The sequence below is a fragment of the Pristis pectinata genome, chromosome 24, assembly GCF_009764475.1.
Source record: "Pristis pectinata isolate sPriPec2 chromosome 24, sPriPec2.1.pri, whole genome shotgun sequence".
NCBI classification, from domain to species: Eukaryota; Metazoa; Chordata; class Chondrichthyes; order Rhinopristiformes; family Pristidae; genus Pristis; species Pristis pectinata.
In genome coordinates this window covers 22,031,040-22,088,935 of record NC_067428.1, presented here as the reverse complement: position 1 = coordinate 22,088,935, position 57,896 = coordinate 22,031,040, and the positions used below count along the sequence as shown (strand labels likewise).

The 57,896-nt window shown below is 38.6% G+C and overlaps 2 protein-coding genes across 3 annotated transcripts; one reads left to right on the top strand and one right to left on the bottom strand.

Annotated features, from left to right (window-relative positions):
• Window positions 1–4,589: 4,589 nt before the first annotated feature.
• Window positions 4,590–26,413, bottom strand: LOC127582452 (proprotein convertase subtilisin/kexin type 4-like). The gene is given in 17 exon segments (XM_052037717.1): window positions 4,590–5,144; window positions 6,561–6,680; window positions 8,140–8,263; window positions 8,898–9,026; window positions 9,028–9,082; window positions 10,794–10,818; window positions 10,821–10,910; window positions 11,809–11,912; window positions 13,347–13,447; window positions 14,351–14,563; window positions 14,778–14,950; window positions 15,696–15,781; window positions 17,364–17,440; window positions 18,015–18,143; window positions 21,283–21,375; window positions 23,239–23,343; window positions 26,229–26,413. Coding segments are annotated over 17 exon segments (2,331 nt in total). The 5' UTR covers window positions 26,397–26,413; the 3' UTR covers window positions 4,590–4,605.
• Window positions 26,414–28,553: 2,140 nt separating this feature from the next.
• Window positions 28,554–53,034, top strand: reep6 (receptor accessory protein 6). 2 transcript variants are annotated; one of them, XR_007958118.1, is made up of 6 exons: window positions 28,689–29,126; window positions 38,427–38,520; window positions 42,107–42,245; window positions 42,483–42,651; window positions 49,505–49,615; window positions 50,884–52,581. XR_007958118.1 is itself a non-coding variant. In XM_052037747.1 (5 exons), the coding sequence occupies exons 1-5, from the start codon at window positions 29,012–29,014 to the stop codon at window positions 50,919–50,921; spliced, it is 555 nt and encodes a 184-aa protein (XP_051893707.1). In that variant the 5' UTR covers window positions 28,554–29,011; the 3' UTR covers window positions 50,922–53,034. The 2 variants fall into 2 exon arrangements, 1 of the variants encoding a protein (XP_051893707.1); XM_052037747.1 differs by lacking the exon at window positions 49,505–49,615 and having other exon boundaries at window positions 28,554–29,126; window positions 50,884–53,034.
• Window positions 53,035–57,896: the final 4,862 nt, after the last annotated feature.

Sequence of the window (57,896 nt, the reverse complement as noted above, 5' to 3'; positions counted from 1 at the left end):
AACGATGAAATAACCACTTCAAACAAAGGAAAATCTGGAGAAAAAGGAACACATTCTGAAAGAAAAAAAATTATTTACCATGTACCTCCAAAACATAAGCCCGTCTTCTCTGTCTTATTTTGCTCTATTCTTTCTGCATTTGCTTCTGACTTTAAATTAACTTTATTGCTTAATCCAACTCAGATAAAAGTAGCTATGGTGATGTTAGAAGGCTCATTAATTATTGCCATTAATCAATCTGCAATTTCCCATCTAACCTATAACTCTAGGCAATTTTAACTACATTTGCAAATTAACTTTTCTTTACCCCCAAATTTTGAGAAACTTCACTGTTAGAGTTGAGTCCTTAAGTATATAACATTGGTTTACAAAAGTGCTTACTCTGAACTGCTACAAGGTCCCACAGTAACAATCAGCATATAACAGTTGTGATGCAGAAGGTCCTACAAACAGCAGTGAAATAAACAGCCTGATCACTAATTTTAAAGTTGCTTAATGGATAATTGCTGAGTAGGATCTTCAAGGAAACTCTTGTGTTACTTCACAATAGTGTCACATAATTTTATACGTGCATCTGAAACAAATCCTGTTCCAAAACAGAAATGAAGGTATATTGTAACAATTACAATATGTAGGATATACATAATGGTATTTTATAATAATTTAAGGTGCATTGACTACCAATGACTGAACTGGCTTCAAAAAGTAGCAGGACTTATGTAAAGCAAGCATATTTATAAAACTATAGGGCTAATTGCCGAGAATAAATGAGTAAGAACATCACAGGTCAACTAGTTGGATAATGAAGTTTTGGATTTGTAGTAAAATAAACTAGTGGGTTGCTAGCAGAGATACAGTAAGAGTGGGGGTAGTGGTCTCTGTTTAATATGAACCATCTGTTGTCCTTGAAAAGTCAGTGAAGTATGCAAATGTGTTCTGGCTCTTCAGGTTATAAATAACTTTGCAGCTTTTGTGGCTGACACTAACAGCCTTTCTGGACTATGACATTGTATTTTTTTTCCAAATTACCTTGAATAGAACAGCTGATCTGTTGTTCACAAGTGAAAGTTTGCTACAAAATGTACACATTTAATTACCAATGTACTGCCCAAGTTAATCCTTTTGTCATATTAATGATTTGTGCTACTAACAGAACAGAATGTATATCAAACTTGTCAGTCTGTTGCAATTAACTCTTACAGGGATGTGCAACAGAATTTCTAACCTAGAATCTTTTATTCCACTCACTGATGCTGCACCCTGCCTTTGAAAATCTTCTCAATTGTTACCAAAGCAGAAATGTAGCAGAGGATCAGTAGATAAAAACCATATATTTTTCATGGGTTTTAATCAGAGTGAATAATTGCAGGGAAGTAACTGCTCAAGATTATGGTCCTTCCTAAAACTAAGTATTTCACATGAAGAATAAATTTTCAAATTATTCATGGCAATTTTATTACTGCTGTAAATGCATTATTTTAATATGGCATCTGCTGAAATGGAATTGATGCCTCACAGATTCACTGTTGGGCTGGGGTGGGAAAGATTTCAGTGGTGGAGCAAAAAAAAGAACTGCTGGAGGAAAGCGATTCAGGCAGCCTATCTGGAGGAAAATGGACAGTCCACATTTCAGGTCAAGACCCTTCATCTGATTTTTGCTGCTCATTTTTCACTCCAGATTCCAGCATCTGCGGTTTCTTGTGACTCTATTTCAGTTCTGACTGTGCTAGCTGTTTACTGTCTGGAGGCTTTTCATTTGTTCAGACAGCACTGCCTCTGAAAATATATGGGATCAAGAAAATCAGTTCAATTCCAATACTATTTATCCAATACTGTCTCCTTCCACCAAGCCAATTTTGTATCCAATTGGCTGGCTCACCCTGGACACCATGTGATCTAACCTTCCAGACTAGCTTACCATGCAGGACCTTGGCAATGGCCTTGCTAAAGTCCACATAGACAACATCTATTGTCCTGCCCTTGTCAATCTTCTTGTGGTACCTCTTCAAAAAACCTCTATCATATTTATGAGGCAGGATTTCCCATGCACAAAGCTATGCTGACTATCCCTCATCAGTTCCTGCCTTTCCAAATGCTGGCAGAACCTGCCCCTCAGAATCCTCCCCAGTAACTTTCCCACCACTAATGCTAGGCTCATCAGCCTGTAGCTCCCTGACTTTTTCCTGGCAGCCCCTAAATAAAGGCATAACATTAGCCATCCTCCAGTCTTCTGGTACCTCACCCATGGCTAAAGATGACACAAATATCTCTGCCAGGGGTCCTGCAATTTCTCCCTACAATGTTCTAGGATATTTGAATTGACAATCAAGAGAATAAACAAAAAGCTATCAAATGTGGGCAGTTACAGAGTGGACACAAAGATAATGTACAAGCTGCAAAATACAGAGAACACAGAACACAGAACAGCACAGCACAGGAAAAGGCACTACCACCCATGATGTCATGCCAAGCTAATTAAACTGATGTTACCTAATTTCCTCTGCCTGCACATGGTCCATATCCCTCCATTCATGTGCCTATTTAAGAGCCTGTTAAACACCTTTATCATATCTGCCTCCACCACCACCTCTGGTAGCACATTCCAGGTACCCACCCCTCTCCATGTAAAATAAAACTTACCCCACACATCTCCTTTCAATATTCCCTCTCTCACCTTAAATGCATGCCCTCTGGTATTAAACATTTCAACCCTGGGGAAAAGATACTAGCTGTCTATCTATGCCTCTCATAATTTTATAAACTTTTATCAGATCTCCCCTCAGCCTCCACTGCTCCTTATAGCACATGCCTTCCACTCCAAGCAGCATCGTGGCAAACCTCTGAACCCTCTCCATAGCCTCCACATCCTTCCTACAATGGGGCGACCAGAATTGAATGCAATACTCCAGATGTGATCTAACTAGAGTTTCATAAAGCTGCAACATAATTTCCTGACTCAAACTCAGTGCCTTGACTAAAGGAAAGAATGCTATATGCCTTCTTTTCCACCCTATCAACTTGTGCAGCCACTTTCAGGGAGCTATGGACTTGGACCCCAAGACCCCTCTGTACATCAATGCTGTTAAGGACCCTGTCATTAATGGTGTACTTTCCCTTTCCATTTGATCTCCAAAAAATACAACACCTCACACTTGCCCAGATTAAGCTCCATCTACTATTTCTCCACCCACATCAGCAACTGATCTACATTTTGCTGTATCATTTGGCAACTTCTACATTATCCACACCACCACCAATCTTTGTGTCATCAGGAGATTCACTAACCCACCCATCCATGTTATCATCCAAGTCATTTATTTATAATCACAAACAGCAGAGGTCCCAGTACGGATCCCTGTGAAACACTACTAGTCAGACCTCAAGCCAGAATAGGACCCATCAACCTCTACCTCCTATGGGCAAGCCAGCCAACTGAATGCAAACAGCCAAGGCACTGACATCCCATCCATCTTAATCTTCTGGATGAGCCTACCATGAAGGACCTCATCAAATGTCTTACTAAAATCCATGTAGGTAGCCTACCATGAGGGACCTTGTCAAATGCTTTACTAAAATCCATGTAGACAATATCCACTGCTCTACCCTCATCGATCACCTTGGTCACCTCTCCAATAAACTCTATCAAGTTAGTAAGACATGACCTGCCCTACCCAAAGCCATGCTGACTGTCCCTAATTAGGCCATGCTCTTCCAAATGCTCACAAATCTTATTCCTAAGAATCCTCTCCAATCACTTCCCTATCAATGACATGAGTCTCTGGCCTATAATTTCACTTCTTGAACAAAAAAATAACATTAGCTACTTGCCAGTCCTCTGGGACCTCACCTGTGGCTAGAGAGGACACAAAGATCCTAGTCAAGGCCCCAGCATTCTCATCTCTTGCAGCTCTCAATAACCTGCAGTATATTGAGATGTAGGAAATGCCCAGTAGGCCAAACTGTGCAAACAGAGAGAGATAAACTCAGCCTATATTACAGAGGGATGACCTCTGAAGTGGCCAATTCCAATTCAAACAAAGAAAGCAAGTAACCTATAGTTGTAAAATTTGATAAGAGTCTGGAAGGTTGCAATGTGCCCAGACAGATGTGCAATTTCTCAAACTTACATTGGGCTTTGTTATAAACACTGAAGGAGGCCACAGGTGGGCCAAAGTGGAAGTGGGGTGGAAAATTGAAGTAGGAGGCAGTAAGCAACTCAAGATTGCCCCTGCAGACTAAACACAAATACACCACAAAGCAGTCACCCAATCAGTTTGGTTTCTCCATTGTAGAGAAATTTTCTGAACACAATGCATTAGCATTGTAACCCTGAATAACTCAAGAATCCTTTGCTGCAAGGGAAAGCTGCACATCAGCTAATAGTTCTGCTTTTCTCCCTTGGCACTAGTTTGAACTTAAGCACATTGCTGATGGAAATGTCCAGAAACAGGTCAAACAATTATTTGTACAATTGCATTGGAAATCATACTTTGACCAAACTAATTTTTGAATAGTATATATTATTCTGGGTGAATGGTCAGTCGCCTAGTTTTGCAATTCAATGAAATAAAGACTAGTAAATATTATTTAGATTTTTTAGTGAGTTTATTGTTGACCCAACTGTGCAAGAAAGTAAGTGGATTCTGTCTCACTACTTCCAGTTCCCTCATCCATAGTGTCACGATGTACTTGTAGTTGCATTGTTTCTGTGGCTCCAGTTGGCGAAGTAGTTACAATGAAAGCTTGCCCAATACTCAAACGACATATTAACCATGACAATGACATTACACCACACATCAAGGCAATGGGTGCACCAATGAGGACTGCAACCATCACAGCAATTTTGTAAAGTCCATGCTTTTGTTCTTCCTTTTCATTCATATTAGAACGCCTTGGGTAAATTGGAGGTGAACAAGAATGTTGATGTTCATCATAATTAGAAAATGGAGGACACGTCACACAGTCATTGAGAGAACTGCCATTACAAGAGTAACAAGATGAATGGCAAGGATCACAGGCCAACACTGTAAAACTTTTGTGAACACCATTCACCGTTTTATTTAAAGTCCTTGAAACACTGTAATATCGTGGAGGACAGTATCTGAGGCAAAGGTGTCCAAAAATGACAAAAGCACCATGGCATTCTGTAAAAAATAAAACGTTAAAAAATCTTCTGTATTTTCAGGTGCCTGCAGATTTTCTTTAATGATAACATAAAGAAATTGGTTTACTCAAAGAAATTATGGCATTGCCAAGTATTAATCAAAAGCACCCACCCATTTTGAGAGTTATTAGGTCTTAAGTCTAATGATCATGTTTTAGCTTAATATTCAAATTGTTCGATTCTTAATCTTGTAAAACAGGACAATGTTGTCAAGATAAATCATTTTATTCACCTGCCACCCTTATACTTTGCAGATTCCCTATTCCAATACTCCTAAAAGACAAGTCATGCCAATTCTAATGGTTTGTGAAGCAGAAGGGTCTTTGTTATTTAATTCAAATGCCTTCATGTGAATATCAGACTTATTCAACAATGTAAAGCTTTCACTGTTTAAACCTGACTATAACCTTTATCTGTACATCAAGTAGGTCTTTTCTGAATTTTAAAAAAGCCCATCAGAAAGAATTTTAACTATTCTCTCTCTAACCACAAGCATTAGTCATGGGGAGAATATGTGTCATTTATATTGAAAAATTAAGTTAACTCAGCTCAACTTCATCTTGGATCTAGACAAAGCTGCAGCTTCCTCCCATGTAACACATCAACTTAATGTAATTCAAATGTTTCTGTTAACATTATCCATTGGGTTGGGACAGTTCCATTTAATCCAGACAGCAGAAGACTTTTGCTGGGAACACTCACCCAGGAGGGAAGCAGCCAGATGAAGTGGAAATAGGGTCATGATCAAGCTCTTGACTTCCTGTCTATCTAGGTAATCAAAGGACAGTGGTCTGAGACTGCATTGAAAGGCTGGTAAATAGAAGTGGTACTAATCTAGGTTTAGTTTATGTTCAGAACCAAACAGCTTCAGTGATGAGAAGAGACCATTTAATCACAAAGGGGTAGTGTGCCATTTATCTTTACAAATTTTGCACGTCAAGGAATTATATGTTTGAGATTTATTACATTTTATTGTTTCCTCATTGATTACAAAAGCAATCACCTTACAGAGTTACATTTCACCTCATTTTACTAAGGGTCATTTTGTCATTTGACAGTTTGGATTAAATAATGTGGTGGACTGCAAGAACTCCCACCAATTCATGAGGGGATTCATTGTTAAAACCCTGGAGCATGCTATCAAATGACTAACTTAGGCAGTAAAGCCAACTTCCTGATCACTAAAAGGGACAACTACAGAAAGTGCAAGTGTCCATGAATGATTGGAGTTAGTTTAAATGCAAGTGAATCAGCTGTACAAGAATAGCTTGAAGAGCATCCCTAATGTGTTTGCCACCAAGTTATCACAATCTTTGTCAATAATATGCAGTAGATCTAATATCAACTGTCACATCTCTAGAACATTGCCAGGTTACTTGAAAAACATTTTGCATACCTTGACAGAGCCCATCTTCATCCCATTTCACACAATCACTTATTACTGCGTCTTTCATGCGTCTTGCCATCATGTTTTCATCAGTACCGTACAAATGCATCTTAAAATAAGACAAAACTCCTGCAGAAGATAAATTTTACATAATCTATTCTTTGCCATTACACCTTCCAGTAGTTATGGCTCATAGCACAATGTTAGATTTCAAGTTAATGATTTTTAAAAAGTTGGGCCCATTGAAATAATTGCATTCCAATTATTTTGATCTGGGCACTACAAGTATGGAGAAATATTCTGAAAGTGGCCTTCTCTGCCTCAGGTAATCGCAACAAGGCAGGTACTGCCACAACCACCCTATGCATTTTAATGACACAATGTAGAGGCCTGTCATTTCTGGTATAAAAATCAAGAATAAATCTGATAGCATCAGTTTCAAATAATAGTCAAGTTCCCCTTTTCAGTTATCTTACAATCTATTAATTTGGAAATACTTTAGAATAATATAAAGATACAGTGCAGAAATAGGACCTTTGGCCCACCAGGTCTGTGCTGATAATCTACCACCCACCTACATTAACCTTGCATTAATCCCTTTTTAATTCTCCCTACATTTTCTTCAATTGCCCTTAGATTCTATAAACACCCTTACACACACTGGGAAATTTGCAGTGGCTAATTAACATACTGACCACCACGTCTTTGAGATGTGGGAGGAAACCAGAACACCTGGAGGAAAGCACACATGGTTATAGGGAGAACATGCAAACACCAGACAGCACCCAAAGTCAGGACTGAACTTGGGTCTTTGGTGCTGTGAGGCAGTGGCTCTACTAGCTGCGCCATTGGATCAATAAACTAGTCACAGGATTTAGTAACATCTCTCATCTCCTCACTGGAATCATACAAAGTTCAATAGTTACTTAAGTATTAAAAGAAATGGCCATCTTACCTCATTTTCCACAGGATGGTGTACAATAGAGAAAACATGACTTTGCCTCCAAAGTTTCAGAGAACCAGTAACAAAGTGTTCACAGTTAGTCTGACTCAGGAGTATTATTGTTCAGCTTTCAAATCCAGATATAATAGGATAAAGGACCAACTTCACTGTTCAAGCACATATCCATGCTGATAATGTACTGAGAACGGTGTTGCAATGTTTTTCATCGTAACCATTAGAGTTCTCAAGTCCCAACAGTAAACAGTACTAAAAAAAAAACTGCAGTGAAGTTTGTGTCTGGGGGAACACTACCATTTCTCTGTGTTTGAGAGAAATTTTGATACATTCTAATCTCCAAAAACAAGCAACTGCACTGCAAAGAACTCAAGGTACAACCCATACCCCCCAAAAAAACACTACATAATACAAGTTTGACTTTCTATTTTCAAATGTAGGCTTTCTATGCATTTGAAATTGGGTTCTCCACTTTATTCCCCATTTTGTTTGAAAAGCTGTGATTGGTCGTAATCCAGTACAAAGAATGAAAGTCAATGCACTTGATAAACAAAACATATTTCCAGCAATACTGCAATATGCATTAAGCACAAGATACACCAAAGAATGCATTACAACACTAACTATTACCAGTGTTTCTGGAACTTCCTTTGTTTTCAATCTCAAGAGTCCAAACTCCTTTAGGATCTTCATCCCAGCAGTGTGTAGTCATGAAGGTCCAGTCTCTATACCCATGGGGTGATGTATCATATGTCTTGAGGAATAAAAACAGAGCCAGCATTCATATTAAAACAAGGAAAGTGTGTGCCCACCTCACTTGTGGTGGACTTCAGAGTAGTATAGAACATTGGCAAGAGATTAGCCCCACTTTCTGCAACAGGTAGTAAGATACAGGCAGTTATTCTTATACTGTTGATATTATTAAACATCATATGGCAGTTGATCTTTTGAGAAAATATCTTATCCATTTCTTCCTGTGTTTGCTTCTTAATAAACACATCAATAGACATCAGAAATAACCCTTTCATTATTGGACCAAGGTCAAGAAGGCATTTGAAATCTTATTCCCAACTTCACATTGCATTCAAGGTTAGGAACTTGGTCAATTTCATGTTATGAATCCATCCTTTCTCAATGCTAAATACAGAACAACAGTTGAAGCACTGGGTTTTAAACTAACAGTTTATAACAGTTCTATCATAGATGGAACTCAGAACTCATTAGGCTGTAACTATGTTATGCAAAACAAAAACACCTCATGAAAAAGGTCCAAAAGTTAACAGACAATAGCAAGTTCTCCAGAAAAATTAGTGACTAGAGATTATGTAATTCATTCTGGATCATTCGTTCAAATATGGACCATCAAATCAACAACCACATAGACCTACATACCTTACATCAACCAGTTTGGAACATGTCCCACTAGGACTAATGAGAGAAATCCTCAGATCACCTCTTCGAGTATAGCTCAGTGACATTTGAGCTTCCACATGCTCAAGAGATAGAATATAATTTTTTAGTTCCAGAGCATGCATTGATATGCTTCTTGATAACAAGGTTGCCAGAAATAATTCTGCAAGGGCAAAACAAAAGTGGATTATATAAGAACATTATGTTCTTATAGTTTTCATTTCATGGAATATATTTTTGATGTTTTGTCATATTGCAGAGAAGCAGCATAAGAGCAAGTTAATTTGTTGGACTCTGACATATTAGAAATGGGAAAGCATATTGGAGAAGCATGCTGTGCTCCATAAAAAGGCAGAATACAAAAAGGCAGAATTCAGGCACATGCATACTTCCCGCTACTTTACCCATTCCCCATTAAGAGATGGAACCAAATTCTTAACAACATTTTTCAAATCAAGAAAGTTAGGAGAACCTTGCTATTCCTGCAAATCACAGATTTACTGATAATGTACTTGTAGATTCTGCAGTACTTTTAGCTTGATTACAAAGCAGAACTGGTAAATTCCAAATGGAAATCTCATGGTTATTGGGATAGAGATACAAAATAAAACCAATTTTCCTTTTCACTGAAAAAATAGGAGTGGAGCAAAGTATTAATCAGAGCAATGATCAACAAAAGACCAAGTTACTCATTAACCCTTGCAAGCAGGTCAATCCTTACATGACTAATACTATAACATGCTACATTTGTAAGTTTGTGGAAAACAAACAAAAACTGATTTTAGAGAAATTATCTTAAACAGTGATTCAGTGTAACCAAGAGACACCATCACTAGTTTAAAGCTATTCCAAGATGTGAGCACTTCATGTTTCTTAATTTGAGTTGTGTATACATTATATAAAATAACAGATGGCTGAGAATGTGTTACATACAGCAATAAAAAGATTAGAAAGCGTACAAGACTGAAGTACTATTAAAAGAGACTAAGCTAAAGCTATGAGTGGTGCATATGGCCAAGTAGATACCGCAGCAGCATTGTACCACTCTAAAAGAATAATTATACATACATTCTTTGCTATTGAATCTCATTCTTTAATCAAATGTTACTCAAAAATTAAGAATGCAGCTTCAGTGGTGCAAAAAAAAGAATCAAAAAGAGACAAAAACTTTTTCCAACATGCTAGTAACAATTCAATATGGTGATTAATCAAAACCTCCGTGTGTTACAGTTTTAAACACACTCCCAGCCAGCCTACCTTTTCATATAATATATACAAATTTTGAACCTTCTCCCTGCCCCCCCTCCTCCACCCCCCCCCCCCCCCCCAACTCCACACAAGGCATATTTTATCTGGTCAATTCATCCAATGGTTGTTTGCAAGATGATGACCTGGAATGATAGTTGAGTTTCTACACAATATTAACTGCAGTTCAAGAGCAAGTAATTGTGTGGAATGCTTCAAAAGTTTAAAATACAAAATACATAAATGAAAGTTTTTTTTCCCCTATTTTTGATATTATTCAAGCTTTGTTTATACTGATTTAACAATTTTGGGATTTCCACTGAGTTTTGTGTTACTTGTTCATTTTCAGTATAGATTTTAGACTTCTGGATTTATTGCTCTAAGGACTATTAAGGCCCGTTTCTCAGCTATTTATTCGCTTGTACTGCATGGTATGATCTATTGTGTGGAATTGATGCATGCCTATCAAGGCACAAATGTAGTTAGTCATGTATCATTTTATTCTTTCAAACTGCTATTTGGCAATTTCTGGGTAGTGTACAAATAAAAGTAAAGCTTTGTAAGAATTCAGAGCATCTGTAATTCTATACTATACAAACAACAATTCCAATCTCATTTAGCATGCTTACTGTGGGGATTTAATAATCTCTATGAGCATTCCCTCTGTGGATGAACAGTCAACCATTTTGTTGCTAAATCCACCAGAAGTCCAGCATCTAGTAGTCCATATCCATAATGGTGGCTCACTGAAAATAATTATCATAATTCAAATTATCAGACATTGTTTAATGATTGGAGATCAAGTGATGTGATTATTTTCACACAGATTTTAAAAAGTGATAAAATGTTTTCCTCAATTCAATTAATGATCCAACATATTGTATTATGTTAGAATATTTTTCAATAGATCACACTGACAGTGAAAGGAAAATCAGGAGTCATAACTTCTAGGATAAATATTATTTGTTGCAATCATTTTAGACCAGTGGAGTCAAATCCAAATCTTAAATTATCTTGAAATACAGACTTTTGGTCAACTTTAACATCCAGGAGTTGGCTTGTTCTTAACCCCAATGAGATCTTGGGATCTCAAACTGGTTAATACCAGAAAACAAGTTAATTTTAAAGGTGACATATACCAACAAGCTCATTAATCTAAACTGTACAATCATCATGATTTTCATTACATCTTTTATAGGCTTTTGCTTTGAATGCATCATATCCATAACACAGCAGTCCAACCAAGCACCTCACGACCATGTCAATTTCTATCACTTCCAACTCAAGCTAATACCAAAAATTATAGCCCATTTCTTTAGGATGGCTGCCAAGTTTGGAACTTTAGGTAGACGGACAAGGTGTTCCAAATGACACTGCTCAATCACAACAGTCTAAAGGAACTTCATGGCTTTAGAGATCCAAAACAAAAACTTTGATCTAGCCATTTTAACATTAAAGCCATTTGTTTTAAAATATTGCATCTCAAGGAAGCTTCCCTGCTGGTAAGAAAGAACTCAAGAGCATTTTTTGCAAAAATATCTGGGTAAATAGAACCTGAACATAATAATAGTATGAACAGGCCACGTTCTGCTTTCCAAAAACACACTTGATTTGTTTCATACCACTTAAACTAGTATTTCTTACCTTTGCGCCCCACTCCATTTTTAGCCCAGTCTTCTGCTTTCAAATGAAGGGGCTTAGACGCTCTCACTACTAGATGCTGCATATCACGCCAGGTCAGTGCAGGACTGCAAGTTAAAACACTAAAATGTTAGTAACTACTTTCATTTATTCAGCTCATTTGAAGACTTGGAAAAATGAATTAAGTACTTTACACTCCAATTTTAACAAACGAGCTCAGATTGGAAACATTAACTGTTTCTCTTCCCAATGATGCTGCATGACATGTTGAGTGTTTCCAGCTTTTTCTATCTGCAGTTTTTCCAGATTTTTATTTATTGTCATAAAGAAGATGGAGCACCAGATCTAACATAGTCTGCAAAAGCAAGTCTTGTTTGAGTGGCTGCTGATGTGAAAGAGGATAAAAAGACAATCTTTGTTTGGGTTGAAGGCAAGAGTATACATTATGGAAGGTCAGCACTAGCATTGCAAGGGTGGGAGATGACAAAAAATAAATCTTGAAGGATAGTTCCAGCAGAGGGGCCAAGACAGACACCGGAATTGGAAGCAATGCCATCATTACCATTGAAAAGTCATGGCTAGAAGTTCGACTTAGTTCAAGCAAAGAGGTTCCACTTAAGATCATGACTGGAAATGGAGAGGACAAGAAAAGTGGAAATGGATTTGTGGCACAAACTAAAAATGATGATCAGTCTTACAGTTCAATTGTGTGTTTTAAAACTAGAATCAAACAAGTATTGACATCATACATGAAGAAACTGGCCAGGTAAGTCCTGTTGTTGTAATCAAAGGGATTTCAGAGGCAACAGTTAGGAAAACTATCCATATACAAGAGATTCTCCTCTTATACAAGAGGACCACCAAGCAAGATCGATCATACAAAGCTGTATCACAAGAGAGGCAACTTGGAGAAGGAAATTTGCAATTTCAGATAGCATAGAGATCAGAAAGGTAAACTGGATGATTAACAGTGTAAATGGAATTAAGGAAACAGGGAATGAATATGATAAGCCCAGAGGAAAGGAGAGTGATAATTTTTTTTTAAAATGCCCAAAAACAAGATTCAGAAATGCTAGAGACAAATCAATTGAATTGACAACCTTAATTCTGACAATAGTTATTTCCAGCATGGATGTGAGGGAGCAGGGAGTAACAGACACAAAATAGCTGGTGGTAACAAAACAAAAAAGTGGCTGTGGATTATCTTTATTGTCCAAATTAGTAAAAAGGCATGATACTGCTCTGGATGACCAAAGCACTTGTCTGCCACAGATGCTCAAATAAGGAATATTATTCCAAACCATTTGTAGTTAACCAGATTAGTCTCACATATACTGTAAATACAACTGATACTTAAAATTGTAGATTTTGCTACAAACCTCAAATCAATAAATTACTAATGCTGTGTATATATTAAATAATAAATTCTAATGAAGTAACCACCTTTTGTTCAAGCAAGATTGCTTAAATCCAATCATACAAGATAGTCTCCCTCTTGAATAAATTTGTCAATGTATTTATTCAAATAAAAATAAAATTACTTTGCCTCCAGAGCAAGAGCTATGATCCCAGCAGCAAGTGGTGCAGATGCTGATGTTCCAGTGTGCTTCTCAGTGCATCGTAACCGCAGATCTGTTGTAACCTGTAGCCGTGGAAATTGGGAGGGAAGACAGAAAACAAGAGTTGAAATAGGAAGAAATTACAGGCAACAATTCTAAGTGTACTTGCCTTTTGCTGGCAGTTTCCTATTAAGGTCATATACCAGTTCATTCCACTGGCTGGCACATGTAGTACAACCTCTCATTTGAATGGCTGCAGATTTTAAACTGTTCTCTTAAATTATAGTGATTTTAAATTAATTTCATCTAAAAAGATTCTGAACAAAGGCCTTTGATACCAGTTAGCTATCAGGTGCTCATCAGGGTGGCCTCAGAATCTACTACTGCCCAAGCTCTGGGTGACAGTTTGCACACTGCTCTGTCTCACTGAAAGCCTATAGCAGTGAGGCCTACAGGACAACTGGACCAACAGGAGTGCAAAAATTATACAGGCAGTGAACAAGCACATTTGGGCCAAAATAGGCTAATTGCTTCAAAAATCCTCTTTTAATTTATGCTTTACCCGAGGTATCCACATTTAATCTGCAGGCATCTGATTATGAAATGTTGACAAATAGAAAATGTTGGAAATATTCCAAGAAAAAAAATAGCAAAACTTCCGCATAAACAGCCAGATGTAAAGAATATAAATCTTCACAAATCACCACACCCAAGAGCCAAATGTAAAGTGGATAATTTAAATTTATGGTATGGGTTGAGTGCAGGAGTACAAAAAAGTCAAAATGCTGGAAAAGAGAAAAAAGAAAAATCACAGCAACTTCAGCCTCCTGAACCAGCATCTTCCCCACATCTCAGTAATAATCCTCCATCTCACAAAACATACGATCTGCCTTCCACCTAACCTAACAGTATCAGTTACAATCTAGTAGTCCAAGTCAGTAGAATGCCAAGCAAAAATTTAGGGAAAACTATTTTATCTTTCTTACGATCTGCTTTTCCATTCTGGTCCCGCTGCTGTAAGTGGTAGTTAGCGTTGAAGAGCAGGCCTCGCTGTACCAAGGGACATTCCCTAGTTGAGTTGTGCTGCCCACAGACAGTGTGTAGATACTGTTTGTATAGCCATCACAGTTACAGTTATCATACTGGAAACCTCCATTTCCAGATGCCCAGACAAAGATGGAACCAAGACCACCTCGTCCCTAAGATTAAATAAACAAATAGGTACAAATATCCAGCTTATCAGTTTTATTTGGTGTATTAAATCAATTGTGCAAGCTCAAAATTACTGAGTACAATGTTAAGTGCTGAACAATGTTAAATAGTTAATATATAACGACAAAACTGTTGTAGTACAAGAACATGTTATTTGCCTTGTAAAATGATGTGTTTTTGGAAAAAAATTATTCAACTTACATTTGTAATGCCCTTAAGGAATGCCCGACTTGCTAATATTGCTGGCCCTTCCACAGTCTGCCCATTGTCCTCTGGGCCCCAGCTAGCACTATAGATGTGAATGTGCTGAGGGTTGAGGCTAAGAGAGCGGGCTTCCACTACATCCGTGATCTCTCCATCAAGCATTCTCACTCCTGCAGGGATAAAAAAAAATAACCTGCACAAATAGAAGTTTGGAGAAACAAAAAGGATGTGGCATAGTGATCACAAAATATGAAATCCATGCTGTCTAAAGCCAATTCAAATGTTTCTTAAATAACAAGATCAATCCAAGTGTTGAGGTGGTTATCAGATACAGTGGGATTCCAACATTGAAACCAAATCAAAAAGATCTAAAGGGCAAGAAAAATACTAAGAGAATGCTACTTCTAAACTATAGGAAGAGGAAATAAGGACCACAAACAAAATATTTCAGTTAACAACAATTTATAAAATGCTCAAGCACAAAAGGTCTGTGAATATTATAATTTGTTCAACCTTTTACAAGTCTTTACTCCTTTTTACTTATTTACAGGATGTGTATATTGCTGGTAATGCCAGCATTTATTACCCAAATGTTCCTGAACTGAGAAGCTTGAATTGCATATGTGGTAAAGTGGGCAAGGATGGGAAATTTCCATCAACGGATCAGACAGGTTATTAAATAAAAGTTTTTATGGCTACCATTCACAAAACAAAATTCCAGATTTGTCTAATCACTAGAAATTAAAATTCCCCTACTGCCAAGAGAGGATTCAAATGCATGTCTCAGGATTACCGGTCCAGAACTCTAAACGGTAGTCAGGAACTTTACCGCTATACTGCCACATTGTCAGGTTTTTCCTCAGGAACACCCCTGCCAGTACAAGAGGTCATATTTAAAAAGTAAAAGGAAATTACCACCAACTTTAGCATTGAATGCTACACCAACTCCACAGAGGTTATTTGCTACTGCAGCCACTTCTCCAGCACATCGAGTCCCATGTCTGTTAAAGAGAATAAGACAACTACCTGTGACATTAACATACACCAATAAGCTTATAAATCTAAACTGCACAATAACCCCAAATCTGTGGCCTGCCTGCAGCTCAATCAGCACAGCACTGTAACTTGTATGCTATTAAAAGCATTTCAAAAAATCAGATACAGTAGAAGATGTTGTGTGGGTACAGTTCATATCTAGGGAAAAATGAAAAGTGACCCACCACAGGAAACAAGTTGAGAATGACTGCTGTGGAGCCTACAAGTTACCAGTGACAGCAAAATAGCAGGAAAATGTTTTGATATTCCTTGGTTCACCACTTTAGAAGAAATGTTCACCACATCTCAAAAAAAAGCCTCATTTTGGAGGTTTAGAAATTCCATTCAGCTTGAAGAAAGAATCACATCTGAAAAAACATACTGCATATTCCTCCTATTCAACATAGAAGAGACACTGCATTCATTATGTACATTTTATCAAATCAATATTAATTGATCCAATATGATGTCCAAAATGTTTTTTTTTCCTCCCCAAAAACAAGAGCTGTCATGTCATTAGGTAATACAACTGTATTACCAAGTCCAACTTTTGAACAGTACTTGTTACGTATCATAATGAGTAACTGGGTCTTCCTAATACGGGATAGATGAAACTTTTGAATATTTTATACACCATAAGGAAATTGGACATTTTTGTACAACAGAGACAAATTTGTCTACTGTTGCCATCTGCTGGATGTTGTCTGCAAAGCCATTTATGACAATAATTTGCAAAATTATAAATTGAATATACACAGTGGAGTACACTGAATGTGAAGTCATTGCTTCTTGGTATAGTTACGAAAATGAACAATACTGTCAGGATACCATAAGCTTCTACCATAGGCACCACAAATTAACACCATCACTTATGCTTCCTCTTTGGATGCTGACTTATGCAAGGCTTTCCAGTTAAAAGATTTATCACAACTAACAGCTATGGCTTATAGAAATTATCTAGACGAACATGTTACTGGAGCTATACTGCAATGCTGGAAATGCCATCTTTTGAAAATTGGTCTTTAAATTAAGACCAAATTCTCATTATCTGTTCAGGTAAACACAATACAATCGACTATACTACTTAAAAGCATGTTCTTCCTACATCTTGGCCAACTTGCTATTTAGGGCAAGGGGTTAGAGATTTAGAGGGGATCTGAGGTAGACTTCCCCCCCCCCCCCCACTCAGAGTGAAGAGTACCTAGAAAGCATTGCCCAAGAGAGTGGTGGTAGCATAATAGCTAACAACATCTAAGTGTCTAGAGGAGCACTTGAAATCACCCAGGTAAAAGGCAGCTTCAGGCCAAGTGCTGGAAGATGCAATTAATATGGATGAGTTCCCACTCTTCAGTGTGGATGTGGTGGGCCAAATGGTGTTTCCATGCCGCATGATGACGACTGTAAATTGAGATTTAATTGAATTTCTGTCTATTTGGTGAACAACCAAGCAATCATCATTAAAAATATACCCAACAGAGCAGCTACTGGATTACGTGTGTACTTATTGCCAGTTCAGTTAAATAACCAAATAAATGCAAAGAACCTCACCGATTTTCATCATTATAGTTGTATCTTGGTTGAGGATCTGGGTCATCGTCATTTATATCGAAGCTTGCATTAGGATCCTGAAACCAAACAAAAGAGAATGACAGAAGGCAACGTGAATTTTGCTTTCACTAATACGCAAAATTCTAACTTCATAGTTATTAGAAACCATAGGGTCATGTTGCTGGGGGTAAAAGTTTGTCAAAAACTACCAAAAATGTTTCTTCCACTGAAGATATTTGCTGCAGTTCCACACAGCCACCAGGTGCCCTATGAATTGTCACAACTTCCACAAGAAAAATTAGCTGCCTCCTTACCCATCACAAGTAACTGTAATTAGAACTGTAAACAAAGCATGCACACTACCAGCAGGAATTTCTGGACAGCAGATAACCCAACTGATTGCCCCTTTTTATTCCAGACTCCAAAGCAAATTGAAGTGCTTGCTCCTAGTTATTCGAATAAGCAAGCTTAGCCAGCAGGAGAAGCAAAGTAAGTGCTTAGGCATTCAAAAATGGTAAAGTGTTTCAAGACCAAGATTTTCCAATACAATTGTAACACACCATGAAAAATTTGATTACTGTTGTTCCTCCTTTTAACAGACATCCAATTAACCACAGGTGGATTTTGAAAAGGTTTCTTATTTGATCTTACATAATTTGCAGCCAAATCTGGGTGGTTCTTTTCTATTCCATCATCCAGGATGGTGATGACAACACCCTTGCCTGTATAACCCCGCTTCCAGGCCGATAGAACATTTAGGTCATTAGGTATTTCATTGTTCTAAATAAGACAGAACATAATTGTTTACTGTAATGCAAAGTCTACAAACAAAAAACAATTAAACTCTATAGAATATGTAGAAGATACACAATGTTGAACTATAATAAAATTAGTTAATATTTTCAACTAGGCTCCAGTTCCAATGTTAGCACTTGTAACAACACTTAAGATGCACTACCAAACAAATACACATGTCGATTAAAATGGCACCTTCTTAATGAGCCCTGATCAGTTCATTGTCACACAAGTGTTCAAAATGGACATCGCTGTTCAAGAATAATAATTATTTACCTTCTAAAAGCCTCAAAAGGTCACTTCAAAAAGGGCCAGTGTGCAGAAATTCTCTCTCAAACCTGAAACATGGTGCTTTATTCTTGTATTGCAATTGGTATAGACAGCAGAATCAAACAGGATTATATATTTTGGTAGATTTATCAAATGAGACTGTAGTCAGAGGATTACAGGCCAATTAAGACTCCTTCAAATCAAAAAAATTCTGATACCCAGTGTGATATTATTGAATTATTTTAATTTTAATCTGTGTGCACTTGATTTCGTAAAACAATGTTCTGGTGGAAATCAAATTTCGTGTAACTGTCCATTTCACTGCACACAACAGGTTGTAAAATAAAAAACAAAAAAGCATTATAATGAGAAGTAATATAAAAAAATCTTTCTTTAGCTCCCAAACCAAAAGAACCAACGAGAAGTATATTTCTTTATGCCCTTTCATAAAGAATATAAAAACGACTCTAGAACTACCCACAATTAAAAAGGGAATTATATATTTTAGTTTAGCTCAATTAAAATGTTTTTCAGCAGCAGGGTCCAATATTCAGTAATTAATTCATGCAGCACCAAAATACCAAACTTGTGCTGAGAGACAATCTACTTCTGCAGAGTACAGCTACCACCCAGCACCTTCAAACCCAAGTCAATTAAACAGTTTTAAATTACTAGTAAAGTAATTAAAAATGGCTAAACAGATGCTCAGTTTACAAGAATATACAACTGTTTTTCCCCTCCACAGCCTAGGATAGCAAACAGAGGTCCTACTGTGAACTACAGTTAATTTGGAGTTGCACCACAAGGCAAGTTTCCATCGGTCGTTTTAATGCTTAATGTCATTGGTATAGTGTCAGGTGATACTTTAATGCAGAGATTTCAAGGTAGAAAAAAAATGCAGGCTTGTCTTTTGGGGGAGGGGGGGAAATGATGCATAGGAGATGTTCAGCGATTCTGTTCATTTCTTATCACCCATGTGGAACACAAAGTACACCAAAACCAGGCATACTCGTAATCAAGTGTATCAAGAGGGATTACAGGCACAAGTACGTCAAAAAAAGTCTTCTGTTTCTGTCACATGTATCAGGCTATAGATGTACTGCACATTATTTAGCTTGGGCATCCATTCCATCAGATTTAATGCTTAAATAAATCTAGACAGTAATTGGGCCAGCAGACAGTTTCTTAGTCTTTTAATTAGTTTTCATCTTCCAAGATTGTAAAGAACATTAAATCACCAGAAGTGGATGTGGTGGCAGAGAATAAAAGACACAGGTAGAAATTAGTCCTTTGTACCAAATAGCAATGTGCACATTGAACTCTTATTTTATATTTTTTTTCTATTGACAATGATGGAATAGAATTTCAGAAGTCAAGTTCAATCCATATTAGTGCCTGTGTGTTTAGCACATACAACAAAATGAAATATCTAGGAAGTAGAAAATCATCTTTTTCCTTCAGAACTCAAAAACAAAACAAGATTCATATATCTAATTACTGTCAAATTAATAGGAATGATTCCTGTAAAATCTGTGAAGTCAAATTTAATCGAGCTAAAATCATGACATAAAATGTCTCCACACTCATTTGCTACTCAGAAACCATTCACCCGACAGTTGTTGCAAATTGAAGAAACATCCCCATGCCAAAATTGTCTTCAAAGTATTGTAATAATCAATGCTTGTATTTGATATTTTAAAATTTTATTTCTCAACTTTATTCATTCTTCTTCTACCCTCACACCCTTCCTGTTAGATGTAAAGCTAAAATACAAAGAAACAATATACATTATTCCCTTATTTGAGAAGCTGAACTGGAAAGGACATCACATATGCTTAATAGGTAAGGATATTGCTACGGACTCAGTGAAAGTCCCTTTAAGATAGAGAGTGTGTGTGGGGCGTGCTGGAGGGGGAGGGGGAGGGGGAGGGGGAGGGGGAGGGGGAGGAGGAGGGGGAGGGGGAGGGGGAGGGGGAGGGGGAGAAGGGAGAGAGACACCAGCCTGCTTGTTTTCTCTATCGATGGATGAGAAACAATAACTGTGTTTGCCACTGAAATCCATGTATGGAAGTTGGAAGTAATCAAGTGGAGTTCACTTTGTTGTTGACCTGTAGAAGGAAACAGGTATTTGTGTGTGGACGACCACGATTCGGATGCTTTTCGGGGTGAGGAAGTCACTACCAAGTAAACACTGAAGTGTCGCTGGGGTTCCATAGTGGAATATTTGGATTTTGTATTTACTCTCTCTATGTTTCTCTACGTCTACGTCTTATCTTCTGACAATAGTGGTTGTTGAAGAAGCCCTTGCTCATGTTTCACCTTATGGCTTGCGGAACTGAACTTTAAGAACCATTCCTGAACTGGGAGTTTTGGACTTTGTCACACACACACACACACACACACAAAGAGTTTAGTTTTAGGGGTTAACGTTCAAGGTTTAACATTTTTGAATTCTAACATACTAACATCTTTACTTTTATTTTACGTATTATCATAAGTAGTGATTAATAAAATAGTTTTTAACACTGAATCATGCTCAGTGTGTTTCTTTTGTTGCTGGTTCGTGACAAAATACAGTACAACTTTCAAGGAAAGGCTGCAGGGTACACTTGGACAGAACAAGGGAAAAAGACTTTTGAAGCTGGTGGCCTAAAACTAAAGAAAATCACAAGACTAAATTTGAATTTGGACACAATGACCCCTTGTACACCTGGGAACTTCAAAGACAAAATTAAATTCTTTTGTCAGATTCTCACTAATCTCAATACACCTTTGGCTGGGCCAGCAGTTCAGAGCATTTAAAAGTGTGCTAAATTACAACATCCCCCACCCCCACAAGAGTACCCAAACTTACCAAGTACCACTGCTTGTGATACAAAGGATCTGAAGGAACAAAAATTGAGCGTTTCTGACGTCTTTTCACCACTTGCTGTTGCAGCCATTTTACCTAAGCACACAATAGTAAATGTTCTCCTGTCAGAAGCTCAAGTTCATAATACTCAAATAGTTGAAAAGCAGAACTATTAATGCTTAACTAATAGGTTCCTTTTCAATATAAATGGCACGTATTTATTAAGTTATGGAAACCAGACCAGAATTCATACTTATATTGGCTAGCATAAAGACAAAAATAAATTATGCCAACTCATCCATGCCAATCAAGGTGTCTTCTTGAGCTATATCACTTCTTATTTATAGAAGTGTGCAAACACACCAAACAGACAGACCTAGGAGTATAAGTACATAGTTCCCCGAAAGTGGTGACACAGCTAGACAAGATGGTGAAGGTGGTGTATGGCACGCTTGCCTTCCTCAGACAGGGTTTCTCATACAAGAGTCAGAACATTATAATACAGCTACACAAGATGCTGGTGATACTGTACCTGGAATATTGTGTGCAATTCTGGTCCTATACTACAGGAAGGATATGATTAAGCTGGACAGAGTGCAGAAAAGATTCACAAGGACATTGCCAGGACTGGAGGGCTTGAGCTACAAGGAGAGACTTGATAAACTGGGATTGTTTTCCCTGGAACAAAGGAAGCTGAAGGGTGACCTTAGAGGTTTATAAAGTCATGAGGGGCATAGGTCAGAATGGATTGGCAGTCTTTTTCCCAGGGTGGGAGAGTCTAAAACTAGAGGGCAGAGGTTTAAGGCAAGAAGGGAAAGAATTAAAAGGGACCCGAGAAGCAAGATTTTCCACACAGAGGATGGTGGATATGTGGAATGAACTGCCAGAGGACAGGGTAGAGGTGGGTACAATTACAACATTTAAAAGACATTTGGACAGGTACATGGATAGGAAAGTTTGAGGGATACAAGCCAAATGCAGGGAAGTGGTATAGCTCAGGAAGACACCTTGATTGGCATGGACAAGTTGGGCTGAAGTGCCTGTTACTGTACTGTATAACTATGACTATCGCTTAAAAATGTTCATAATACTTTTCCAAGAAGACAGTCTGTCCAACATGGGGCCTTGGTTGAGCCAAAGTTTTCTCCAGTTAAACATTGCAAAGACCAAAACTAGCATCTTTGCCATGTTCTGCAAACTCTTTATTCTTGCCAATCAACTCTAACCCCAGCCACTAACCCAGGTTAAAACAGAACTGTTCATCCTTTATGTCTTTTGAGCCCACTTCTGTAACAGAGCCCATCTTTATTTACTGTTGCTAAAACTGTCAAAATGTCTTGTTGTTGTCTCTAAACTATGATAATGCTCTCTTAGCTAAACTCCTATCCCTCAAAATTAAGCTAGTCCAAAAGTCCAATTTACCAAAAATGACCTTCCTGACGTATGCTAATTCCAAGCTGTTGTCTGAAACTGAAAATGGTTATCCTCAAAACTCAAAATTTATTTAAAAAGACTTTCCCCTCTGCTTTTCTGAAACGTATTCCAGAACACAACTTTCATAAGGTTCTGTTTCTTCATTTCTGGCCTTGCGTTCACCCCCCCCCCCCCCCCCCCCCCCCCCCCCCCCCCCCACATTAGCAGACTTAGGCCCTGAGCTCTGGTATTCTCTCCAAACTTCTGATGCATATTAAATGTTATAATATTCAGTCATCTCTCAAAAGCATCTAGTTTGGATTAGTGCCAATTTTTAGTATGCTATGAAACATATTGAGACTGGACATGATTACAAGTTGAACATTTACACACATTACCACTTAAACCCCTGAATCCAGCAACAACATTATAAAGTTTGATATACTTGAAGTAACAAAGCTAAAACAAATCATTGCAATCAATTAATTTTCTGTGATCTAAAAATGGTGCATTATACCCATTTACATACATTTCAAGCCAGTTTACCTTGGGCTCCTTTTCTAGCCGCTTATGTCGCATTTGATGTGGATTGATAGATCGCTTCATCACAGCTTTGTGTTTAAAATAGTAATAATCTTCGTCTTCAAAAATCTTTAGAATATAGAGAAAAAGAGAACTCTGAAATGGATACTTCCAACATTTATTTGATCAAATCTGATCTTCCCATTACTGGATGGGTTGAATGTTACAGAATTCCTCTTATTCCTGCCAAATTATCCTGGCCTATTTGGAAACAGAACTGCATAATGTTGACGCAGTGACTTTTGTTACGATACTAAACACATCCAGATGAAAGGTTAAAGGCCATCAACTACAACAAATACATATTTAGACTTCATATAGCAAATTAAATAATTACAAATCCAAGTTTCACTAGTATCTATGCACACAATGCTTCTATGCACAAACATTTACAAATTTAGCTAGAACAACAAATTAGCTACTTAGGACTGGAGTTTCATCTAAAATAATCACTTATTTTGAGACTGGCACCAAGTTCTAGATTCCTCAACCATAGAAATCATCCTATTTACCTTGTTGATCTCTCTAAAAATATTGTAATTTTCAAGTTGCTTCCTATTCTCCTCTCTCTTCCCTTCTTCCTTGTGCTCATCCAGCCTCCCATGTGTCTCAACTAGACCTTCTGGTAGAAAGTACTCCATTCTCATCACTATCTGGTTAGAGAGGTTTCTTCCCTGGTGGAATTATTAGTAATTATGTTGATGACCTGCAAATTTATGCAGTTACTGTACTTACACAGTGTAAAATTTGCATAGAATAAGAATCCACAAACAGCAATTTCAAGCCATTAATACATTCTGATAATAGCAAAGAAATGTGGACCAAACCCCTGCCTTTAATTTTTTAATATGCCTCTAGATCTGTAGGATGGCACATGATCTATTTCCTATACCCTGATTACCTCACGGAGCCTCAATAAGAATGCAGGAGATAGGAATAGTCCGTTCAGTCTGCTCCACCATTCAACGAGACCATCACTGATCTTCTGCCTCAACACATTTTCCCCCATGATCCTCGATTCCTCCAATATCCAGAAATCTATTGGTCTTTATTTTGAACACAATCAATGACCAAAGCTCCACAGACCTACAGAGTGGAGAATTCCAAAGATTCACCACCCCATGAGTGAAGAAATTTCTCATATCAGTCCTAAATTGGCCATCATTTGGAGACTGCAACTCCTAGTTCTAGAATCATCCTCTTTGCAATGCCTTGTTGAGTCCTCCAAGAATACCGTACCTTTCAAGTTACTTCATTTCTCTAATCCCTAGAACACTAGCCTACTCAATCTCTCCTCACATGACAGACCTGTCAATCCCGGGGCAAACCTGGTGAACCTTCGCTGAACTCCTACAAAAAGGAGACCAAAACTGTACACAACACACCAACTGTTGTTTCACCAAGGCCCTGTACAAAATTGTAGCAAAACACCTTTACACTTGTACTCACCAGCTTTCAGTGACTTGTGTATACACAGCATCTTTTCCCCATTCTCTCCATTGAAAGATTTTTTTCCCTATTAAATTGGCTTTTTCCACATAATCCATCTGCCATATTGTTGCCCACTCAGTCTGTCAATCCTCACAATACCTTATTACATTATTATTCGCTACTCACATTTCCACTTAGTTTTATGCCACCATCATTTCATCCAGAAATAGAACATTTCACTTTTAGCCTTCCAACTCAAGAGGCAAGAGATTTACTTCAACCAAACTGACATCAAGAATAACACTCCCAGTGCAAAATTTAAAAGGTGCCCACGTTAGAAACGCAATCAGTGTATTTCTTTGGTGCAAAATGAAACGAGCAAAACTAGTAAAATTTGTATCAAACGCTACCACCACTTTTCCAAAATTAGAATTTATTCATCATATACACTTCAGATCTGACAGTTTAATAGGCAAAAGAAAAGCAGCAGTACCCCGTATACTTTAACAAGGTATGGCTCTTATTTGATCTTTGCCATTTGAAATTGCTCCTAACGGTGATCAAGAGGATATCTTGTCACAAATGCCCCTAAAAATCTTTAGATTTAGTTACTTTTCGGCATTTACTAGCTTTGTTTTACCACCGTTGCAAAAAGAGTACTGCAGCAGTTTTTATTTCAACAGTACAGCAACGACTTTCAGATGTTAGGGCAGTAAAATGTGTCAACTTTCTACAAGCAACAATGTCCATACATACATACTTGGGGGTCTGTCAAATTATTTTTCAGAATGGCCCAAATATTTTTGTTTGAAAACTATACGAATTAAAGAATTTCCAGAGTCTCTCTTCCCCAGAAGAATTCGAGTGATGTTAAAGCAAAGATATTTCCAAAGTCAAAACATAGTTTAACAAAGACAACTACTACTGGACGTTGTCCAACTTCTGAATGATCACAACTGCAAGATAGTTTTAAGTGGAGCGGCTGGGAGCCCGTGGGCTGTCTTTTGAATGAAACATTACAGGGACCGGTATGCTCGTATTTTTTTTTGCAGATGACGGATGCGTGGAGTGGGATGTGCGGCTCCATTTCCGAGCAGGGGAATTATTTTTAGAGCCCTGGTCAACATGTGTCCCTGAATCAATATCAATTTTCGCACCGTTAGCAGGAGCCTGCAGCGGAACGGGTCCCTTCCGACCCTTAATGACTCCTGCTTTGGGCGAATTTCTTTGGTTTAAAGCACTTTGGGATGCAAGTCTTTCTAGAGAAAGAGTTTGGAAATACAAGAGACCGCAGATGCAAAAAAAAGAAAACAAGATGCTGGAGGAACTCAGCGGGTCGGGCAGCATTTGTGGAGGGAAATGGACAGTCGATATTTCGCCCGGAATCCAAGTCCTGCTGCAAACAGTCAAATCTAAAGGCAGAGCATCAAAATAAAAAAGGATACGATTCCTGGGTGCATGGAAGCGCGGGATGAGCCACCCTACCACCGGTACTCTGACTATTCGGCTAAGGGAGCCATTACCCGTCCCAGGTTGATGAAGCCATGCCTGGAGGCGATGCTGTGGGCGTGCTCCGCCCCGCCGGGGATGCGCACCGCCCAGGTGTTGGTGTAGAGCTCCCGGCCGCCGGCGCCACCGCCCAGCAGGCGGCCGATGCACACCAGCAGCAACAGGCGGCCGATGCCGGTCATCACGATGGGGGAAGAGGGGAAGAGGGGAAGAATGTGCGAGTTCCCCGCCCGCTGTGGCCGCCACTCGCCTCACTGCTCCCAACTACGCCATTTTATCCTCTGCCATGCCGGGGGGAGGGGGGGGGAACAGACCACCCGCCGCTCATTAAATATTCTGGAACATTCTTCCCGCTCCGAGTGCGAGGGGGCGGGGCGATGAAGTTTCCAGAGCGCCAACGATCGACTCCGCCCGAGGCTGCGCGCCCTCTTGTTATGGTTTGACTTGGAGGGGGGGGGGAATGAGCCGAGGGTCAGCCCGCCGCTCAGCCCGACCCCACCCGGCCGGCCGCCGCCGCGCTGCAACGGTCGCCGGGGAGGGCGGGAGCAGCTCGAGGGTGGCGGTTGAGGGCCAGTGACGTCACAGGCCGGCCAGCGGAGGGTGACGTCGTGCGCGGGGGGTCCGCCGGCGGGCGGCCAGTGGGCTCGCGTGACGTCATCCAGGTGTGATGTCACAACCAGGTGCGTTCCAGAGAGGCAGGAGGCGGCCAGTGACGTCACGGCCAGGTATACTCGAGCCAAGGCATTGACTGGGTATGGCGATGCAGAGCATCGAGGGAGACCCTGTGCATGACAACCATTCAAGAGCTCTACACTAATCCCATTCACTTGGTCCATAGCCTTCTATATCGAAACGTCTATGACGGAATTGTCAGATGTGGGGCAGAGCCCCCATACCACTTTAGCAACATAGAACTAACATCTTTCACTCTTCCCAAGTTCTGAGGAAGGGTCTTCAACCTGAAACGTAACTCTCTTTCTCTTTCCACAGCTGTTCTTGGCCGGTTGAGTGTTTATAGCATCTTTTTTTTTCAGATTTCCAGTTTTCTGATTTTTCGTGGGACGGGGGAGGATGCTTCCGTCTCTAACCACTCTGATGTCATCTCTGTTAAAATCCCCCTGTCATTAGGGCCAGCCTTTGCTTTTATCCATCTTCAAACAATTCCAATGTTAATGCCTGTACTGTATCTGGGTTTCAGTTAGAAGAATCCCACATGATTTGTGGTTGTCTGTTTTGATGTTGGAATTGTTTGAAAAAGCTGGAATTATGTTACATGCATCATCAAAAAGCACAACTGCCTTGATCCTTTGAGTACAGAAGATTTATTGTTTGGCAGATTTCTCTTTGCTGAATCTTCTGACTTCGCTGGCTTTATTTTTTAAATTCATTTGCAGAAGTGAATGTCACTGGCAAGTCCAGTATTTATTGCGTATTACTACTTGCCTTGAACCAAGTGGCTTGCTAGGTATTTCAGAAGGCAGTTAAGAATCAACGACCTTGGTAAAACTGGAGTCACACATTAACCAGACAAGGTCAAGATGGTGGATTTCCCTTCCTAAAGGACATGAAAGTGTTTGATGGGATTTTACAACAATCCAGTTGTTTCATGGTCAGCATTGTTGATAATAGCTTCTTATTTAAATTCCCCAGCTGCCATGCTAAAATCTCTGAATTAGTAGTCTGGGTCAGCAATTTAGCCACCAATTCACCATTCAATTTGACCTCGAGAGTTCAGTGGAGGACACTAAATGCCAATAAAAGATTTCCCAGTTTATTAATTTGTTCTACAAATTTGTGGCATCACATTCATTCCTGTGACTGCAGCTTTGAACGTAGAACAGCACAGGAACAGACCCTTCAGCCCATGATGTTGTCTCAAACTAATCAAGCTAATGACACTTAATTCCTTCTGCCTGCAATTGGTGCATTTCCCTCCATTCTCTGCATATTCATGTGCCCACCTAAAAGCCTCTTAAACACCTCTATCATATCTACCACGACCACCCGGCAGTTCATTCCAGGCACTCTCTACGTAGAAAAAAAATTGCCCCCGCATCTCCTTTGGACATTCCCCCTCTCACCTTAAATGCATGCACTCAAGTATTAGACATTTCAACTGGGAAAAATATACCAGCTATCTACTCTATCTATGCCTCTCGTAATTTTGTAAACTTCTATCAGGTCTCCTACTTCTCTTGATATTTTTCATTCTGGTTAAAAATGAACTTCTGGGGGCACTAGACACAATTTGCAGTAGTCAATTACCCTACCAACCAATCAAATGCCACCATAATTTTAAAGAGCCTCTGTAAGGTCATATGACTGCACAAAGGTGATCCATCCTGCCCAATTGTTTCATTCTAATCAATCTTTATTCCCCCACTCCAGCACCACTATATTCATTTTAATAAATAGCATATCAGAACAGTTCACGGTACTATAACTGTGGTAAACAAAAAAGGAAAAGTCTCTGTTTCTCAAAGAGTACCTCGACTTTTCGGTCGCGACGAGGGTAAATGAGCACACAAACAGGGGATGAGATATGAATCGTTGCTCCAATTGGGTACTTACTACGTCAATCAGAGGATAGGGGCGGAAGTACGGCTCCTGCAAACGGATTGAACAGTGGCTAAACGGATTGGAAGTAAAACTGGAGTCAGCAACTCAGGGATTAGGAGCTTTGCCAATAGTGGTGTGGGTTGGGGTTCTGTACTGTGCGCTATTGTTTTCCGTACTGCATTGATTTCTACTTGGAGCATAGGCTGTGCTAAAAAGATAAACCGAACCAATTGCAAAAATGCTATCCTTCCGTGAGCGTTTTGAAAAGTTCCTGGAAGAGAAGAACTTCTTCACCAATATTCTAGAGAAGATTGAGAGGAAGACAGGTGTGCGTAAATACTATCTGGCCACAGGTGGGTAACAGATGCTTGCTAACAATCTTTGTATCATTGTCGAATACAAACGTGGTTATAATTATGCAACTTGAGAAAACTTTTTTTCAATTAAAAATAAGATTATGTACTACTACAAATGTTATAAGCGGTGCTGGAGGGTCAGTAGGAGATGTGACGGTTCAGTAATGAATGCTTCAGGTCGCTTGCTTTCGTGGTAATTCTCGTGCTGAGTCCATGCGAGAATGTTAGCTCTGTTAAAGTTCAGAATTGTACTGCGTGGTAAGAGGATCATTAACGAGATAATTCGATTAGTTTACTGCAAAAAACATCTGACTGAAACTGTATTTCTCACCCAATCACCTGGCCTCAAATCTAGTGTTGGCTAGATTAACCAAACATCCAGTGATAATGGTTTAAATCTCAATTGCAATGCAATGTCTCTTAATGATTTTGTTTTAAAAATCAGAATCGGGTAATACCACCGTCTCGCCTCGAGTATTTTTTAACAAAGGCTATAAAATGTCCAACAGTGAAAGAATTGGCCCCCTTTTTTTAGGGTTGTTAACTAGCCGATATCAATAATTGTTTAAAGAACAGATCGCGTTTTTGAATTAATTGCAATAATTAAGGGAAGGGGAAAGAACACATTGAGTAAAGATGAAACTTTACCATTAGGCTACATTTGAAAGGGGTTTCGCTATGTTTAGTTAATCATGCAAAAGACAATTTAAAACTCATAATGGAGACACAAGAAGTTCTACAGATGCTGGAATGTGGAGCAGCACACAAAGTGCTGGAGGAACTCAGGTCAGGCAGCATCTATGGAGGGAAATATACAGTCGACGTTTCGGGCCGAGACCTTTCATTGGGACAGGACAGGAAGAGAGCAGAAGCCAGAATAAGGGGGGGAAGGAGTACACGCAGGCAGGGGATAGGTGAGTTCATTATTTCTGTTTTGGACCTCTGCATGGAGTACATTATTGTGAATGACTGTTATTAGGAGGTATTTTAAGAAAAGGGGATTGATGAATGTGTAGTGGAAAAAAATTACAAAAGGAATGTCTGAACTGAGTTAATACCACACCAGAAAGATTCAACAGTCAAGAATCTTTAGAGTGACCTAATAGTTAAGATGGGGTTTAAGGTAGATACAGAAAATGTTTCCATTAGTACCAGATCAAAACTGAGAGTCATAAATAAGGAATTTACTAAATCTATTCGGGAATTGAGGTGAAACTACTTTAACCAAAGAGTAATTAGACTGTGTAATTTGCCAAAATATAGAGTGGAGAGGAGAAATATGTATTTAAGGGAAAGCTAGAAGTAGAACAGAAGACTTTGTTAATGGGGATTAATGAATAAAAATCAGGGAGGTTCAAATGGAGTGTAAAAGCTGACATGGATCAGTTAGGCCAGTTAATCTATTTTGTATGTCAGTGACTTTTGAGAGTATTATCATGTCTGATTCAACACTTTTCATGAACACAATGGGATTTCTTCAAGAATAAGATTAGTATAATGTTATAAAAGTGTTCACTTCTTCAGCAATCTGCTGACATTGCTTTGCTATGCTTCACTTTTTCAATCTAACTGCACCTCAAACCCTCCTCCAATTTCCAGCACCTTGACTGAAAAGGGCCCAGCTGCATCAAGTTGAAAATCTTCCCTTTCAAATCCAGAATAATCATTTTTGTGACTCATGATAGATAGTGAAATATACATGCTGGTGCTATAGTCCATAAATTTTCATTTTAGTATGGAGCAAGTATTTGCATATTTTTAGACTTTAGCAAATGCACCAGTTCTGCTCCCAGAAATTTGCAAGCCTTCTGATATTGTTCAATTCTGCCACTGTCTTTATGGAGTTTGTACATTCTCAGACTGTGGTTCAAAATGATGAATTTTACTGTGTTTCGATAACTATATTGTTTTCATATGGAGTTCCAGAGAAGACTTATTAACTTGTGTTGGATTTGCAAGTGGTAGAATGATTGTTGCATTTTGTGTTGCTCCATACTTCAAAGAGTACTTGGATTTAGAGATGTAACCAGGAAAATGGGTAACACTTTGATAATTCCGGGAAAAATTCTTGCCTTAATTTGCAAGAACCATCTGTGATGCATTAGCTTTTTTGCATCAATGAAGAGATTTATATTTTAATGAGATCAATTAATAAATGGGTTGAAAATCATCCACACAAAACACCCAATCTCTATCTTGTTAGTGTTTAAACACTTATTTTAAAAATCTCCAACTTTTCTTCCCTTTGTATATTAGAACTTTCTATTCATAACCAGATACCAAAATCAAAACTAGCACCTTATTTGTTGCTTGGCATTATCAAGGTCAAGTTACTTTATTGTCATTCACCCATATGCTATAAAAACACACGGAGGAACAAAATGTCTCTGGTCTTTGAACTTGGAAAAAGTGAAATGAATACTCAGCAACTGATAACTTTGTAAGAATGAGCAATATAACTAGTTTTAATTTTTAAAAAATACATGTGGTGAAGAGATATTAAAATGTAACACTCGATGTTACCAGTTTGTCTTCCAGAACTGAATGATTTAAGTCCTTCAAAAATATGTTTCACTTTTGGTACAAATGAACTGTTTGGGGTATTGCACAACACTAAGAGCATTGTATTCTGATAGCAATAGTTTATTGCTATCAAGTTTGTAGTCTGTTTAGCTTCGTAACAAATATTTTGTTCCTAGCAATATTAGAGTATCAGTGATGCAAGCTTGGATGAAGTGCTACCTCCCAGTTCCAGCAACCTGGGTTTAATCCTGACCTCCTGTTTGTGTGGCATTTGCATAGTCTTTGTGTGATGAATATAGGTTTGCAACCTGCATGCCTTTGGGCTATGGAGGAAAGTTAATTGGTCATTGTAAATTGTCCCAAGTATGTAGTTGAGTGGTAGAATTTGGTGGGGGGGGGGGGGGGGGTGGAAAGCCGATGGGGAGAATAAAAATAGCATTAATGTGAATGAGCAGTTGAAGGGTCTGTTGCCATGCTGTATGACTCTAATATATCCTGTAGTGCCTGGGACAATTGCATTTAACAACTAACACAGCATAATGAGGGACTGTAAAATCCTCAGTTCACTCAAAGGATGAGCTTAACTGTTGGTGTCCTCTAAGCCAAAACCCTCAACATCGGGGCCCTGTTTACACTAGATTGGCTATGTTGGACTGACCATTTTACCTGTGTGACCAACACCAAGCTCTTAAAGGAAGAGAATATAAAAGCAGGAGCAGGCCATCAAGCCTCTCATATCTGCCTGCCATTCAATGTAATCATGGCTGATCTATCCTGGTCTCAACTCTTCTGAGCCAGTTCGCCAAACCCTCAATTCCTTGATCTTTCAAATAATAATCTATCTCCACCTTAAATATTTCTAATTGTCTTGTTTGTGCCCAAAAGGATGGTAGAGACATCTGGGAGAAGAAATCTGTATGCACCTCAGTTTTAGATGACCGGCCCCTTATTTTATAACTGCATCCCCTTGTTTGTGGCTCTCCCACACAGACAGAGGAAAGGATTCAAAGATGTGCTCAAAGCCTCCGAGTATCTTCAATCCCAAAAATGAATATGCTCAAGTGAGTTCTGTCTATGGCAACATGAAATGTGCAGACCCCATGCAGAAACACCGAGAGCCATGTCTGGTTTAAGTGTTTTCTCAGTCTCTGTGTGATCAAGTACATCATCCAGTAACATCACACAATTTTAATCCCATATGTAGAATATGTAAATATGTTCAAATTTGTACTTTAATGCATTGCAACATTTGCATGTGTTACCAAGGATCATCTCTATTCAAGGTTTAGAGTATAGTGTTCCCAGCTAATATTCACACTGAACTTGAAGCACAAATATGGAGAGGTTAGTGCCTTGCAAAAAGCAGTTGCCCTCTTTGCCTGACTGTACATTTGGTAACCACAGTGAAGGTAGCTGTAACTATCACAGCTTGCACTTTGACCCAAATGCCTCAGAGCTGATCCAACAAAAGTGTAAAAGTTTTTTTCATCTTGGATCTTTGCCAATAACTTCTAACATTTACAACTCCTGTCTTTGCAACAAATGGCCTCCACAACCAGATGAAGTATTTAAAGTAGAAAAACCTTATTTCACTTATTGGTTTCAAATTGTAAAACAAAAGGTGTGGAGTCACACAGCTGATCCTGTGACCTGCAGTGTTTGCTTTGCCAGCAAGTGACTTTACCACACCAAATTGCTGTTTCAACCATATGTCCTCGTATAATGTTTAAATGTATTTGGACATTTTTAGTTTTTATAGTGTGTGCAGTGACAGAGGATCTCAATAACAAAACCGAATTTAACAGCATTTAACATTCATCCTAAAATAATTAGTTGTAGGACATCTTTAATATTGCATTGCCAGTCATATGTAAAAATAATTTTGCTTTTTGGGAATCTCAGGCTAATAAGTTAATACTTGTATGGGTGTTCCAAATCTGTGAATTTAGCTTTTGGGAAATATGGGGACAGATTTTAACTGTTCACAAATAACTTGTGCTGAAATCAAACCATGTCTACCAAAGGGTTGTTAAATCCAAAAGCCCTAGAGCTTCCCTGTCCTGAACACACTGACTTGAAGCTTGATTTGTCCTACTTCTGTGAATGGCATTTAAATTGCTACTTTGCCTTGTGTGGACTGTACTTTTCAGAATGGATAAACTTTAAACCAAGGACTGACTACAAACTCCTGGACTAATGTGTCTCAATGGCATTTTAAGGTGAGAGGGAAAAGATTTAAAGGGGACCTGAGGAGAAGGTTTTATCATGCAGAGGGTAGTGGATATACGGAACAAGCTGCCAAAGGAAGTGGTAGAGGCAGGTAAAATTACATTTTAAAGACACTTGGAACTATTCATCGATAGGAAAAGCTTAGAGGGATATGGGTCCAATACAGGAAAATGGGATTAGCTCACGAAGGCATCTTGGTTGGTGTATAGACAAGTTGAGCCAAAGGACCTTTTTCCTTGCTTTTATAACTTGGACTCAGTGACATGATAATTCCTAATTACTACCAATTATTGACAATTGAATTGATGATTTGTATCTTTCAAATTGAGTGCACCTAGAAGTTTATAAAACTTAAAATTTCAGTCTACAATGAGCTATACATCTTGTTTTTCCTATTGATAGTATGATCTTCAGTTATTACAAGCAAGCTTTCCCATTCTAGTATGGAGATAGACAACGTGATGCAATGTTATTTTTCTATAATGTAAATGTATGGAGAAAAGAAATTATTCTTGAGCTGTTCAGAGGACTCTAATTTCTGACTTTTAGTGAATGTCTTTTTACTATTAAGTTATGGAATAGAAATGCACGTAGACATCTGCCTGATGTCTGAGCAGTGTGTGCATGTAATGTGCTCTGTCATTTCTATGGAGTGGAATTGTATTGCTGTGTTTGACACAAGGACATATTTGTGGAAGATTTAGTTCAGGGTTTGTCACTGCCTTTGAATTTATCATGTATGCATTCCTCCATGTATTTGTGTAGTTATGACAATAGCTACTGCTAGGCCTTTGGAAGATCCAACCCATTGACCTTCTATGAAACGTCATGTTAGAGTTAGTTGTGGCACTAGCTATTAAGCATGGAAAATGGGCCCTTCAGACCAACTTGCTCATGCCAACTGAGTTGGCTAACTGAGCTGGTGTCATTTGCCTGTATTGGGCCCATATCCCTCTAAAACTTTCCTTTCCATGTACCTGTCCAAATATCTCTTAAATGTCATAATTGTACCTACCACTGCCTCTGGCAGCTTGTTCCATATATGGACCACCCTCTGTGGAAAATGTTGCCCCTTGGATCCCTTTTGACTCTTTCCCTTCTCACTTTAAACCTATGCCTTCTAGTTCCCCTACCCAGGGGGGGAACTCACCATTGACCTTATCTATGCCCCTCATAATCTTAAACCTCTATAAGGTCACCCCTCAGCCTCCTATACTCCAAGGGGAAAAAAATCCTAGCCTGCCTCTGTAACTCTTATTCAATCCTTTTAATCAGATCCTAATGTAATGTGATCTAGATTAATATTAATCTACAACACTAAGTATGGAAATTGCTATCCCCAACACAAGGAAATGTCTCCATTTTTGTTTTCCTTTACCCTGTGGTTTCAGGAAATAAGAACAGCACCCTGCAAGTTCCTCATTTTTTTGAAATAAAATAGTTCACTTGTGCCATCCAATGCTGAAGTGCCATTGAATCTGGAAAGTATCAATCACTACCACTTTTTTTTTGAGAAAGTGTAACCTATAAATCTCATTGGGGCATCTTTCTTTATTGTCACTTCATGCTGATGCAGTTACTCAGTACCTGTGTCATCAACTTCTCTTATGATCCACACCATTCCTTTCCTGCTGATGCCATTTACTTTCTTTTATCTGTGATCATTACCTGACCTTTTAATCTTTTTAATCAATCAGTTCCTCCCTTTCTTCCCTCAATCCAGGATCTGCACCAAGTAATTTATCCACCAAGCACAGTTGTTTTCACAGTGGCACAGCTGGTAGAGCTGCTGCCTCGCAGTGCTAGAGGCCTGGGTTCAATCCTGACCTCGGGTGCTGTCTGTGTGAAGCTTGCATGTTCTCTCTGACTGTGTGGGTTTCCTCCCACATCCCAAAGACATGCAGTTTGGTAGGTGACTAGGCCACTGTAAGTTGCCCTGACTGTCTAGGTGAGTGGTAGAATCTGGGGGGAGTTTTAGAGCATTGGTGGGGGGGAGGGGGGGAATGGAAAAAAAAGGGATTAATATCGGATTAGTGTAAAATGGGTGGTTGATAGTTGGTGCAGACTTGATGGGCTGAAGGGGCTGTGCTGTATCTCTCTAGGACTCCCCTTGCTTTCTCTGGCCTTGCCACGGATGGAGAGGCTGACCCAGTTTGCTTTAATTTAGTCTCATTGTTGACAATTGGCAACATACGACCCATTGGCTTTAACTGCATCACCTCAAAGTCATGACATGGTTCAGTAGGATATTTAAATGTTTCAGTTGCTCTTGTATTTAAGCCAAGATGTTGCTGCATCTAATGGGTGGTACCTTCATAGAAATGACATTGTTTGCCATGAAGTCCGTTGTTTCTAACTGCCACTCTGAACCTGACCTTGTCTCTGTCCCTGCACAGCTCGTATTGTCCACTCCATGAACTTGGGATGTCCTCTTCATTGTGCATTGTTTGTCGAAATGATTGTCCACATCTTTATCCATAGATGGAGCACTTCCTTCTCATGACTTTTGTTGCTATCTACAACACTTGCAACCTTTTAACCATTCATGGCTTTACTTTCCCAACTCTGCCTATTGTCTTGCACTTTACTACATGTACTGCCTGATAGATGCAAGGCTAGGCACACAAGTGATGCCAGCCAAGTCTATCACGAAAACTAGCCTCCCCTCTATTGACATTGTCTACACTCCTGCTGCCTCAGGAAAGCAGCCAACATAATCCCTCCCACCCCAGTCATTCTCTCTTTTTCCCCCTTTCCATTGGGTAGAAGATACAAAAGCTTAAGAACATGTACCACCAAGGATAGCTTCTATCCCACTGTTAGAAGGCTCTTGAATGGACCTCCAAGATGAACCCTTGATCTACCTCGTGATGGCCCTTGTACTTGTCTACCTGAATTGCACTTTCTCTATCACTGTAACACTATATTCTGCATTGTTTTCTTTCTTTTGTACTACCTCAATGTTCGTATGTATGGAATGATCTGTCTGGATGGCATGCAAACTAAAACTTTTCACTGTATCTCAGTACAGTAATAAACCAATTACCAAAAGTTCAGAGTGGAATTGAAAATGGAAATAGGAAAGGCAAAAAAGAGAATGAGAAAAGACTGGCAGCAATTATAAAAAGGAATCCAATTGTATTCTATAGGTATGTAGGTGGGAAATGTGTTGTAAGAGTGAAAGAGGCTGATCAGAAAAGAATTTGCCACTGAGGCTGTGTGGCCAAGGTACTAAATGAGTACTTTAAATCATTCTTCACCAAGAGAAGGTCTGATTGGAGTCCCTTCAAAGGAAGGTGTAATTGAGATCCTGGATAGATAGGAGTTGACAGAGGTCCTGGAAAAGACAACTGCACTAGGTATATAAATCACTTGATCCAGATGAGATCATCTTGGGTTGTTGACGGGGGAAGGGGGAGGAACTTGAATTGGATTAACATGGGTTTAAAGGGAAGAATAATAATTAAGGACTCTGTATTGAGTGATTTGTCTCATGAATTCTACACTGTTCAATTTGGAAGTACTCCACTACTTGACTGGATTGGTGCATTTGAAACTGCACTCAGACTTGACACTGGTCAAGCTGGAACAGATTGTTTGAATGCCCTACCACTGGACTGTAGGACCCCTTAGCAGTAAATATGCAAGTTTTGATACTATCCTAGCCTAGGACTTAATGTGGCCTCTGGGTCAAATTCCCAAAACCATTTGTGCTACATGCAACAGTGATTCTGTAAGAGCGCAGATCTCTAACACAAGGGTAGTAATCGCATTTCTCATATCCCAAGTACAAATTTTTAACTTTTGCTGGTGTAGCTGAGCTACTCATTGACCAGATTAGATTTTTCTTCTGTGCAAACGCCATCGCTGGGCTCCTAAAGTGAAAAGACTTTCAAATTACTCTAATATCCCTTTTCATCAGCAGTAACTGTGATTTGCATGTAATGAACCAATCGGACTTTGGAACTGCACATTTATTATTGTGTAACCTTAGATGTGGACAACTACAATAGCGAGGTTTCCTTATCAAGAGGAAGAAACTGAAACCATCTTGATCGTGGGATATTAAATATGCAAGAGAACAGAATTGATTTTTTTAATGCTGTGGCTAATCTTCCTATAGAATTTTTTTTGCTTTACAAGAGTGTAACTGAGGGCAGGGACAGTTATGTAGTGGTTAGTGTAACACTATCACAGCACTAGCACTGGGTTCAATTCCAGTTGCTGTCTGTAAGGAGTTTTTACATTCTCCCTGTGTCTGCATGGGTTTCCTCCGGGTGCTCCGGTTTCCCCTCTCATCCCAAAGACGTACAGGTTAGGAAGTTGTGGGCATGCTATGTTGGCGCTGGAAGCAAGGCGACACTTGCAGGCTGCCCCCAGAGCACTGTATTGCAAAGGATGCATTTCACTGTGTTTTGATGTACATGTGACTAATAAAGATATCTTCAAATGGCTTAAATTTGTTACTTGTTTTGTGTGTGAGACAATCTTGGTTAAAAGCTTTATGGTTGTGATCTCTCTGATCTTTTGTATGTCTTTCCCCAGGTTCAGTATCCTTCCTTGGCCTATATCTCCTGTTTGGATATGGAGCATCTCTGTTATGTAATTTGATTGGTTTTGTGTATCCAGCTTATTTTTCGTGAGTATGAATTTAGTGGCAAATGTCTTTCCCAATACACTTTGTATAACATCCTGCATGCTTTGACTTCAAATAAGTTGGTAGCTTTTTATTAGCCCAACCTTTTTTTATTCTTGGTTCGATTCTTTCCTTCCGTACAAGGGTTTAATTTTAAAGCTTCCTTTAGCAACATTACATTATTAAAGCCTGCACAATAGTATTCTTAACTCAATTGTCAAACATATGATCTATTGCAAACACGACTATTGGCTCTGATTCTCGATGCAAACAACTTGCTTGGAACTCAAAATTTGCAAAATTATTCAGGCTACTGACACAACAAAATCTGAGCCAGACCTTAGGTGGAATTAAATTGAAACATCAAAAATGAATTTCTGAAACTAGGATATGTTTGACTTTATTGCAACCTGTTCACAAGTGAACAACATCCTTAAATTTGAATCTTACTTCAATTATCACAGAAATGGACATTTTTTTTAAATACAGGATTGTAATCTATGTGTCTAGTTTGCATATTTAATGTTTACTAATGACACTTCACATCCTTAATAGAAAGTGCATGCTGACTATACTACACTTTTCTCTTACAAATTTTGACAACACTATTTTGTATGTCTCCCTGGTCTTTTCCCTGAGTAAGGAAAGCAGGTATTTAGTGTAGCTTTCTCCTGTGTAATGGTGCCCAGTGGGCTGTTGTTCACTTCCTATTTTCATTTTTTTTTCTCCCTTTTTATACGTGGCTCACTGGAGTTTCTGCTTGGTTCCTCGGATCTTTAATCATCACATTGGGAATAGTAGATCCAAACATAACCCTCTGCTGTATGTTACATGATAAGTTGATTAGTGAAAGAAAATAAACTGGGTCCTTTGATATGCCCAAAATTTGAAATGGATGAGCTGGAAAACTATCCTGCAGCTCTTTGTGCTTATGATAGATGCACACTCAAAATATACTTAAACAATTATGTATACTATGTGGTATGCCTTTAGATACATTAGTTGTGTCAGCTACTGAAGTTACTTTAGGTGCTCATTGCCTTCAAAAAGGGATGTTTGGCTGCAAGTCCTATCCTGTTTTACTTGCCTTACTAAACAACAATATAGTGTAGAAGCTACAGATGCCACAATACTGTTGAAGTATCTTGCAGTATTGAGTGGGTCAGCATTAGTTTGACCATCTCGGCATTATGTTAAGTGCATCAAACATAGCTAGAGTACATATGAAATCTAAAGTTTTAAAAACTCTAACTTTTTCCAGCTCATAATTTAGTATGCTACAACTTCAGCAACAAGTTCTTTATCAGTGCCCCAGGAGTGTTATCTCAATTCTGCTCACATTTGTTATCATTTATCTTAAGCCCTATAATTCATCGTTAATGGGAAGCGGTCTGACTTATTGTTGCCTGTTCCATGGTTTTAATAGCTAGAGGCCACAGAAGTTGATTCATAGTCCTAGTCTTTACAGCAAAAGAGGTGGCCATTTGGCTCATTAAGTCTGGTCTAGACAGCTAGAACGATCTTGTTAGTCCACTTCCCCATAAATAGTTCCAACTGAGTTCAGCTGCTATTACCAAAAAATAACATACAAACTTAGCAAATATGTAATTTGTCTTTCTGTGTAATTACTTTAGATGTTGAATTTTATCTTGACTCATTTGAGGTGCATCTCCATGTTGATGCAAGTGATTTAGGTTGCTAAAGTTTAATCATCTGGCCCAATACACTCCCATGAGATTTTGCTAGTAGGAAAATTGCATGGAGAGGCAAAAGCTTAAGGTCGCAAACTTTTTCTTATCTATCATCAGTGCCAATTTTCCAGCAGTGAGCACATCATCCAGTTAGTATAGTAAATTGTCATATTCGGTCAGATTTTGAGCTATGCTGGTGTAGGGGTAACTAAAATACAACTTTGTTTTAAACTTTAATGCTCCATGGCCCCCATTTCACATGTCAGGAACTGTCCACGTTCTTTGGCACCAGTAACAAAATGGCACATCCTGCGGCTGTCACTACGTGGCTGGCTAATACATAACTAGTAAAGAGGTTCATGTTGGTAGTGAGTCTACATTGTATAGTTTAAACATTGGAGATAAATGCTAATGAATATCAGCCCTTGGCTTTTCATTCTATGAAATTAATAAGGTAGAGTTTGGGGTATTATGCATAGGCTAGGTTAATAATTTTATGCCAGCTTGTCTACAAAGGTGGTAGCAAATCGTGGTGAAACATAATGGAAAATTGAATGGATCTTCAGAATTATTCACTGAAATCGGATAAACTGACACAAGTGCTTCAATGTTGTGTTCCGTTATAAGCATTATAAATATTAGCTGTTCTAGAGTGAATTTAAAAAATAATGCAAAGCATACAGTTAGCATATAAAGCATGAAATGTGTGATTTATACCTTTTTCCCAGCTGGCAGGTGCTGTAGAACATAGAACAGTACAGCACAGTATGGGTCTTTGGGCCACGATGTTGTGCTGACTTATATAAACCTTATCCACATTCAATCTATCCCCCTCTTTACTTCCCCTCCCTTAACCCTCTGTTTTTCTTTCATCCATATGCCTATCTAAGTCTTTTAAATGACCCTATCATATCTGCTCCTACCACTACCCCTGGCAATGCATTCCAGGCACCCACCACATTTTTATTTTAAAAAACCTACCTCTGACATCTCCCCTGAACTTTTCTCCATGCACCATAAATGGGTGACCTCTAGTATTGGCCTTTACAGACCTGGGGAAAAGATGCTGGCTGTCCACTCTATCCATGCCTCTCATAGTCTTGTATACCTCTATCAAGTCACCGCTGATCCTCTGTTGCTCCAAAGAGAAAGCCCTAACTTGTTCAGCATCTCCTCATAAGACATGCTCTCCAATCCAGGCAGCATCTTGGTAAATCTCCTCTGCACTCTCTAAAGTTTCCACATCCTCCCTATAATGAGGTGACCAGAACTGAACACACTATTCCAAGTGTGGCCTAACCAGAGTCTTAGAGCTGCAACATTACCTCTCAGCTCTTGAACTCAATCCCACCCACCCACCCCGCTCCCTTCCCCACCCCCTCCACCATTCCCTGGGCTAATGAAGGTCAGCACACCATACACCTTATAACCACCCTACCAACTTGTGCTGCAACTTTGAGGGATCTGTGTACTTGGACTATAAGATCTCTGTTCCTCCACACTGCTAAGAATCCTGCCACTAACCATGTACTCTGCCTTCGTTGAATCTTCCAAAGTGTATCACTTCACACTTCTCTGGATTGAACTCCACCTGCCACTTCTCTGCCCAGCTCTGCATCCTGTCAATATCCCATTGCAACCTACAACAACCTTCTGCACTATCTACTGCACTATCTACTACACCATCAACCTTCGTGTCATCTGCAAACTTACCAACCCACCCTTCCACTTCTTCATCCAAGTCATTTTTAAAAATCTCTCAGAGCAGGGGTCCTTTGGTAGTTGATATGCCAGCTATTTTGAAAAGCAAAGTGCACTTGTGGATCTTTAAAAAAACTTAATGCTATTTGTATTTTTTCACGGCATAATTGTTTAATCTTAAAATATTCCTTTTTCAGAATCAAAGCTATTGAAAGTACAAATAAAGAGGATGACACAAAGTGGTTGACATATTGGGTTGTATATGGGATATTCAGTGTCGCCGAATTCTTCTCAGACATCTTCCTCTATTGGTTTCCCTTTTATTATGCAGGCAAGGTCTGTATATTCATAAGAAAAATAATCTGATCTCTGAAATCTTAATATTCCTAGTATTCTTAAATCTAATACCTCTAAGCAACAGGAGCACTTGAAATTGTTTCAGAATGTCATTTTTAGTATTCAAAATTTGCTCTATTTTTCATGATAAAACATGCTCTGATTTGATGAATTTTCAGGCTCTGTTGTTTCGACTACTTTAGGTTAGTAACTAATGCTAAAAAATTTTGCCTGCAGTGTCTTTTCCTGTTGTGGTGTATGGCACCGGTCGTATGGAACGGTTCTCAGATCATCTACAATCGAATTGTCCGCCCTCTGTTCCTCAGGCATCATGCCAAAGTGGATAGTGTGGTTAATGACCTCAGTGACAAGGCTCTAAATGCAGCAGAATGCATGACGAGGGAAGGTCAGTGAAACATTTACCAGAAAATGGAGACCCTATGAATATTATGTATGATCATGCTTGTGTATATCCGGGACAGTTGTGTATAAAGGTGACTTGTATTTAAGGTGAGGCAGAGAACTCGTCTTCACCCCTCCTGCATTTCTGCTGTTACAAAAATCTATTTTTAAATGATTAATCTTATCACAATCTCACACTTTACCTCCAGCTCCTGTGAACAATGAAGTTTATCATTCTAAAGCACTTGGGAACCTCCTTTATAGATTTCAAAGTTCATTTGCAGATAATCCCTGACTTTTTTTTGGTTGAAAATGTCACAGATAAAGTTGCTCATTACTTCACTCCTCATCTCTAACTTGGCTAGTCAGATTGGTGACTCCTGAAAGGCAGTATAAGTAGGGTATTAGCAATGAAGTCACTAAAAAAATTGTGCAATTCATATCTCAGCTGACATTCAGAAAATAAAATCAATAAGTAATTTGTTGCGCATTCTAATAAGTGTTTTAAATATACGCCTTCTCTGGGTTACAAATGGGTTACAGACATCCATATGTTGATTTTTTTTTGTCCATCGGTTAGAAAATACACAATTACTTGATATGGTAACTACCTCCAGAGTATTATAAATGGTATTGAGGGCCAGTTGACATGAACGTTTGTCTTCCCCTGTCTAGTTACAATGGTGTGCCATCAGGACTCGATGGCTGGTTTTGATGGCCTTGAAATATTAGTGGATGTCACTTTGTTTAATAGAGCATCATTTTGCAATTATCAATAGAAGTGATTACATGTCAGTTTCCAAAGCAACCATCTTGAGTTGCCTCCTGCAATGAAACTGGCAGCTTATGTTCTTGAGAGACAATGGTGTCTGATTACTGAGGGTAGGTTGCATGTAAACAGGTTATTTTGCTGAGACTGGTTCTTGTTTGAGTAAAAGACAAGTACTGAAAGTAGAGGGAGAGGGGAAACTAGTTCTGCCAGACTTTTGAATTTGATAATATTTATGGGAGCTTGTTCCTGTGTGCCAGTGTCCATATGTTTGAGTATTCATAACCAGGGGAGGCCCTGTCAGTAATTAAATGCTGCCACTTCTCATTTGGCATTGATCTTCCCCTAATCACAGTATCTTGTGCCAGTAAATGTTCTGCTTGTTCAAAGTGCCAACTAATTTGGATATAGTTATAGGTGTGCCAGTAGCTGGTGTTTTATGCATCTATCCCCTTTTATTTGGGTGTGTGTGTTTACAGCTGCACAGCATCAGCTGGCTGTTTAAATTACTTAGAACAATTAAATCAAATCTTGATCCTATCCTTCCAAGGTCACATAAATGTACATTGCTTATTCCTCTTCCTAACTCATTTTCTTTCTTTAAGAATCGGGGAAAGCATGAATACCAATGTCATCCAGGCCAGAACTGACCAATCTATTGCAAAATGGAACCTTGTTCTAGATTCTTTATCTTTTTTTAAAATTGCATCAAGAAAGATGGGAATCATTTTTGAAGAGTTTTTTTAACACTTGTTGGGATTTGTTTCGGCACTGAATTTCCAGGATAATATATCTGTCAGCCTGGATTCAGTAACATGCTTCTCACAGAGCCTATGCCAATCACAGATTATGCGCAATGCTATGTATGCTCTGTGGAAGCCAATCAATAATGTGATTGTTGGAATCAAATTTGTGCATGTATGAGTGTGCTTGTACTATGATTACATCTTATAAGAAACAGTTGACACTCAAAATTGGGCTTTCCCAAAGACTGCAAGAGGACTTGCAACAGCCAGAAGATTTGATGTTCTGGTGAGGATGTATTCCTCCCTAAAATGGGTTGCTATACTATTTTTTTTACTTTGGCATGCTCCCTTTGTATTTCCTGGGATTGCAAATTACACAGCTGCTGACTGGAATAAACAAACACACAATAGGACAAATTGAATAAAGAACAGCGAATAGGGATTTGCAGGTCAAAGTAGAATAAAACTATTGTATTAAAACTGAATCATTGATTCCTTACCTATTAATTAATACTTCTAAGCAAGTGGGTAAACAGCTTGTTTTCCAAATTCGTCTCAAGTGGGTTCCATTATCATGAGGATTCCTGTTGGCTTGGTACTTCTCTGCAGGCATCTATTGCTTCAGTAGCTCACTTTGCTGCATGCAAGTACATGTTCAAGGTCTTGAGTAACATCCATTTCAAAATGTACAAGAACATTTTGTATTTAAAGATGTGCTGAAGTACATTATGCCAAGTTTAAGTAGTCAAAAGTGGACACCAATTCGAGGCAGATATTAGGAGCAGCTCAGAGCTTAGTCAAAGAAGGTCTTAAAGAGAAGAGAGGGATGTAGAAATGTTTAGAAGAGTTCCAGAGCTTGGGACATGAATGGATTGGGGCATAATCTGTCTTGTTAATATGTGTTGTGCTGCCTACTGTTCTAACGATATTTGAACTGAAGTTTAAATGTTTTAATTCCAACCTGTAAGTAATGGCTAGAAACACTCTGGGCCTGAGCAGCTAACACCCAGCAGTGCATTCTGGCCCTTGAAAGCAGAGAGAAATTGCAGAAAGAAACATCGCAAAAATAAAAGACAGTAACAGCCCTGTGACACATTTCAGAAATCATTCAACTATGCTACTTTGCCAAAGTCGCAAGGTGCTTATCAAGCTGCTATTTAGGGGTACACAATGATTTGGCAATTCAAGTGGACAGTTGCATGTTCACTGATAAGAATTGTCAGTTGGTACCATATGTTGCCTTTTACAGAAACGGATGGATTGATCGTCAAGGTTTTAAAAAAAAAAATTGGGCATTAAAGATTAATGGTTGATAACCAGTTTAAGGAAATGACTATTAAAAGATGGCTATAATTATTCATCACACATTTCAGAAATGTATCAGAAATCTGCTTCAGGCAGGTCAAAAATCTACATAGGATAAACTACATTTGTATCATATCATGTGACTGACTCGCCTATTTGCTCTGAGGTGCAGTGATCTGAAAACCACTTTGTATCCAGGATGCACAGTTGGTTAGATTTAAGTCTTTAATTTGCATTAATGTTTCTATCATTTTTTTTCCCCTCTTGCTTTAGTTTTGCAGACACTATGTAACAGCAAGAGCCTCGTAAGGCCAGATACAAGACCTAAACAGTTAGCTGAAGCATCTGTATGTAACAAAGCAGGCCTGCTTTTTGTTAGATCAGAACTTGTGGTTTATCATCTGTTTTTAGTGGAGCTAATGTACCAGAATTGGATTTTAACTGTTTGTCTTTCATTTTGTGATGAGTACTGGTGTATGCATGTCTTTTTCATTCCTTCTGCCATTAGTCATATTTTAAGGTGGCTTTAATGAGAAATTGAATTTTGGCCTTGGTGACTTCAGGACTGTAAACTTCTATAGTGAGAAACCAAGATCAATTTGTTTACTCCTTTGTTTCAAGTGTCTTTTACAGTGAATGTAAAAAGATATCTAGTTAATAAACTTATAACAGTATTTAATGCAATGGGGGAAAAGATGGGATATCCCATTGATATTGTATTGTGGCTGTGCTCATTCTTCCACTAAAAGTGTCATGATAAACCAATCTGTCCCTCTAGCTCTAGACATGTCCTATTAGAAATTTTAGTAGTTTTCATAACTCTTGCCCTTTACTGTAATCATAATGTGAATTGATATTTTGTACATGTGCTAATACACTTAATGCTCTATGCCTGTAAAGCTTTCTTTGTAATTTGTATTCTAATTTTGTCTTCACCTTAGGCAGGTAAGAAATGTATTTAAAAGCTTTGTATGCAGTTTTAGAACTTTGCCCTGTTCTGTCCTTGGTGCACAATGTGTTAATCGGTTTAATACCACAACATTAGGTCTCAGCAGACGAAGAAGGAACCCAACGCCTTGTGTAGAGTTTTCTGTTCAAACTATGAAACTCCTGATGTATATTATAATGTGTAGGCTATTAGCATTTGCCTGTGGAAAGAACACCTCTCTAGTTTGAATGTCATTTACATTTTACCTGGTGATCATATTTCTTGGCTTGTGTTAGATATGCCCTTTTACCTTTCGTATCAGCTTGGGGGAGGGAGGGATTTTAGCTCCTAGTTGAAAGGCAGCTTTAGAGCAGTCAAATTTTCCAGTGGATTTTTTTTAAACAGATGCTAACAAAAGTACAATGTTACTTGATTACCACTTTGCATCATTTCTTTTAAATGTCACCTTTACCTGCAGACCATAACTAGTATTAGACAGTTTTTTTAAAAAATAAAATCAATGTTTCATTTTGAATGCTTTTTCAAATTAAGCAGCATGTAGAAGGGATTGGGTATTTGTTTTCATTATTACTGTTGGTAGATTTCACTTGCACAAAATTACTTGAGGCTGAGGTGCAGCAAGATGTGCTAGATGTGAGGAGCTGCGTATATGAAATTATCTTTTCAGTAGACCCCCAAACCAGGGTGGATGGGGAGGGTGGGGGTAGAGGAAGAATTGTTTGAGTATTCCTGCCTCGCAGCTCTAGGGATCAAGATTTGATCCTGATAATGGGTGTTTCTTGTGTGAAGTTTACACATTGTCCCTGTGAGTTCATGGGTTTCCTTTGGGTTCTTTGATTTTTTTTCCTCTCTATCTCTCTTATCCCAAAGATGTGCTGATTGGTAGGTTAACTGACTGCTGTAAATTGCTGCTAGTTGGCAACAGGAGAATAAAGATATGTTGATGGGCAAGAGTAGGTTGCAGAGAAAATTGGGGGAATGGGATTCCTCTGAGAGCTGGTGTAGACATAATGGATTGAATGGCCTCCTGTTTTGTGGGATATGAAATTGTAACAATATGAAACGGACAATTGGGAAAAACAAAGTTATACTTCAATCACATTGTTTATTTTAGTGTAAAAACTGATCCATTTGCTGAATGATTTAATGTTAAGTAGATTAACATCTCAGTAAATGTGTAAATTGTTAATAATCCAGAAATGGCCCATTAGTTTTAGATCAGTAATGCAAATAAAACTGTCATCTGATTGGCATGAACTGGAGTTGATTTAAGAGTAGCTATTGTCTGAAAGAAACAGATTGAAGCCTTGGGCCTGAGGAGAAGGTACAATGGAATTCCATGAAGCTATTTCTTGGGTATGTTTGCCTTGTGCAAGTGTCCACAACTGAAATCCTTTGTTTCCTGAGTGTTCCAGTGCTTCACTTGAAACTTCTATAATCTGACTTTTAAAACTCCTGACACATCCTTGCAAAAATTACAGGTTTTTGAATTTTCCAAGATGCTCATTACTTTTGTTTTATGACTCAAATTGGTCATTTGAGAGTAAATGTTATTCAGTTTCATGATTTAACAATCAGCAGTTTGCACTTTTTCCAGTTTTAAATGTTCCTCTTAACTACATAAGAAATAGAAGTCCATTTGTCGCATGAACCTGTTTTTTTTTGTACAGTAAGATCTTGGTTGATCTGACCTTGAGCTTGACTTTCTTGCTGAATTTCTATATTATCCCTAGAATATGAATGTTACTGTAGTTGTAGATTATAGCCATTTCCATCTTTCCACTTACCCAAGAAAATAGGAGCTGGAGTAGGCAACCAAACCCTCAAGCCTGCCCTGCCATTCAACATAATCATGGCTGATCTCTACTCCTCTTCTGTGCCAGTTCCCCATAACCCTCAATTCCTTGATCTTTTATCTATCTCCACCTTAAGTATATCTAGTGATCTGGCTCCACCACCCTCAAGGGGGCAGAGAATTTCGGATTCACTATCCTGTGAGAATAAATTGCTATGCACCTCAGTTGGAAATGACCAGCCCCTGTCCTGTGGATCTTCTGAAGTGAAACCAGTGGAGAACTAACTTGTAAATGTAGGAAAGATGCAAAATGACCAACCAATCTGAGTAGTTCAGATATCCATGTTGTAAAACACTTAAACATTTGTTTTCTGCATTTTGAAACCAAATATCCAGCACTGTAATTGTAATATATTGTAACTCTGATAACTAGATCGGTTACTCTAGAAGGGGGTACAGTGCTGTTCTGGGCCTTAGTGGAAGGGATGTGCATGTATTCTGTCCTGTAATGTCACTTTTATTTTTCCTTTCTGCTGCCCAATACATTAAGAGTGAAATGTCAGTAGACTGATGGCAGGAAGCTTATTGACCAAGGGTAAGTTGCACTTGGCTAACGAAGTTTCTGCACACTTCCTGTTTAGCCACAGCCAAGCATTTAATTTCAACTTGCCACTTCGACTGTTAACTTTAAAATTGTTTTCCCCACCTGTCCAACATATGGTATCTGTTAAGCGTTACAGGTCAATAACATTTTTGACTTCTAAGGCTCTACAAATGACCATCTCATTTGTTTCTGGTCAGTCTTGCCATCATGGGTCATAAACCTAACTTGTAAGTTTACTATTGTTAAATGCTAGCCATGAAGTTTAATGATTTGTGGCCTGATACCAGAGTACAAACAAATTACATGGTTACATATATTGTGGAATCTGGTTGCAAGTGATTTGTACAATTTCCACATGCTCAATTCTCTTTGAGCTTTAACATTTATTCATCAGTCCATCTAACCAAATGAATCTCTAACAGCAACAATGACAATGCTTCCAACTCTTGAATGGGCACACACTCCAGTTGTGCTTACTTTTGGAAGTCATGCAACATTAGGGCCAGATTTTTAGCCACAGGTGGATTGTCATTACTCTGGTCTTGCTATTTATCCAGGATTTTTTTAAAGTTTATTAATATAATCCTTGTTGAGATTTGATCTGTTTCTTCCTTTTTTTGCCCTCTTTTAAAACCAGCGCAAAACACTTTTTAAAAAATTTGTAAAAGCTTCTTTGATTTCAATGGCAGACTGGACAATCATGCAAGTTTTAAAGAACAAAAATGATGCTGTAATGCTGGCTTAAAAATGCAGCTATTTGAGCTACTCCCACATCCCAAATCTGTGAGGAGCTCTACCAGGTACATTTTAAATGTTTTGACAGTTTCTACCTCCACCGTTGTTTATTCATTGAGTTTCAGATTCTCATTCTTCAAGGGTGACTTTCTTCCTTCTACCCATATCCCTTCTACCAATTTAAAGCTGTTGACCCGTCTGCAAAAGAAAATAACTCCTTTTATTGTTCACTTCCAACCACCTCTGGCTTGGTTAAAGACTGAAAAGAAATGTGTTGGTGTGAGGTTTGTGTTTCCTTAGCCATAGTGCAATATGCTAATTTATGCCCATTTTAAGTTGGCTGTATTCTAATGAAATGCATATAAACATACAAATTGAGAGAAAATAGTAGGCTACTCAGCCTCTTGAGCCTGCTCCACTATTTAATAAGACTATGGCTAATATGAAAGTAATCTCAACCCTGCATTCTCATCTACCCAGAGTAATGTCTTGCCCTTTTTGCATACTAAGAATGTACATACATCAGCTTTAAAAACATTCAAATTACCCTTTTGAAGATGAGAGTTCCAGTGATTTGCAATCTTTTTTGAAAAATCTCTGTCCTTTGTGTTGAGTAGACTGGCCCTTATTTTGAAAAAGTAACCCCTAGTTCTAGATCCTCCCAGAGGAAGAAACATCCACATCTGCCCTGTCAACCCTCCAGGTTCTTGTTTTAATAAAGTCCCTCATTCTTCAAAAGAGAATCTATCAATCCAAGATATTTGTCTGGATACATGAGAGAGATTCCATTTATTGTTTGAAGGTTGAACTATGGATTTTGTAGAGATTGTACCACAGGTACAATGTGCCATTACAATCTTGTTATCTAAGAGTCTAATTGCCTTTTGATGGAATGCAATAAATGTGCACCAATTTGCTTGCAATGGGGATGTCCAATAAGATTGGCACACTGCAAGAGCTACTTGGTACGGAGCATGGAGTTTGTACCTACTATTGCAAAATTCATTTAGTATAAAGCACGTGAACTAATAGGCTTTGTAGGTCCTTTTCTTCCACAGCAGAATGAAGTTGGAAAAGCTATATTACTGATGGCTTCAAAGCCTTGCTTGGGTTGGAATGAGAGAAGTGTAGCACAAACCCCCATCTGTTTTTAAAATGGGCCAAGTTAAATTATTGAAGATGTGCCTGGTGATTTTAAAAACAAAATCATGAATATACTCGAACACTGCAGCTAGATCCTCCATGCGTTCCATCCCTCTACCCCTACAAATACAAGTGGCCATCTTGCATTTCAAGATGTTCTTCTGATTTCATTAATCCTTTTATATTTCAGCAGTGAAGCTACATTTGGAAAAAAGCAAAGATAACTGAGGACTACGTTATGAACTGACCACCTGTGAGATGCAGCTATTCCCACAAGAGGAGAAATGCTATAATTCTGGCATGAAAGCAACAATCAGTGTCTGAAAGGGAAAGGTTATGGTTAATTTTCCAGATGTGATTTCTTATTGGAATCTAAACCAACCTACCTTTTCAGAAGCTGACGCTCTTGTTTTCAAGTATTTTACTTTTCAAATCCAATGACTCTTCTGTTCATTGTACAATTGTCTTGCAGCAAAACATTTATTCTGTAAAATCTTTTTGAAGGAACAGAGCAGAATGGTCCTTCCTCTACCTCACCTGCGGTCTGAACTGGGTCTGCATTTGGCAATTTACAATATAATCTACAGACTTCATCTTCATAAAATGCAATAAATAGGATCAAAAAGCTGATTTGTTTAACCCCAAAGATATAGTAAATTTTTGCCCAATGTTAACATTCCACAAGTTCAATCTCAGTACCAACTCAGTAAAAGAACTTGTTTCTGATTATCATTGGTTTTGTTATAATTCCATTTCAAGTGGTACCCTGATAAATGTAGAGTTATACCTAGGAATAACACTATTTTACTAGTGCTAGATAATGGAGATTTTTTTAAATTGGGCAGGTAATGAAAAGGATGAAATGTTTTGGTGTCAATTTGGTTAACTTTCTTGTAGATTTGTTGAAAGTGATTTAATCATCTTGTTGTCCACCTAATAAATTAAATCAAAATATTGAATGCAATTTCATGTCTTATGTACATGTCAAGTCATTGGATGGCTAACAGTGAATCAATTTGTGTGTAATTACTCCATTAATTGAAGAATTCTCAGATGTTCTGCAGCTAATTTGCACATGATCACATTTATTAATGCTGATAAGTTAAAACTGTCATATCCTTTGTTATGAATCACATCTACCTAAATGATTCCTACTTTTAAAATTTGTCAATAGATCTGAAAATGGATTTTTCAGGGAAAAATGTTCATGATGGGATTTTATACACTGGATGGTTATGGTCTTTGTACATTTATTCTGGTCTTTTATTGGCCTTTAGGTTTGTGTGAGTGGCTGATGAACATTCTTGTTTCCCTCCATGCTGAATGTGAAACTGCATTGAGCCAACTTTCTATCACATACTTGAGACTATGCAATTCTGTCTCCATTATTGTTAAAACCTTATTTCACAAGGGGAGATTTTGTTTGGTACTGGTACGAGGGTGGATGAGGTTGGTGAAGGAGGCCATCTGTTAGGAGCAGCTCGAAGTTCAGTTACCCAAAATGTCCTAGCTGAAAGAAACTAACTCTACAATAATATGATTTAGAAAGGGAGTGTCAGTATCCGAACAACAATTCCTCCATGGTGTTTTACATAGTGTGAGGTGTAAGGAATTAAGTATTTTCATTTAATGTATAAAATAAACTAATCATTTAATCCAAGGAAAGTTGGAGACTGAACTATGGTGAGTGGGAATCTCAGACGGATATTTTGCTTAACTTGCAGATAATCTGAGACTGAGCTTTTGAGAACTGTTATTGGGAAATGTAGATTTTTTTTTGTTGTTCCCACCAGTTTTCCACTGGGATGAGAAATGGATGCAAATTAAATACTATGACTGCAAGGTGTGTGTACAGGGAAGAGTACCATTACACTACATGATATCACTGGAACCTGTAACTTGTTTAAAAAAAATATTTGGGTCAGGGATTTCTCCTGTCACGCTAGGTACATGGATATATATTTAGGAGAAAATAAAGCATTTTTGATACAGATGGGGGAAGGGAGAGTTGTTTGACACAACTTTGCATTTTAGGGCAGTCAAACTTTTAAGTTCCAAGTATTGAATCGATAAAGAAAAATGTGGGCCTCAAGTAGCAAAATGTACAAACATTAAATTTAAAGTGCAATTTATTTCAGTGCTTTCCACCTGCTGCTAACTATTATAGAATCCAAAGAAATCTGGAGACCCTGATTTCTGATGGAGCTTGAAGGCAATGCTGTGTTGCTCTATCGATTAACAGGGTAGAGATGTTTTAATAATTTGTGTTTACTGGAATAATGACTGTTAGATGCACTATTTGTTAAAGTAAGTTCAATAAAAATTGAAGTATTACATCTGTGATTTTTGTTTTTGCTTTTATTTTATCCTGGGATTTCTTCTTTAACTTTAATCCCTCTGGGTGGGAGTTAACTCTTAAATAGAAGTGTTAATATGCCTATAATCCATGTAGGTAGAAAAGATACTGTACCAACTCAAAATCAGATGTTTTTAACTTTTTTAATGTAGCTGAAACCCTGATCCATAGATCTAAATTGGGGGGGGGGGGGGGGGGGGGGAGATGGGGAAGGAAGATTTAAAGTAATGCTAAATTTAAAGATTTAATCCCCTTGATTTTCCCCCCCCAACATGTCTTTACATAATGTGGCTACACATACCAGGCTCACATTTCTGATGACATAAATCCTTCTGTGATGTCACTTGATTCATGCTGCAGCCTAGTAACGTATCCTCTGCCACCAATCATGGTATAACAGTTGGAGCTCAGCAGAGGATTCCTAAAGAAAAACTATGTCAGTGAGTGGATCCAGATTTGTCCACATTTTGATTGCTTTGGCCATCTTGTGTACTGTACTTAGATATGGACCATCCTTGTTCCCTTTGTTCAATGTAATCGTTTTCCTCTATCCAGCCTACTTTTCGTAAGTACAGTACTTGGTTTCTCAATAGGAAGTTTTTATTGTTTTAAGAAGAAATGCTCTACATCAAGATACTAACCTTGTCTCCCTTCATGGCCATTCCTGCTCTTCTCCACCACCCCCCCCCCCCCCCCCCCAAGTCACCAAGAGGTGGTTCAAATTCAGTTGCAATTTTTCCTTTTCCTTCCACATTGAACCCCACAATGGATGAGTTGTCTATAAAACATCCAAAGGTCATTTGGACTAACATTTCAATCCTGTGAAAGCATGCTGATAATTAATTTACTCAGGTTTATTGTCAACCTTTACACTGTTTTGATAGTTTGGTTATTTCTAGATATCCAAAGCTTACTGATTAAACTGATCTACAATTGCATTGTTCAACTTGATAGATAATAAATTTGCAAATTAACACTAAAACACCAATGTAACAGTCCACATTAATAGCAAATCTGATGCCTTGAGGGGAAAAATTATAAGGGCATTAATCCCCAATGGATCTAGTTTTGTTCTCCCCCCTCAAGTGAATAAAATGAGAGTAAGCTTGTGTTTTTAAGTTATTTCGCTGGATCGAGAAAGAAACTGGCTGCAGCAAAATAATTTAAACAAGCAGTGTTAAATTTCATCATTAGAGACAGAACTAATGTCAATTGAAGTAGAATGTGAATAAATTTGAGATTATCTGCATTGGTAGGAAGGATAGATAGAGTATTATCAAAATGCAGAGGGATTATCAGACTGGTGTTTGGAGAACTTTTTTTTGTAGCATGCAAATACAGCACACAACTGGAAACAATGGATTGTTGGCCTTTGCTGCAAGGATGATGGAGCACCAAGTTTGGGAAGGTTTACTACAATTGCATTGACTTTGAGGTTGAACCTGGAGCACGGCAAGCAGTCTTCGGCTTCATAGCTTGGAGGCAGTGCATGGATGTTCTCTAAAATTATTCCTAGTGTTAAGGAAAGTTTATGCAGAATGGGTTTAGAAGAATGAGAAGTGATCTCATTAAAACATACAAGGTTCTAAGAGGCTTGGCAGTGGTAAATAGTAAAAAAAAGATTGTTCCACTAGTGGCAAAATCTGGAACTTGAAGACATTCAGTTGCCCATTTAAAAGTAAGATGAGAATTATCATGAAGAGTTACATATCTTTGAAAATCTCTTCAACCCCAGGAGCTGTGGAGGCTGAGATGAACTTTTAGATTCCAGAGCCAATTGGGGGTTCACAGAAACATCAAACAATAACAGTGCAAAGGAGGCCATTTGCTCATTGTGTCCGCTGCAGCTCTCTACCACAACAGTTCAATATATTGATGCAGAAGACTTCTCTATGGCTTTGCAAATTTCAGCGGATCTGGTAGGAAAATGGAATTAAGGCCAAGATCGGCTCAGCCTTGATCCTACTAAATGGCAGAGCAAGGTCGGGGAAGTGAATAGCATACTGCTGTAACTCATGCTTCAAGTCACATATTTAGAACTATTAATTGAACAAGTTCTCTTACGAAGAACCCATCTTGTTTCCAGCTTGACTGGATTAATTTCCTTTTCCTGCATACTATTATTGGATACTGTAAAATGCAAATATTCTTAGTTGCTAATACCGATTAAAATAGACTCCAGCTTCAGAGCAGATGGTATAACAGCAGTTCATATAATGCTTGCTACCTGCTCCTAAAAGAACTTGCAGAGAGCTACCTGAAGCAATAGTGGAAGTAAATGGGAACAGGACTTTAAATACACAAGGGTACGGAATGAGGGCATGGATTTGGGGATTACTTTAGAAGCTGGCAATAAATTGATTGTCAATCGTAAATTTCTGGAAGGGTTTCTGATCTATTTTACAAAAGGTAACATACCACTAGAATGCATTGCCTAGCTGGCAGAGTTTAGGATTGTGAAGTTATTTAAGAAATTAATTGGCGTCATTGGATGCCTAGGATTAGGAGGTGTGGACTTGGCCAATGTGACCCTGTGTCCCATTTGCCTCGACTTGCAACACACGTGCTTTTCCTGTTGCTGCGATATCCTGTAGCATAATATTATCAAAATAAATTCTTAAGTATGATGCAGGGAAGATAGGATCATCCATTATGGATCAAAAGGGTGACCTACTTGGTGAAAAGCAAGGGACAGTGTTGATTCAAAGAAATTTGGAGTCCATGTGCAGATTGGTAAAGTGTTGCAGGTACAAAAACTAATTATAAACACCAATGAAATGTTTGCTTTCATAATTAGATGGTTGGAATATAGAGAAGGAGTTTATGTGACATAATGCTCTAATTAAAGCTTCCCTGGGCTACTGTCAACAATCTGGTCATGTTGTCAGACCTTTTGTCAACATGTTGGTCCCAGAATACACAAGGCTTGTTGCACAAGGATCGTGGCTTTTAAGACTGAAGGGAATCGGGTTGTAGATAGCTATTCCTCCACCCCTCCCCCTGTGTGCATGTGTGTGGGAGTATATAGGACAAACAAGGGTAGTCTAAAAATCTGAAGCCAGCCATTGTGAGAAACTTGGAAGCACTTCTTCATGCGAACTCTCCCACAAATGGATGCCAGCCAGAGAAGAACATGGACCCAAGGTCAAAGAGCTAAGAATACAAAGCAGTCTTAATTTCACTGAAAGATGAAACAATTTCAAAGCTGAATTCCTTACTCTTCATGGAAGCCAAGTGGCCCAATTTCTCTGAGCTTTGAATATACTTAATGACTTAATACCAACAGCTCTCTGTAGGCGAGAATTCAAAAGATTCTCAAATCTCTAAGAGGTTCCACATCACCTCAGTCCTAAATGGGTGGTTCTGTATCCTAAGTTCATTCTGCCCTGGTTTTGGATTCTCCCCACCAGGAATTTTCCAAAGCACTGAAACTGAAGAAAATAATCAACTATTTTGTCAGTGCACTAATACCCGACTTGGCCCTACCTAGCAGAGTGATGATTCATTATAGCACTCTTGGTCCACTGGCCTGAACATTCTCATGTGCATAACCCTCTGTACTTTATAAAAGACATCGTTTCTGGGAACCTGGTGTCAATCCCTGCCTTTTGCTAGTGCTCATGCTAAAATGGATCTCGCCATAGTTCCATGCGGAGAAACTGCCTCTGAGGTCTGGTGTTAGGTGGGCCAGGACAAATGGTACAGGAACTTGAGGGCAGGGTTCGGGGCTGTAACTTAACCAGCCATTGCTGAGGATTGGCCGTGACTGCTCCAAGTGTTGACGGACCGCCCAGGTCCTATGATCTCTCTCACCATCACCCCTTGGATGTGGTGCAGGCTGCTGTTTCCCCTATTGCTGCACAGCCCTTCTCAGCCCAGTGGTTTCACTATAGTAACAAGTTGAATGATGGTCACCTGTTACCAATGTGACCTCACCCAGACGGGGAGAGCTATGTATCCAAATAAAAAGAGGAGGAAATAGCAGTTTCCATCATGCCCAATTGGAGGTGATGAGAGAGATGGTGCAATACAGAAGGTCTGGCAAATACACAGAGCAGGAGCCAGCAATGGTTGTGCAACCCTGAGCAGCAATGATGCTTACTCCAACCCATTCAATGCCAAATCTTGCAGGCAATCCCACCACACTGTGCCACACGCAATTCCTTGCTGGGAGAGTACCAGCAGAGGGCAGTGATTCACACCAGGTTCCCAGCACAGCATTACTGTCAGTAATGCATCTCTCTTATCTATAATGACCCCTTTAAGTGTCTATTTCCATTAGCACACTCGTTCCTGGGAACACACCTGAGCACTAAACCAAGCAGAATATAGAAAGTTTAAGTAGCTCCCCTCACTTTTAATCCTGGCACTTTTTGTTATTGATGGCCTTTAAATTGATGTTAATGTGCATCACCTATTGTGTTACTGACCCATTGAAACAGGATAGCTTCACATCTGACTTCTGCTCGCTGCTGAGTTGGTGTTTCAACTAACCTCAACACACATGTCCTACAGAATGGTAAAAATTGCCAGTGTTTTCAATCCTGATCAATACTTTCTGTATATTTTTGAAAAGGGCTAAAGGGTGTGTTTGTTAAATACAATTGGGCTTGGTTGAATTCCATGTTTATTTTTCAAAATACTATTTGTTAATGTCTGTATTTTCACATTTGCTCATATTTTAAGTATACTACAAATGACAGAACTAAACCAACACAATACATTATTAATGGAATAAATAGTCCTTCAAAGCTTGCATTGATATTCTTCTTTATTGTCCTAGAGTTTCTTGGAGTTTAAACCCAATCAAGTTTTCTTTCCTAAAATTCTGATTTAATGTTGTGCAT

Coding starts and splice junctions, on each gene's coding strand:
- reep6 (XM_052037747.1), top strand. CDS start 29,012: ATGCTATCCTTCCGTGAGCGTTTTGAAAAGTTCCTGGAAGAGAAGAAC. Junction 29,127..38,426: donor TAAATACTATCTGGCCACAG/GTGGGTAACAGA, acceptor GTCTTTCCCCAG/GTTCAGTATCCTTCCTTGGC. Junction 42,246..42,482: donor CCTTTTATTATGCAGGCAAG/GTCTGTATATTC, acceptor TTTTGCCTGCAG/TGTCTTTTCCTGTTGTGGTG.